Source organism: Thermobia domestica, chromosome 11, assembly GCF_964235325.1.
Source record: "Thermobia domestica chromosome 11, izTheDome1.hap1.1, whole genome shotgun sequence".
Classification (NCBI taxonomy): domain Eukaryota; kingdom Metazoa; phylum Arthropoda; class Insecta; order Zygentoma; family Lepismatidae; genus Thermobia; species Thermobia domestica.
The window spans coordinates 66,554,207-66,626,295 of record NC_137464.1 but is presented as its reverse complement, the minus strand read 5'-3'; the positions used below and the strand labels follow the sequence as shown (position 1 = coordinate 66,626,295).

Genomic DNA, 72,089 nt, shown 5'->3' with positions numbered 1-72,089 from the left:
TTGTGTGCTCGCTGAGGGACGTCATCCCTCAAGATGTGACGGGCTTAAAGCCGTAGCTGCCGGTAGTACCCACAAAAGGTATCAATAAATAAATAACCCGAGTTCGGTTTCCGTGGGAGCTCATGTGGTTCTGATCACACGTTAATCTGTTCCGCATCTCATATAGTCTTGATGCCGAAACGCTGAACACTAAATCAACCATCCAACTACATACATTGTAGCAAAATGTTAAAAGACGCGAAACGCTAGAAAATTCCAGTTAAGGTCATTTTTTAAATGGAGAGATTCAGTCTAAGACTTACTTTTTGTTCAGCGTCCTACAACGTGAGAAGCCTGTACCCCTGGTATGGTTATTAGTCGAGTGTCTTCCTAAATGTTATTCGTCCCTCCTAAACTTTATGGATAGTGTTATTACGGATGAGGTCTAAAGTCAGTGAGTCGGAATTTTAGTGAGTGCAAGGTCACCAATATTAGTCAGTTCAAGCCCAAGTGAGCCCTAGCCCGATTGAGCACGGGCCCTATCAAGATTAGTGGGCCCAAACCCGAGTGAACATAAGCCCCAGCAATATTAGTGCTCTTGAGCCCGAGGGTGCCGATACCGAGAGAGCGCGTGCTTCACCAAGATCAGTGAGCTCAAATCCGAGTGAGCACGAACCCCATTGAAATCAATGACCGTTAGCCCAATTGAGGAAAGTAAGCCAAAACCCGAGTAAGTAGAAGCCCAACTTAGAAAAGTGAGTTAGCCCGAGCGCGAAGATTCAGGAGCGTCATTCACGGATGTGTACCCCTTCAAAATTTTGCTCTAACCAATATGGCCGGTTTCAGTGAATAACCGGGTGAAGCGGGAAAGTATGTTTTACAGGCTGATAGTTTGAAGTTCTGATGGTACGTGTAATATAATGGACATAACTTGTTATACACATATTTATAACTTTCCTAATTTTAGGAATTCAGTTTAGCTGCTTTTGCTTAATGTAAAACTTACCAGGAGAAGCCTAGCTTTACCTGTAAAATATCAATTAGCAATATCGAAAGAAAATTAAGTAGACTTACAGTGTTATTTAAAGCAGCCAGTTAATTACACGAGGAATCAATAACGTATGTCTTAAGAAACAACAGGGTGAAAGAGCAGATTTGTAAAGTTAATGTAAAAGACTTTTAATTAGGGATGCGTTCGAGTCGAATCGAGACAGAATTTTCCTGACAAAATTCGAGTCGAGACAGCTCTTCCAATAGAAAAATATATATTTTTCGAGTCGAGACATCACTTTTAGAGCATATTTTCGAGTCGAGACAGTCTCAAATCTTGTCTCGTGCGCATCCCTACATTTAATTTTATATATTTAAAATAATACATGATTTCTTTCATTGAAAATAATAAAAGATAAAACGGCACGTATGGCAAGTATGAAACTCGAAGTGTCAGAAAAAAACTTACCAAACCTACCTGCAATAAGAACTACCAAACCAACAAATAACACAAAATCATTCACTAAACAAAAAAACAAAACAAAAAAAATACAAAATTATAATTTCATGTAAATGAGAGTAATGTAAAAAAATCTTGAAAAGTTTCATTTCGCCAGGGGTAGAAAGTACAAATTGAGCCCGAGGCAACTTTAAAATTAACGTGTTACATATAAAAAATAATAATACATTTTAAAAAGATAAACGAACTGGTCCACCAGCATACGAGCAATTGCTTATCAGCGTTTTATCTTGAATTGTATGTAGAAACCAACTATTACAATTAGTGTGTGTGAAGATTTGTTTTCTAGACCAACATTAGGACTTTTTTCAGTATTTGTAATTGAGTAATACTCAAAGGCTTTTACATTCAATACTCAGTTAATTATTCCAAATTTCCACACTCCCTGTTATCCAAAAATTTGATGGTTTATTCCTCGGAGATAACTTACTTTCAAATGCTAGAGGTTTAAGATTTTCTGTTAACAACACATTGATAATTTATTATGTTACATTTTAAAATAATAAACTATATTTTTGCCTTAGGGACTTTTATTAGAGTTTGTTTCCCTGAAATGTCCTAAGCCTCCACGGAAATGGAACTTGCATCATTACCTACTATTCAAACCCTTTTACATTGACTAGTGTGAAGAACCCCTCCGCTGGCTCAGCTCCCCCTGGCCACCCCCTAGCTACGGGCCTGCTCAAAGAGAAAAACGTCTTATATGATTATTTTTCAGGGAATATGGCATGTTGACTTCTTTATTCATGTTTTGTTATAGGCCTCGGCAAATGAATAACGTAAGGTTCATATGCGCTATGTGATTTGTTTGAATGCCTAAACCGTAACAAAAACATCGGTTCTCAAGTTGTGTTTTTTGAAGCAACTGTGTAAATGTATCGCAAAGAAATTGAAAACTATAACAGTAAATAAGTTTTACACGCAATGAGGAACTATAGTCAGAAAGACACATTTTACTTGGATAATGCATAGTTTGCATATCGATTCCCATCGTGTTTTCCAGCTTTATAGAGCGGAGTTCGTTTATTTACTTTATTTTTTAAGTTTCCAAATTTTCAAGTTTCTTTCCTGTGAGAAGGTTATATAATAAAACTGTCTTCATTTACTGCCTTATTACTTACGAAGTTGGTTCCAGATAACTTATTTGTTAAATGGGACCCCTCTAAGAACCTGACTTTCAGAGTAAATTTCAATCAGATAAGATCTACAGTGTGATGTATGAAATTAACTACGACGTACTTTTCATACAAAATCCCCAACGAAACCCTATCCCAGAGTTCTCCCAACAGCATCACACTAATAAATCTTATAAATAAGGATAAAAAACTTCACTGTAGAGATAAGCTTTTAGTACGAACTCTTTGTCAATCACTGGCGGTTTAACACGAACTTTTAAAAATGGTCATTCAGTGACAAAAATGGGGTGAAATGACCATTTTAAAGTACGAGGCGGGATCCAATGTAAAGGGATTTTTGTTCCTGAACATCAACAGTTAGTAGGACAGGCCGCGCGCTTCTGCTATGTTTAGGCGGTACAGCTGGAAGTGGAGAGAGCGTGTTGTTAGATATTTCCCGCCATTTCGTCAGTATCGCTCATGATGTCGGAGCAACAGGTGCACCCCTCCACTGCGCAAATCATAATTATAAAATTTCTTGCTCGTGGGGGAGTTACAGCGGCAGAAATTTGCCAGAGATTGACTGCACAGTCCGGGAATCAAACATTGTCAAGGACGCGTGCATATGCCTGGGATAAAACGTTCAAGGAAGGACGAAAACGTTTGGAAAAACAGCAACACGATCGCCGTCCTCGGAACAGCATTACGAATGAAAACATTCGTGCGGTTAAAGGCATTATTGATGACGAACGAAGAATAACAGTATCAGAAGTTGCAGAACAAGTCGGAATCAGCTATGGGAGTTGTCAAGCAATCATCAAAAACGACTTACAGTTTCGTAAAGTGTGTTCCAGATGGGTCCCTCACCTTTTGACCGAAAATCTGAAAATCCTGCACAACAATGCGCGACCCCATACTGCAGCTCGAACTGTCTCGAAGCTACAGGAAATGCACTGGACTACACTTGAACATCTTCCTTACAGCCCGGGCTTATCGCCCTGCGATTTCCATTTGTTCGGACCGCTTAAAGAAGCTCTAGGAGAGCAACGATTTGAAAATGACGAGAGTGTGGAAGAGTTCGTGCGCAACTGACTGGATGACACGACCCTGTTCTTTTTACAATGAAGGCGTCAAAAAGCTGCCCATACGCTGGGACAAATGCATTTCCAAAGGAGGAAACTACGTTGAAAAATAAATTGTAAGTGCCTTGTGGTATTCAATAAATGAATTTAAATAAATAATAAAATCCCGTTTATATTCGATCCACCCTTGTAATTTAAATTGTATACTTACCACCTAGCTGAGAATGACTTGCTTAGTTGAGGCAAACATAAGTTTTTTGTTTCCTTTTTAATATTTGAATAATTTTAGGATCGATTCAGGGACCTCACCAATAGTAATCTAGATTATGGACAAGACTGTAAAGCTACGTACCTCAAGATAACTGTGCTATATAGTTGGATGAGTGGTATTAGAGCTAAGGTCCCTTTCAAGCTATGAGATATGGATGTACAGCTTATTCTATTGTAAAAGAGAGAGAGGAAAAAAAGCATATTTCTATCCACGAAGAAATTTAGTTTATTTATTCAAATTATCCTTTTCTAGGTTGAAATTCTTTTCGTTATAGATTAGTTTGAGAATGGAGTGTTTCTTTCTTTTTAAAATAGTTCTTAAATAGATATATTTTACTTTGAATGGTGTAAGTACTGTTTGAAACAACCTTTTATAGAAACACCTTTAACAGTGGTGTTCATGTGACATATCGTTTACAGTGGCAAACTTAAAACGCAACGGTCTCCCCCTTAAAATATCTAATGGTCATGTTTCTCTCTCTCTCTCTCTGTGTGTGTGTGTGTGTTTCTCTCCCCTGTGTAATTGAACGCATGGCCCCTTAAACCAATATTTATTATAATTTTTTGATAAGCTTTAAATTGCTTGGCCTCGTAAACCGAAAAAAAAAGGGCTCTAAGAACCGTGTGAGCTCCATACTAGGAACTCATGTGTTGTCACTAGCATTTCACCAGAAGGCCTTTTATCAAAACGTTGAAAATGGCATTAATTTGATACAGTTTTTCAGCACTTGACTCGGAATCATTCACTGCACAAATAACGTGATTTATCTTTCGAAATTTTATAGCAGGAAAATAAAAGTACAACAATTGAATTAGTCATTGTTAAAAGGGGATAAGTGACAAAATCAACATTTCGAGACAAACTCATAAAGAAAACTATTTAAATTGTCGTATGGACTTTTTTGCTAATATTTACAGTTGGAGGTCTATAGCAAGTACTTTTGTAAGTACTTATCTCTGAATCAAAAGTATTTGTCCTTATACGATTATACAGTAGTAACACTTGAAAGTTTTGTACTTAACCCCTTTCAACAATCACTGCAATCGACTTGTTTTATATGATCTATTTTTAGATATGACTAAATCTTGACACATCTGAAAATTGACATTAGTGTAAGTAGAGTATTTTCCTCGGGTGAGGGAGGCATCTATCTATTAAAATGCTACAAACACAGTAAAATCATTTTTTTTTTTACCAGCTAGCCTACGCTAGCTACTACCCGAAGAGGGTTACGCCCTCTGTAGGGGAAGAGATGTTTAGTATATTCTGCTATTCAGAAAGCGATGGTTGGGCTATGGGTAGGTTCAGAAAACTTTATTATTCAAACTTTCACAGTCATTATGGCTTTTAACCATAATCATGAGGAAAGGTAAATACATAAACTGCAGTGAGGGAAAACCATAACTGTAAGTGATATGATGTGGAATGATGAAATGAAGTGCGAAACTCACTACAACACATTGGTTGTGTTAGTTGAACAAATGCTGGTTATCTTGTCGCCTAGGGGCGGCGCTAGGCATCAATGAGGAAAGAGGAGCCCTGTTAGTACAGAATGTGTCACTGTGCATATGATGGCCATATGTGAGGTAGATGAGCGGCTGTAGTGTATGGCTCGTAGTAGACGGCGTTAGGGTGGTCTGGAGGTAGAATGTAATGGTACAAAGTGAATAGTAATGAGAGCGGAGGGAACACAGCGGCAACCGGAGAGGTACTTCGGGCATGATCGGCAAAAGTTTGCTGAAGAAGTGGATGATTGTTGTGCAGGCGCTGGGTGATATATTTAGTGCATAATGTTTCTAAATGATATAAGATATGCGGAAATGTAAGTCTATGATAGAGATCTTGAGTGGGACTTGGTAATTGATACGATAAGCAATTCGCAAGGCATGAAGTTCCAAGATGCATAATTTCTCATAGTTTGAGGTCGGAGCAGATATCCAAGCTGTAAATCCGTACGTCAAAATCGGGCGGAGGAAAACTTTGTATGTGTTAAGAAGTGTATGAGTATGGAGTCCCCAGGTAGTTCCAGCAAGACCTTTCAGAAGATTGAGTCGAGAGTACGCCTTCTTGGAGATATCTTTCAGATGTGGTAGTAAAAGCATTTTTTTTGTCGTCATCCCGTTTAAAGGGTAACACCCTTTCTTCGGGTGAAAAAAAACCGTAAATCAAAGGTTTGAAATTAAACATTAGTAGTTGGAGCTGTGCTGCTTTTACACGCCACAGCTCCAACTACTAATGTTTAATTTCAAACCTTTGATTTACGGTTATTTTTTATTTCACGTTTAAAAAAGACAAATATTTTAAAATATGTGTACTTTATATAAATAATTTAAATAGTTCTTTTTCACAAAGTTGACCATTTAAAATTATTGTTGAAAAATTTGTATTTTAATAAGCCTTCTCCAAAATCAACGCAAATGAACTGTGCTCTATATCACTGGCATATTTCCTTATTACATACTACATGAAAGAAGAAAGAAAACACTCATCATGTATGAATTAAAAACTCCAACCGGAAGTAGGCTCAAATCTTGCAAACGGTGCGAGATATTTAAAAAGTAGTCGAAAAAATCTCCCCTTTACGGTCTCTCTTGCCGATTTTTTTTTTTTTTTTTTTTTTTATCAAGACGTCTTTCACTTGTGTCTGTAAAGGGACATATACAGATGTTATGAGGAATGACAAGGAGATTCATGCTTATATGTGACAAATGCGCTGTGTAGAGAGCACAGGTTCAGCTAGTCTATATATTAAAATGCTAGGTTATATGTTAGTCGCCAATCCTTTCGACAATGAGATCTCGAAAGCCACAAGTGCTAGAAAAATGCCGTTTTCACTGGTCGATTCCAAATTTTGTGTAGATTTTCCAGTTCTCATTCAAATTTTCAAAAGCCGTGTCGTTATTGCTCTATTAAACATTTTAGGGGCCATTTTGAGTCCATAAGATTAACATTGTTGCAGGCCGGAACTGCGGTGTTACGCAACCAGTAGAGAAGTTACGTATGGCAGGTTGACGGACATGCAGGCGCTTTAATTAAATATGAATAGCAAAACCTATTGTATGCTGGCAACTTCAAAGTAGGAATGACCAGAAAGTTCCGGTTCCGGCAGAACCGGTTTCGCGGGGAACCAGTTCTTGGAGATCCGGTTTCCAGAGCCGGTTCCGTAACAGGTTCCAGAACCGGATCTTAGGAACCGGTACCAGACCTGGATCTGAAGACACGGATCAAGAACCGGATCTTAAGAACCGATCCCAGACCTAGATCCAAAAGCCCTCAAAGACCCGTAATGGTGGCACAAAGTTCACCTTCAAAACACTGCAAAGAGGAGTACGCGCTTGTGCCCTCCCTGCCCAGACCCGTTTGTGCCCCCCAGAAAAAAATTTGGTCCACCAGTGGGCGTTTAGCCAAATGAGTTTGCGAGTTTGCCTATTGAGCCAATGAGTTTGCCAGTTACCCAGTTTGTTTAGCCAAATGAGACAAGAGGCAGCCGCCTGGGCGCCTGCCTGTCGCTTTCACCATTTCATCTAGCACACTGTTCACAGCCTGCCAACAGCTCGGGTTTAGCGTAGGGATGGCCACAAAGTTCCGGTTCCGGTTTTCAGAACCTGTTCTGGAACCGGTTCTAGGCCTGGATCCGAAAACCTGGTTCCGGAACCGGATCTTGGGAACCGGTTCCAGAACCGGATCTTCTAGAACAGAATCCATTTAGTCGAAAACCGGTTCCGCTAGGAACTGTTCTGGCCATCCCTACTTCAAAGGCCTCAAGAGACGCAATGAGGCGTACTCGGACGGATATGAATTTGTTAGAAAAAATATTTCCACTTGATATCGTGTTACTTGTAGAAGTTTGATACAAACTCACTCCAACATCTATACATATCAATTTACTTCCTTTGTGAGTCTCTTATCCTTTACTTGTGTGAGTAAGAAGAGATGCACAGTGGGAAGGAGATTAATGGTCATAACAGAGCGATGCGCTGAGTAGACAGCGCAGGTTCAGCTAGTGGCCCCTTAATTACAAGAATTGAAAGAACTTTTCAACGACCGGATAGTATTCCAACAGTAAGTACTGTAGGGGTTCAACAATGTTCTGGGTGTGGCGTGCCCCCCCCCCCAAGCTCCATCTAGTTATGACTTGATAACACAAATAACATTAAGTTATGTAGAACACTTCATAAAATAAACCATTCCCCCCCAAAAAAAATCATCAAGAAGTGAAGTACTTTATTTTTTTTAAAAAAAAAATATGCATGTTAATTTTTACATAAATCAAACTGGGTTGTGAAAAAGACTAATACATTTGGGACAACTTTTCATAGCAGAAGTTATTCCAATATAGAGTAACAAATACTCATATTAAAAATGTTTTTCATCCATTTCAAAAATATATATATATATATATATTTCCACTTACGTCTCAAACGCACTCACTGACTTACCGTTCATAATCGTAGTTCAACTCTAGTTATCAGCGCAGTCAGTTCGTTTGAAACGTAAGTGGATATAAATAAAAACACGGATGAAAAGCAAAATATCGCATTTCTTTCCCCTTCCAGCCCAATGATAACATTTGGAATCACTAACTTTTTTATAATCATAAATCTAATATTAATTCATGCAGTTTCCCCATGTAATCATAACACTCTTCTTTCGGGTCAATCTCATAATTTGGTACCTCTACTTACTCGCGGTGAAGCAAAACAGAGGATCTAGTACGTGGCATCATTACAACAGGAAATACTGTGAACATATGTTTTTCCAACACACAAAAAAATTCGGGCTCGAAAGGGTTAATTATTTATATCTCCGTGAAAACTGTGTAGAATATACACTACGACCTGCAAATAATTACAGTACAACCCCTCAAATCCGAACCTCGGAAATCCGAAAACCCGGCAAATCCGAACACGTTCTCAAGAGAAAAAAAATAACTACAGCTGGAAGATGAAAAAAATATATATATTTAATCACACAAATTTAGTTTTTTTTAAGGTTTTAACATTTTAAGACTTAATGCTTATTCAAAATCATTATCTAATTATATTCTTACAGGAAGACAGTTATAGATATGCGACAATCATTTTGGACATGAGTGTACACCCGCCAGTCAAGGTCACTGCCCTTTCAACCACTGGGCCACCCTGTCTAACCTCAGTCGTTTTTTTACCGCCAATTCAGTGACGAAATAAGTATACCCCTACGTAATATTATTTCCCGGGTAATCCGAACACCCCGAAATCCGAACAGGCTTCAGCCCCAATTAGTTCGGATTTGAGGGGTTGTACTGTATGTCTGTTATGAAGACGTTACTAAAATGTTGGGGATGAAAGAAGGACGTCCGCGTCCGTAACTGGGAGAGTTCTGTAATAGTACATATATTTTTGCTGGAACAAAAAGAATTATACGTTATGGAGGTGCCCGTTAAAGGCGTTTCACTGTATAGTTTTGATCTATTATAAGTAATATTTAATATATTAAAATGAATAAACAAAGACAATTTAAAAATATAAATACAATTTATTGCTCAAACCATATGCAAATTTAATTACAAAAAAACATGTTCCAATTTCAATATATAAATCGTATAAATAATTTTAAGTTTTTACTAAAATTTATTTATACTAATGTGTCACGGTATGCAATGCTACCTACAAAAAATTAATATAATTGTTCCATTCTATATGTATTTTACACTTGATATGAACGATCCATATGAATTAATAACATAATTAAATGAACTTAATAAGAAAGATTGTCAAGTTGGTCACATAAAATTTGATTGCTATTTCTGTCGCTGATATGAAATAAGATGATCAATAAGAGGTAATCATTTCAGTTTTCCGTAATGAATATTTCACATATAACACTATCTGTTGAAAACAATAATACAATTGGAGTGCCCTTAGAGAACAAAACTTACTCAGTCTCAGTCTTGTCTTCGCGGGTTTTGATTTGTTGAAGTGTCGGGCTATTGCCCCTGCCTTCCATTTCTTTTGTGTCTTCCTTGGCTTTGTTTTCTGACGTATATGTGGTGGTGGAGTCGCTACTGTCGCGCCCTCCTGTGTTTTTCCCTGTGGCTGGTTTGTTGGTTTACGATTCTCTCACGGGGGTCGTGGCATTCTGTAAAGTCTTCTTCTTGGGTTTGCATTTCCTATTGCTCTTATTGTGGGGTTGGTTGAGAGTTCTTTCTTTCTCCAGAATTTGGTGGATTGATGTCGTCTAACTTCCTCAAGCAACGGGAGGTCCAGGTCTTCGTGCAGTTGTGCTACTCGCGTGTCCCTGGAGTGGCCGGTTATGGTCCTAATCACCTTGTTTTGCAACACCTGCAGTGGACGTAGATGTGTTCTATACGTATGCTGCCAGGCATTGTGCCCGTATAGTAGTATCGGTCTAATGGACATCTTGTAGATGTGCCGCTTGATGTTTTGAGACAGGGACGCTGCGAGTAGCATTGGAAGTAGAGCCATGAAGCGCTGTAGTGCCTTCTTGGTGGTGTTCTGCAGGTGAGTGGCAAATGTTAGGCGTCTATCCAAGTGGATTCCCAGATATTTCGCCGTATCTGTCACTGTGAGTGCCGTCCCTCCCATCATGAGATTTACTTCTCTTCGCTTCCTGTTACGGGTGAAGTCCACCACAGCTGTTTTCCTCGCGTTGGTCCTGATTCGCCAGTTCCGTGTCCAGGTTTCCAGGTGGTCGATGTGTCGCTGGAGATACAGCGTTGCGTACCTGAGATTGGAGTGACTGGCGAATACTGCAGTGTCGTCGGCAAATGTGGCGATCGTTGTGTTTGGTGATGTGGGGATATCGGCTGTGTATACTGCGTACAGGAGAGGAGATATGCAGGATCCTTGAGGTACTCCTGCCCTTGCAGTCCTTGGTTCTGTTGTGTTACCGTTGAATGTTACTCGGAATGTTCTGTCTGCCAGGTAGGATCTGATTGTTCGGATTTGATAGTGCGGGAATTCCTGCTGGATCAGCTTGTGGATGAGCCCTGCGTGCCACACCTTATCGAACGCTTTTTCGATGTCGAGAAATAGTCCCAAGGTGTGGCCGCCCTCGTTGAACCGTGCTGTGATTACTTCCGCTACTCTGACCAGCTGATGTTCGGTACTGTGTCCTGGTCGGAATCCGAACTGGTGGTCCGGGATTAGTTGATGATCCGATATGTGCTGTTGCAGCCTCCTCTGGAGTATTCTTTCGAATACTTTGCTGACGTGCGATAGGAGGCTGATCGGCCGATAGTTCGTAGGGTTGGTCCGTACTGTGCCCGGTTTCGGGATCATCACTATGTTGGCTTCCTTCCAGGTCGTTGGGAAGTGTCCTGTACGCAGTATACTGTTGTAGATGCGACACAGCAGTACTATTGCTTTTCTTGGGGCTTCTCTCAGCGCTGACGGAGGTATTCGGTCAATTCCAGGGGCCTTGCCGGGATGGATCTTCCTGAGAACTGTCCTGATTTCTCGTGGCGTTGTGAGTGCATTCGGCGGTAGTGGGTCTTCTAGTTGTGTATGCTCCATGCTGTGGTGGACGGCGAGGAGTATGCGGGCGTCTGGCTGGGTGTCGTTCTGCTGCAGTACCTCTTCGAGTGTGTTTGCAAAGAGCTCCGCCTGTTCCTCTGGGTCGTGCAGTAATCCTTGCGGTCCTTGCAGGGGGTAGGATCTGGAGCCGCTGGTCGGTCGTGAGATGGTTTTCGCCAGTCGCCAGAACTCTTGGTTGGGTGTCTCCATGGCTTGGAGTTTGTTTTCCCATTTTTGGATCTTCAGCCTTTGCAGCCGTTTCCGCACCCTGGTGGTAAGGCTGTTCCATAGCGATTTGTATCGAAGGTCCCTAGTGCGTTGCCACTGCTTTCTTGCCCATCGTTTGAGTTGAATGAGCGCAGCGGTACGTAGTTCCTCGGGGCGGTTGTTGTTTTCGGGCTCGGTGGTGGTTGATGTAGATGCCACAGTCTGATGTTTAACTATGGACAAATATAACATAGTGTATGTAACTGTTTAAATTTGTTCTAGAAATTTAATTTGAATAAAAGATAATATGAAACATGTTTACAATCTTTTTTTTTTTTTTTTTTTTTTGTAACACGTAAACAATTCTCATTTAAAATTCCCAATTCATTAGAAGTAACGACAAAGAAAACATCGTATTTTATGTTCAACAATTTCAATTTGAATTATTTATTATTATTATTATTATTATTATTATTATTATTATTATTATTATTATTATTATTATTATTATTATTATTATTATTATTACAGTAGTCTCGCAAACTCGACCTAACGTAGACTAAAAGAGTGGCGAGTTACCGACAATGTCGAGGTTTATGGAATAAGGAGTGGGCTATTTACAATTCATATTTTACTCCATATTACTGTAATGAAAGCGATAGAACCATATAGGACACAGAAAAGTAGAACACATCGTAAAATAGTTCTTAAAATTTAAAGTATTTCATACAAAACATAACAAGAAATCATTAGTTCTTTTCAGAAAATAAATCGTGGTGATAGACTGTCTCTGAGTTCTGAGAATTAGTGTTAGAAAGGAAAAGGTACACAAATTCTAAAATTGAATACCGTAACAAATCTTTGAGAAGAACAGGAAAACATTCTGGCATTCATACGCAAAAATATAAACTGTAATTGCAATAACACGATAAATTATAATGTACCTTTACTATTTGCACCGTATAGGTAGTACTATAAATTATTAATTTAGCTATTAATAGTACCGCACATCATTTCAAAAATAATGTTCTACTTGATCAACAGAAATCATTTAGGGACTACAAAAATAACAAAAGTGACTGTCGAGTGATACAAAATGTCGAGTGTACAAACTTTGCTGTATTTACTAAAGCTCTTCAATTATTCCATTTTAAGCGTGTTTGACATGCAATACAATTATGCTTACAAACAATATAATTTCGTACAAAATATTACACATTATACTGTCGTATTTCATGTTTTTATACAACAGTAAGCTTTTCAATAATGAATACATTTTGCATAAAAATACATCATAATTTCGTGTTAAAGAGTTCTCATCTACACATTTTATATTAGTCCGGGGGAGGGGACCACTCTAACCCACTGAATAGTATATTTATAAAAAAAAAGTCTTTTTTAAGTAGCCAATTCAGTTACTACTAAAGCAAAAAAAAAAAAAAAAAAAAAAGAGAGAGAGAATGAGAAGCGACACTTTTCACAAAGCAATTAGAAGGGGCCCACCTTCCCACGTATTGGATAACACCACCCAACAAACAGTGTTGCTAACCAAATATAAAGTTATATTTTTCAAATGATACTAAGTCAAACTATTACAAATTTCAAATGTATTGACAAAACGAAAAACAGTACAAACATTTACAGCACTTTGCTATCATAAACCATTCCGGAGATATGACAATTAGTGTTAAAGTTAGTAGAATTACTGCTTAAAATCACGTTATTGCGAGAAATTTTTAAAATGGTTGTTGCTTTTCTTCGGTTTTTGACACTTCAATGACAGTATTGGTTATTCCAATTACAATAAGTTATCGTTATTATCTTTATGATTTTCGAAAACAATCTGCGTAATTAAATGTCATATTTATCTATGCACTTTTCCGAAATAAAGCCTTTTGGAAAAGTCAAATTTTGAACTCATTATAACTTTTTTCCTTTTTAATCCAAATGTACCAAATTATGATTGTACTATTTGACATTAAGACACTTTTGATGTGCTTTACCTTATCCATTTCACTTGCATTATTAATGTTGTAGAAGCCTTCAAAGTTTGGCTTTTGAATATTTGTGATACTCTAACGCCATTAGTTAGCAACATTGAACAATAAGTTGTATTCTTTGGTTCGTAGATTTCAAATTTGTAATAAACGTAGTGCCATTTGAAAAATAAGATGTGGATTGGCAACACTGTTTATTAAGTGGTGTTGTCCAATACGTGAGAAGATGTCCCTCTTCTTGATGTTTCGTGGGAAGTTTCGCTTCTGTCCCTCTTTCGGTTTAGCAGTAATCGTACTGACCAAGTTTTAAAGAAAAACACCCTGTATAATTTAAGGTAAAAGAGTTATTTTACATTTTCTTAATCAATAAGCTTACATGTTCTTTCGTTCATAAAACACATAACATCTATTTTGTTTATCTACAGGAAGAGAAAGTATTCTTTGTTTAATATATATAAGATAATGTATTTAAAAACAAACACAACTGACGCACTTCGTAGAAAACTGATTTCTGGTTGGCCAGTTTGGCCAAATACATACTTAGTGGAAATAAAATTGCATTTATTAATCTGGCCAACTAATAGTCTTAAGTTAAATTTCTTATGGTCTTCAAATGAAATGATTCAAGGTAGCCTACGAACATACTTTCTAAGCTACAAATGAACTAATTTTTTATGTTGCTATGGCAAATTGTCTAAGTAAGCAAAGTAACAAATAGCTAAAAATGTGCAAGTGACTAATAACATTTTGTTAGATTAAAAAAAAACAACAACAACAACAGAAACTACCTAGTTGGTTCCTTGGTTAAGCATTGCATACACACACGAACAATGGTCTATCCGATGAACTATTGTTGGATATTTATTCTTTTTCTCAAGCGACTATTTTCCAATTCTCTTTTGCCTTTTTCTCTTGTTCGCCAACCCAGTTACACTTTCCCACACTTTTCTTGCAAATGTAGAATCATTAACTGTATGGTATTTTTCCCTTAATTGCAGTAATTCCTCTTTTTCTCTAATAATTGATTTTAATCGACATATCTTTGGAATCTCTCCTTTTTCTATTTCATATTTGAATATTTCGGATAGAGTTTCCCTATCACTATTATCAAAAAAACATCTGCCTCTCTTTTCAGGAATTTGCCCTAGTGTCACTTCCGAAGACTCGAGCTCAGTGTTGGATACTTGACCGTCCGTTTCGGTTCTTAACAGCTCGCCGAGAGCTATAGATGTGCTGGCACATTCGCTTGGTAGTGCTGTTAGTTTGTATGTGTTCTCAGCTGTACTGACAGAATGTGTCATCAGGCCAGCCAACATCCCTCTTAAATTCGGGGCGCGGCTGTGCACTAAACTTACAGCAGTTTTTCTGAATGATCGTGATGTTATCCGCGTAGTACAACCTGCAGCCTTCCAAATTTGCTGAATGGAGTGAGTAAACTGGCTCACTGTCATCTGGTTTCCCGAGTCCGTAACGAACACATAATCATGTTCTGGTTGAAAACTGGGTCTTACAATTTCTATATAAGTTCTTAAAAATGTTTTAGTTTCCTTGTTCATACATATCTGAGCTGGTCCTTTTGACGCTGCTGTTTTATGCTCAAAAACTTGAACAACAAACATTCTTTCATCTCTGGTACTGCTACTTGCTTGGTCATGTGTTGAAACAAAGCAACCGTTTGCAAACTCTGCTACTTTCATATTAACAATAGCACCTGGGCGCTGGGCCGTATTGAGCATGAGGGTTATCAACAAATAATCCCTTACAGTTGAGTGTTCTCCTGAGGACAATATTTGGCCCTCACTTCGAATTTTACGTAATAAGGTTTCTGCACTCATTTTTATCGTGCTTTCATCAAATTTCGTTATGTCTGCAGATGTGACTGCAGTTTCACGTTCTTTTATTATGCGTTCGTGCGTCCTTTTTACATTGAAAGTTTGAAACGATTTTGCCCAGCCTTGCAGAAAGTTAACCTGTTCATCAAATTGATTTGCGTCCAGCTTTTTTGATTGTAATAAATACTTCAACAGTGTTTTCAAAGAGTTCATATATGAAAGCACTGTGTTAGGCTTCTTTGCTTCCTTTTGGGTTGAGAAAAAATCCCTGAATTTTGGGATCCCTTCTTTCACCATTTCGTCTATCGATACAATGCTGCATTGTTTTAAAATGCTTTTAGCTTGATAAACATGCTGATGTCTATTTTTCTTATTACAAACCGTGCCTCCGTCTATGGAACTGAGCCACTTGTCGAACTCTTTCCAAATGTGCTCTAGAGAGAAGTCCGACAAGTTGCATTTCGAGCAAAGTGCTTCTTTCGAATTATCCTGAGAAGGCTTCTCTGCTCTATTTTCTATTTTCATTTTTCTTAATGCTTCGTAGTATTCTTGACTTTTCTTCGTGTATTTATGTTTGTTTATGAGATGGCGGTCCATTCGCAGTACTTTTGAAGAACAACCTTCTAACTTGCACCACTTCCACCTTCTCTTTGCTTTGTCACAAGAAGTTTTCGGTATTTCATACCGAATGTTTTTGCTTTTTGTTGGACTCCATTTGTGAGTATTTCTTAGATGTCGAGGTAATTGAGTTACCTCCTTTGCGCATATTGGACATCTCTTTTTCGTCTTTAAATATCTGCCCTAGAAATTAAAGAAAAAATAAATAAATTAGCAACGTCTGCTATGTAAAACACTAACCAATATTTTAATACATGAAATATTTTTTTACTTCCACACTTTAAAAAAAGCAAAATAACTGAAATAACTACACGTTGCTAATAATACAAACTTTTTTGTTTGTACAGTGTTCTAAAAATTATTAATACTGTACTAAAAAATATTGATTTTGCCCCTTCAATTTGTTTGCCTGAATTTTTTTCGATTATATCAGTAATGAAGTTTGTAAAAATTGATTGCTGAGTACAATTTGCGATCACTGAGACGGCATAACATGAAATGTTCACATTTATAGCATTGGAGGTTCTTTTTTTAATTATTCACTAAATATGCATCATGTTGCTATATCACACTTAATTGCTTGATCAACGTTCGTTTTTCATCAGATGAAAATTTAAAAAACCCACTCTCGCCATGTCAAAACCCTTAGTTAGGGCAGCGGAAGGTGGAGTTGACTTCAATAATTCTATAAGGTTTATGATCACTTTTAAGCTCCGAGGTTATATTAAACGAGGACAACCTAGTGCCTGAAGTTCACACTCTCCAACCTCAAATCGCATCCAGCTCCACCACACCGGAGACAAGATCGCTAACCACTTCGTCATGAGGTATAAATGTTTTAAAGTCTGATGAAGAAGAGAAACGAGGGCTTGGGTCATGCATTTTTCTCCTGATTGAATCGATTCATGAAAATGATGAGATCATACCAGATGAGGGAAAGAAAGGGAGTAAAATGAAAAGCCTAACTGATTTTAAATTCTAATATATGTGGCCCCGCGTGGCGTAGTCTCTAACGCTCTCGACTTTGCTGCGAGCGGTCCCGGGTTCGATTGCCCGTGAGGTCACTCGGTCGAAAAGGTGCAGCAGCTTTTTCAGGCCTGCCTTCTTAAGTGAAGTTTTTCCTGGGTTTTCCTCACTCTCACCAGGCAAATGCAGGGATGGTACCTAATTTACATTTTCCAAGTCGCTTCCTTCCCTCCCCATTCCTTTCTTCCTTCCTTTTCCCTGGATTGTGTGCTCGCCGAGGGATGACGTCCAGTTTGTCCTGTATACAAATCCATACCGACTTCCTCTACACGCTTCTAAGTAATTTTAACAATGACATCATAGTCTGGAACAGTCCATAGGCTATTTTAAATTTTTTAATGCGTGTTATAAGAGAAGAGAAGGGGATTCAAAGAGGGGAAAGTGTGTTAAAAACTGCAAATAAAAAAAAATCTGACGAGTCTTTCATGTTAGGAAGATGCAACTCGCTTCCAGGTAGATGCAACTCGGTATAAAAGCTTCTTCCATGTAACTTTATTAGAGAGATCACAGTCTGGAATACACCGTAGGTTATTCTCAATTTTCAGTGCATGTCCTAACGGGGAAAGGGGAGGTTCAAAGCGTGAAAAAGTCGGTTAAAAATGTAAAAAAAAAATAGAGTATCTCACTAGTCTTTCATGTTAGGAAGATAGAACTTGCTCCTTCCAGGTAATTTTATCAGAGACTATAATCTGGGAAAGACCGTAGGCTATTTTCAATTTTTTGGTGCGTGTCCTAAGGGGCGAGAAGGGACTCAAAGATAGAAAAGTTTAAAAAGTAGGCACAAATGGAATATCTCACGAGGTGGGGTCAAATAAACTTTAGCATCCGTTTCAGCAGCGAGTCTATATGATACGTGGATCTGCAACTTAACGTGGAATTTAAACTACATGAGTCTCACCGGGAACTTAAAATGCACGCTTGTGTAGCTTCCGCCTATCATAAATCACGAAAACCATTAATTAAAATGTGAATGTAAAAAAAAAAAAAATGAGAAATTCCTTTTGGGAGAATCATGCAAAACTGAAAAAGTAAAATGTCCTAAAATGACTCAAAATTTTGAAAGATGACGCAAAATTTTTAAAATGACTTGATGAGAAACTGGTAAAAAAAAATCACATTTCTACAAGGTAGAAACTTATTCAGGATTTATGTACAAGTTAGCAATGTCTACGTTATACTAGTTAAAAGGTAGTATGTCACCAAAATCCGACCATTGTTTAATAAGTTATTTACTGAAAGAACATACAATGAGTATGGAAAGACGCATTTTGGTTTCAAAGATATTCATAAATTCATTACAATTAATAGTGATTATTACATGCCAAATATTGCCCTTTGGTACACTCATGTCCAAAATGATTGTCGCATATCTATAACTGTCTTCTTGTAAGAATATGATTTGAAATGATTTTGCAGGGTACTTTTAATACTGATACTATGTGTATGATCGGGAAATGTATATTTTTGGTAAATTTCATAGAAAAAGGATTATACGAAAATTAGAATGAGTAAAACAAAATGTTCCTAAACGGACAAGAAAGATTTATTTTTGTTTTATTGTTCTTATTTACTGCTCTTTTGACATGAAATTTGCCACATACATGTATTTGCTGATTATGCACATACTAACATTATAAGAAATACCGGGCGAATTCGTTATCAAATTATATTCCTACAACATTTTTATAGACATGCGACAATAATTTTGGACATGAGTGTACATCACAGCCCATGTTCCCTAATTCATCCACCTCCCTATTAATAAGCAAAAGCCAATTTAACAGACAGAATAGATAAATTTAAATTATCTAAATGTAGAAATAGTAGATAGGCATTTAAAATGTACGCCATTTATTACCAATTAAATTTTTGCATCAAGAAAAACAACTCTAAATGTCAAGAACACCAAATTACTTAATTCCTTCTCGCTAATTTGTTTCATCGCTGTATGTATTTTTTATTTGGGGGCCAAACTACTCTCAGGAAAATTATGTCATTGCGAGAAAATGTTTAGGAATTTAGGAGGGTTGTAGATGGCATCTCACTTGATACATATTGTCCCTTTAAGAGCAACTTCCTCTATAATTCAGACTAATTTATCTATGTTTTTGGAACCCGCCTGAGATATGTTTAAATATTCAAGCAAGGGCAGTTCAAAATGGATTCTTTACACTTTTGCCATTTTCTAAATATCTTTATTTAAAGTATTTATACATATTTCTGGGTATTATCGGCATCTATTGCCTTAAGCCCATCCGTAGTCAAGCACACTATCTGGGGAAGGAAAAAAGAAACAAGGAAGGAAGGATGCCCCTAAGATCTTTATATTAGGTACCATTTCGGTGTTTGCCAAGCGTGAATTAGAACCCCCTCCACCCAAAAAAACTCACTCACGAGTGGCTGGCGTTAAAAAGCTGTTACACCTTTTCGACCAAGCGTTCTCACCGGGAGTCGAACCCGTGACTTCTAAATCTGATAAAGTTTTATGACCCATTCTTATGTTGGCGTTTTACTCTATTTGGGGACGAAACTGTAAGACATCACTTTCCGAAATTAACCCTTATAGCTCATTAACTCACTGTATATTCAAAATTGAAAACTATATATATATATATATATATATATATATATATATATATACAGGGTGGGCCATTTTAATTAATCCACGGAAATATCTGAAAAATGATAAAACATAGAAGAAATTTTTGAAGTACAGGTTATATATTGCTAAGGGGGAAAACCAATTCCGCCAAAAGAACCCCTCCCTGTCCCCCCTAAATGGGGGTAACGGGGGGTAACTTTGAAATGTCAAATCGGAACATGGGTCGAGTAATACCTCGTTCGAAAGGTCTTGGAAAACTAAGTAACGCTGTACCAAAAGATGTTCCATATTGTGCACCGGTTTCAAAATGGCCGCCATAATATGGTTCGGAAACTCCAGTACCCGTAGTGTGAAAACCATGGAAGGTAAATGAATGGAACAAAATTGAAATACCTAAATATCATAGGGCATATCGAACGGTGTGGTCCCTGTGATCCCAGTGGCCTCTCTAAAGGGGTTTTGGGGGCTAACTTCAAAATTTCAAATAGTAACATGAGTCGAGTGGTACCTCGTTCGATAAATCTTGCAAAATCTAACATATTGCAGGAGAAAACGATTGATGTGAAATGGCAGTGTTCTCAAAAGGCCGCCGAAACATAGTATCCGTGTCAGAGAAAAGGTTTAGTACCCGTAGTATGAAAGCGATTGGAGATAAATCAATAAAAGAAAAACCGGAGTAGCTAACTGACGTAAGGCACATCGAGAGGTGTTGTCGGGGTGACTCCAAGGGCCAACTGAAAGGTATCCGGGGCCAACTTGAAAATTTCAAATAGCAGCTTGAAAAGAGTAACATCACATTACATAGACAAATTAATATCAAACAGCTTCTGTAAGAAAATTTTCGACATGAGACACCGTTTTCAAAATGATCGCAAAGACATGGTGACTGTGTCTAAGAAAACGTCTAGTGCCCATAGTATGAATACGGTTAGATATAAATGAAAATAACAAAAATTAAATAGGAAAACCACGGAGGCGTTCCAAGACTCGAGAATAATACAACAGAGATAAAAATATTAGAGTAAAATTGCCATAATGTATAGAGAGAAATCCAAGTCCTGCAAAATAATATCTCCCTGCGCTTTGTATGTGAGTGGGGTGGAAAGTAAAGTGAAAGTTCAAACGAGTACTCTACTTTAATTCGTAAATTAAGGCTAACCTTAGAAATAGGTATGGTGTGGTTGAAACATTTGTTTGTAAGGATGACGATGTAGTGACTAAAAAAAGAGAAACTTTTATGCAATGCGTGCTGGTTATTCAGAAAGCATTTCGGGGATACACGTACACACCGTTTCGTCCGTCAAGCTCACAATATGACATGAATGCTAATAGTTAATCAAAATGTAACTGTGGCCATCCGCGTTAACTTAGTGCACCAATTCTCTATGCATGAAGTCTGCCTTCCAAACAGCATTGGGTAGGTCAAGCGTACGCCCGAACCGTTGTCCGGTCGGACATTGAAATTTTGAAGTTAGCTCACAAGACCCCTTCAGGGAGGCCACTGGGATCACAGGGATTACATCATTCGATATGCCCTATGATATTTACGTATTTCAATTTTGTTCCATTCATTTACCTTCCATGGTTTTCATACTACGGGTACTGGAGTTTCCGAACCATATCATGGCGGCCATTTTGAAACTGGTGCACAATATGAAACATCTTTTGGTACAGCGTTACTTAGTTTTCCAAGACCTTTCGAACGAGGTATTACTCGACCCATGTTCCGATTTGACATTTCAAAGTTACCCCCCGTTACCCCCATTTAGGGGGGGCGGGGAGGGGTACTTTTGGCGGAATTGGTTTTCCCCCTTAGCAATATATAACGTGTACTTCAAAAATTTCTTCTATGTTTTATCATTTTTCAGATATTTCCGTGGATTAATTAAAATGGCCCACCCTGTATATACAGTATTCTGATACCTTTCTATTTCTCCCACCCTTCACTACGTTACTTAAGGTAAACATGTATCGTAAAATTACACTTTCTAGTGTTACTGTCATATCTACCACATATATCTAGCACCATCAATAATGGGAATAGTAAAATTGGGATCAGAATGGAGAATTTGGGGGGAATTAATTGCGCCTAAGCGCGTAGGTGGATGGAAACCTCTTTACAGGCTCGTAGCCAGAACGATAAAGCAAGGGAGGCCAGATCATTTTAATAATCTTACAAGGAAGCTAAGTAGAGTACACCTTCATTCATATCTATATTCCAATAATCAACTGAAAATTTGTTAGTCCAGCCCCCTTCCTATTCAGCCTCCTGTTCTTGTGCCGCACAGCTGGTTACAAACCGAAGTATTGTTTTGACTTAACCAACATTAATAATGTCCATCCATCCACCCATGTGCTTGGCGCATTGAATCCCCCAAACTCACCATCCACGCAAAAACTGTATTACCTCCACTCCCAAATATTATTCTTTGTCATGACAATTACTTATTTTAAAATACGGATTAATGCTAATTTTTCATTCATACCGTTCATGAAAACATTATTATTCTGTAGTTATTATTCAGTTGTTTTATTTTCAATGGAAACATTATTGCTCCCCCCCCCCCCCCAACAAAAGTTGCATCTGTCCGTTTCTTCCAGGTAAAATTAAATTACATAACTTTGGGAAGTGCTGTCGATGTTTGGATAATTATAAATGACGGACTTACTCGGTACTAACCCCTTACCAGCTCCAGTACATATTCTTAAGGATGACCGTGATTAAAGAAAACTCTTTTTATCATCATTCACACTTAAAAGTGTGTATATTATAGCTACTCTTTTTATACTAGTAGTATGAGTAATTTCCCCCTTAGTGCTACTTGCTAAGACACCATATTGAATAATCTTCAACTATGATTTAGACACTGCACTTCGAAATTGAGCTTCCTTTTAGCACCAAAGCTCTATGAGACATGAATGTAGAGTTTGAAGTGGGATGGGTCAGAACAACTGCAATGCGTTCAATGAAGGCCTACAAGAAATTGCCTGAGAAGAAATAGAGTGGTATTTCCGACATAATGCTATATTATTAGACTTCCAAACTATACTATGTGTAAGTCTTGGAATTCTTACAGAATGGCTATGTCGTCCGTCTGTCTGACAACAGGTATCAGAGCAAAAACAGTAAGAGCTATCGACAACCGGTTTTCGGGAATCCATTCAGCGTCCCAGGAATAGGTTCCATTTCCTTGTACTACCTTTTAATTAAACCGGAAGTGGTGGAAGTCGACCACATCGGTTTCAAGAATGATGCTTATAGCTCAAGAACGGAAATAGCTAAAGGCAAACGGTTTCCGGGAATCGATTTAGGGTGTTAAGCAAATAAACTAAATCCACCCTTATATTTCTACTAAAACCGGAAGTGGTAGAAATTGACTACTACTTACGCTTTCAGTACTGATTTTCAAAAAGCAAAAACGACAAGAGATATCGAAAAACGGTTTTCTGGAATCGATTCAGCGATGCAATGATAGGTCCTATCCCGTTCGACAACCTTCTATTCAGCCGTAAGTGGTAGAAATCGACCACTTCGATTTAAAATGTAATATGGAAACCGGAAGTGGTAGAAATTCATTATTACTTCTAGTTTCAATATTGATTTTCATATAGCAAAAACGGTAAGAGATATTGAGAAACACGTTGTTTTAAGAATCGATTCAGAGTCTCAAGAATATGTTCCATGTCTTCTATTTAGTATGCAATTGGCATGGTTTGGAAGTTTACTGTAGTTTTACACTGTGAAACGATACTCACTTTTTATTATTATTATTTATTTAATATTTCTTAGGTAAATCCTACTTCCCGAAATTAAGGATTACTTCTAAGTGCTTTATTCGCTTATCCTAGTAATATTGTGTGCACGATGCACGACACACGTAGGATACAGAATATTTACTACCAGAGTGGCACACTTCTATGTTTTTCCATTGGCTGCGACTCTAGTTTGAGAAATGAGACAAAGGTTCGATTCCCGATGGGAGATCGGGACTGTAGGTCTATGTCTCAGCATCGCTGCTGAAAGAGACGCTGAACTCATAATAATAACAATAACAACAATAAACAAGAAAACTAGTTTTAAGAAAACTTGATGCTATATACGCACGAATTTTGGATACTTTTAATTTCAATTGTAACGTGCCAGAAAATTTCCCCTGTGGCTTTGTTCATTGCTCTCTGAGGACATCGGACATAGAGTCCTGGATGCTTCTCATTAGAATAAGTGATATCAGAAGGGAACATTATCATGACGGTATGATACTACTATTACTATTTTTCTTTTTTCTTTTTTTTTATTTGTTGCCAAGCTTACCTTTTCCTTTTCCTTCTGGCTTGTACATTCTCTTTCTTCAGCTAATGGTGTATTAAATTGAATGTTATCGTGTTTTTGCAATACTTCCTTAGGTCTAGATCTATTCTCTCGGACAAGAAGTTTCTTCCTTCTTACACTGGAATGAAAAAATATAAATATATAAATACACAATTTATTTACAAGTGCTACAAGATTTGAATTTTGAGACTAATGGTTATGAATATTCTTGATCTCCAATTGATGTTTTGGGTTCGAATCTGGAGGCTAATATTTTCCCATGGTTGCCTTAGTCACGCTAAGCTAAAGGTCCAATGACTCCTTTATTACATAGGCCTTGTCTAACTTCCTTCCAATTATGCCTTTGCTTTGTTCATGTTGTATGTTACTATTTTTAGCCCAGAATAGACTTTCACTTGCGTTTGGTACATTGCTAATGAACAACGTTATTAAGTATAAATAACAATATTTATTCTAACTATAATGTTTCACTATAATGTTGAATCAATAGTAGTAGTGCGTGGGGTTAAATGTTGTATAGAAAGTGCTCGTTACAGTTATTCAAATCCTAACTAGCGATTTATTCTACGTGCAATGTATTTAACTTAGCAAGAGATGCGCACGAGACAAGATTTATGGCTGTCTCCGACTCAAACATTTGCTGTAAAAGTGATGTCTCGACTCCAAAAATATATATTTTTCTATTGGAAGAGCCGTGTCTCTACTCGAATTTTGTGAGGAAAATCCCGTCTCGACTCGTCTCGTGCGCATCCCTAAAAATACAATTCAAAAGATGCTCCAAGAACACGTGTAGGCGCTTTTTATACATGTCTCCAAGATTAAAAGCACATAACATTAAAATAAGATAAACATTTCCATTCTCATTGTCACTGCTCTAGTAAATGCAGTTTGGAATTCTGTAATATTGGGGCTAATTTTATCACTGTGTAATAGGTCTTAGGTCAATGATTCAAACTCTATTAACCCTTTCGCCCTTGTGCAGTGCCAGATCTACTCGTCAATCAGCTGAAGTTTTATTTCGCCTAACACTTTATCATTTTATTTATCTATTGATACATTTTATGGGCATTGCCGGCATCTACGGCCTTAAGCCCGTCACGTTTGAGAGATGACGTCCTTCGGCGACCACTCAATCCAGGGAAATGGAAGGAAGCGACCTAAGCCCTGTATGTTAGGTACCATCCCGGCATTTGCTTGGTGGGAGTGAGGGAAACCCAGAAAAGAAGCCTCACTTAAACTGGGGTAACACTTTATCAGATGCTATTCAGAGATACTAGTGACATCCGCGATTTTAGGCAAAATGATAATTTGCATTGGCCTAATTCTCATCATTCTAAAGATTTGTAAAGAATACAACTCCTATATCAGAGGTGACTACATACTGTACTGTAAGTGAAATTACACGCCTGTTACACAATTTCACAGCAGGACAACAAACAAAAAGCTAAGATAGGGGGAGGAGGAAGGGAGGCTAACTTAGCTTCACCTTAAATTTATGACTGCTTATTTTTTGAAAACATAACCAAACAACTGAAAGTTTTAGGGTGGGCAAAAGGTTTTCGCAGGAAGGGTTCAGCCTTCATGGCCACCCCTAGCTAGAACTTGCTTCGCATTCATGCAGAGATAGTCATACAGAAAATATATGTTAAAATATTCTACAGCAACGCTACGTGGATGAAAGTGAAGAACACAACATCGATGTGGAAATTATGCAAATAGATCTAGGAAAGTTGTCGACCAGCACGATTTTGCACGTGCGGCCCTTTATGGCTGTGATTTTCCTCCCTACAAAGTAGTAGATCTGACAGTGTTTCAAACCAGCACTGAAACAGCAAACCATAACTCCAAACGCTGTCATAAACAAACGGATTAAGTGTATAAAGACAGTTTAACGTTCATATTAGCTGCACTTATTTCAAGTTGAAAATAGATATCTATGAATTCTAAATAGCATTAGTCGCAGCAATGAACATATAGTATGTTAACTCGTTGGCATAATATTTACAACATATGATGCACTTATAAACAGTGGCGTTACTAACAGGCTAGCATGGCCTGCGTTGCGGGGGGAGGCAAAGCGGGGCCTATTTAAGTTTCGGATATTAACTTAATAATGTTAGGATGTTAAATTCACTTTTCAACTTTCATATTACTGCACTCGTTTCCCTCAATCCCAAAAATCCTCACCGATGTACCCAAGAATTCTCTATATCTTAGATTGAAAAGAAATCGTAGAATGAGTTGTAATAGACTGTAAAAATTCTACTGGAAAGATTTATCATCTCCTCTCTGAAACAACTTGTCAGTTTACGAAGAGTAATGAAGGAAAAGCTTAGTGAAATCTCAACTTGGAATGACTTAGCCAATTTTTTTAATCGTAGATAACTATCATTGTTAGTAGTGTCCCGGATTTGTGTACTCATTTCCAATATCTCACTTTGCTTGTGACGAAAGTCAATCTTGAGTGATCATTGAGTACTAAAAGCTTCACTACAATCTATCAAAATCCCAGATCATTGAGCTTAACATGATTATTCTGTTAAGACAAAAATCTTAAATGTTAATGGAAACACAGCAATCCTTTCCCCTCCCCTAAAAACAAACCTTTCCCAGATTTGATATACAGGGTGTTTCAAAACAACACCGACAACGTTTGGGAGGTGATTCCTGACACCAAGATAAGACGGAAAGTATTGACCAATTTGGGTGCACAAATGCTTCCTTTCGGAGTTATAGGCTGCCGAAAACATGAAAAGATGAACTTTATAGCTCCATAGCTCCACTAACATGTGCCCTATCTACAAATACATGTTTCAAAATCCTGAGGTACTCACGAAGCAATTTTTATAGAGGGAACTTGGCTACGGGCATGTAATTTGAAGTACTCTCGAACCACCTCTATAAAAATTGTTGTGGTAGTATCTCAGGATTCTGAAACGTGGATATTTGGAAGGGGCACATACTAGTTCCTAAGTGAAGTCTTGACCCGACTACGGTAGGTCCCATAGTTTTGAAACTATTGACCTTTAAAGTTTACATTTTCAGGTTTTCGGCAGCCTATAGCTACGAAAGGAAGCAGTTGTGCACTCAAGATGGTCTATACTTTTTGTATTATCTTGGTATCAGGAATCACCTCCCAAGCGTTATCGGTGTTGTTTTGAAACACCCTGTATAGTACTAAAGCATATTTACCTTTCCATCAGGTCATCAAAGGAACTATCGCTTTCAGTAGGCGGAATAAATTCGTCGCTGGAGGACGCAGGTTCTTCGGATGATGAAGTCTGAAACAAATAAAAGGAAAATTTAAATAAAAATAAAAAAATAAGCATATAGGAATTTTAGGGGCTTGTGCGCAAGACATATAGAATTACTTAACAATTCTGTACCGTATTTCAAGGGAAGGTTTGTTTATTTGTAAATAGCGACCATAGTTTTGGTGCATAATATCTCTGGTTCGATTCCTGGTTGAAAAGCATTAAATTTGCACACATGATCGGAGTTTGGGTTTCGCTTAAGTCGTAGGTCCACGTTTCGCTTAATAACCTCACTACTGAAAACGGACATAAATCTTCAACCAACAACAACTATTATTATTACCAAGTCATATTTAACACTCAAAGATTAGCAGCTAAAGCCTCGTAACAATACATAGGCCTATAATATAATCTGGAAATAATGCTATTGTCTCTCAATATATATAGAGATAAAGTTACACTACAACTTCGGTTTATCGAATTAAAGGGAGGAAAGCCGTTTCAAATAACGATTTTTCGGTTAAGCCGTGACCATTTTGAATCTAATTATAATATATAATTCTAAAGTGTCTCGAAGGTCAAACGAATTCAAATTCTTTTTGCAGGCTACACTTATGTTCTTCATTGAAGTTAAAATTACAGGATTACAGTACATCAATATGTACTTTCAACGTTTCCGAGCAGCAATGCCCCGCCTTCTTTTCATTAGAGGAACGTCAGCCGGTGTTGATCCATTGCATTGCTCAAGAAATGTTAGAGCAACATAAAATAGCAACAACACATGCAATATTTTTGTTCATTCCCGTGCAGTAGAGTACAAGTTTTTTTTTTTTTTTTTTTTTTTTGATTTGCCGATTTAGGAGGCATTTCGGATAACCCGCGTTCGGTTAACTGGGGTTGTACTGTATTATTATTATTATTATTATTATTATTATTATTATTATTATTATTATTATTATTATTGTTATTATTATTATTATTATTATTATTATTATTATTATTATTATTATTATTATTATTATTATTATTATTATTATTATTATTATTATTATTATTATTGCGCATTTGGAAGTGCTAGTAAAATTTTCCAGTGATCTGAAGCTATTGAACTTTTTGTGACAAGAAAGAATCTGTGTTAATCATTTATGCACTGTTTCCATTTGAATTAATTAGCACAGCTAAGGCTGAGCCGAAAGGAGTCTGGCCATTCAAAAGTTTTTTTTTTTTTTTTTTTTTGCCTTCTCTAACTTACGAATTTTAATATAACAAATTATATAAATTTAATAAATATACCCATTTGACCCATTAACTTTAATTCTGGTTCACCATTACTTCTGTCTGCTTCCTCTACCCAAAGTTCGTATCAGGATGATGGGATGCTCGCAACTTATAAATTTTCAATTGCATTGGATTTATTGTATTTTATACCAGTTATGGCAAAATAATATTGCTGTGCGGGCTATAACAAGATAAGAAGCGTGTTTCGGCGGCCAAAATAGATGTATAACAATAAACATAACAGAGACTGGTTTATTTTTTCGGAACAACTTTTTGACAGCGGCATCCGTCAAATCGCATGTCACAGAGCAACCAAACTGTACGCACTTGTGTATCAACATCTAAACTGTTCATAACAGAACGAAGGTTTTGTAGTAGGCAAAATATTGCAAATGGATTCTGAGAAGGGTATATTAGGTAGGCTCTTTTTCTTGTTCAAAGCTTATGGTGCGTTTCCATCTGAACATTTAGCCCGAACAGAACAAATGTTTGGGCAAAAGCGCCGCGCTGAACGTAACACCGAACCGAACAACGAACAAATCATGTTCGTTGTTCCGCTCGCCTATGTTCGATGTGAAGTTGGTTTTTTCCCGAGCATCAAAGGAGTGTTCGTGGAATGGCATATTCTAGTGTAAAGGTCCCCACGAAGGTTTTAACCCTAGCAAGAGAGAAGAAACTTCACCTTTCGTTTTGCACATATTCCAACATGAAAAAAATACTGTCAGTTATCATTGATAGCGATATTCCAATACATATTCTAAAAGAAGAGGAAAAAATATCTTAGAAAATTATAATCGACATATTCGGTTGTGGAGCACTTTGATGCCAAGCGTATAATTTTGTTGAATATAGGGAACCCAGGCTTCGCAAATTCATATCTGCTTCAGGTAAATTTCATAAATTTCCCCCGTTACTGCATTTCGCGACATTGACGGTTCAAAGCCATAAAAATGTCTTTGATTCAAATCTAGATACTCTGAAACTAAATAGTGATATAGAAACAGTAAACTCGTTACGTTTTCTAAAATATCTAACTAGAGGCGGCCTTTGACTGAACTCAGGCCAGTAAAATTTATTTGTTTTGCTTCAAACTAATAGAAAATATATATAAGATCAAATCCATTGACTCACTCACTCATTCACTCATCAAAAGATCTCCGAAACTACAAGGCGTAGAATCTGGAAATATTTCCCTTGCACCGTAGGCTGTGGAAGAAACGGGGCTTTGCGAAATACGATTTAAAGGGGTGGTGATGGGGTCTTGAATGATTTTTTGGCATTGACAATATCTCCGAATCTACTAAAAGTAGTATCTTGAAATTTTCTGAAAAAGTTTCCCTTGCACCCTAGATTATATATATAAGACGGAGTTTCGCGAAATACGTTTCCTTGGGGGAGGGGGTAAATTATTTTTTGACGTTCTCTACATTTTCGAAATTACTAGGTGTAGAATATTGAAATTTTCAGGAAATCTTCCCCTTGTATCGTAGGCTGTACATGAGACGGGGTTTTGCGAAAAGTCTCCTAAGACTTCAATGATTTTTGGACTTTGGTATATCTCCGAAACTACTACGCGTAGAACCTTGAAATTTTACATTAATGTTCTTCTTGCACCATAGACAATAGATAAGGCTAGGTGTTGCAAAATAATTATTCTAAGGGGGGAGACGTCCAAAGTCATCCCCATCGACATGGGGCCAGAGGGGGATGGATGGAAAATCAAATGTCCAAAAATGACCAGTATTAGTGTCAAATCAATAGTATTCGGAGTCGCAGGGATGAATTGTGACTTTCCCGATGTCGTTTCTGTCCAAATTCAGCCCCCATTTGCGTGGAGCCAAAGGGCCAAGGGTCTGAAAAATAAAAGGTGCAAAATGATCTATATCAGTGTCAAATCCATAGTTTTCGGGGTCGCCGGCATGAATGGCGACTCTTCCGATATCGTTTATTCCAAGTGGAGCCAAACTGGGGGGAGTGGAGGCTGAAAAATAAAATGTCCAAAATGAACAATATTAATGTGGAATCCATAGTTTCCGGGATCTCCGGCATGTCATTTAGGTCCAAATTCAGCTCCCATTTGCATAGGGCCAAAGGGGGGATAACATGTCCAAAATGACCAATATTAGTGTCGAATCAATAGTTTTCGGGGTCGAAGGGGTAGATAGTGATTTTCTCGATGTTGTTTACGTCAAAATTCAGCCCCAACGCTATGGAACCATAGAGGGGAAAGAGCTGAAAAATAAAATGTCCAAAATAGCCAATATGAGAGACGAATCCATTGTTTCCGGGGTCGCAAGGATGAATGGTGACTCTCCCGATGTGTTTAATGTCTAAATTCAGTCCCCATTTGCATGGGGCAAAAGAAGGATAAAAATAAAACGTCCCACATGGTCAATATTAGTAAAATGAAATGAAATATTTGTTTTACGTTCTACGGTTATGCTGGGTAGGCTAAATAGATTAGAGAAAAATGAAATGGTGGAATGAAGACAGTAGGAGGAAACGTAAGAACCACGAGAAAACTCACGCACACGGTGTTTATCCACCACAAAGTCTACTTAGTGTGAGTTGGAATCGAACCAGGGTCCTCACGCAGCAGAGATGAGCGGTCAACCACTGAGCCACCGTACCCCTAAGATCAATATTAGTGTCGAATTCATAGTTTTCGGAGCCACTGAGATGAATAATGTCACTCACGATGCCATTCCAGTCCAAGTTCAGCTTTGAACTGTATGGTGGCTCAGGAGGGATTAGGCAAGCAACCCTAACTGCATTTCAGGTTACCTCTGTTTCACATTTTTGAATTATTTTGCTTAACTTTTATTCTTCTCCCGTATATCGCTTGCAACACCGAATCCGTGGTTCTTTGTTACTTAAGTTATCTATTTCTTTATTTTCTGAGCGATAACGACAACGGCATTGCTCTTCGTTATTTATTCCAGTCATGTCTTGATTTTCAAATATTTTTGCATAAACTTTATTCTTTCCGTTTGGCTACTGCAACACCAAAAGCGTCGCTCTCTGATAGGAGTGGCAATGCCGAAGTCGTTGCTTTTCTTAAGTGCCAAAGTTTATTCGTTACCTACTGGGTCAAACTCTGTTTTTATCATTTCATTTCGATTGAAGTAAGTATTCACATAAGAAAAACGGGACTCAAATACACCTTTGAAATATTTTCTATTAACCTATTCTTCCCGCGCAATCTTTGATACTTCAGCTAGCTTTTTATATAACAATTATTGCATTAGACAATCCTTTTTTCTTAGTTGTATTCGATTAAACTTTAATTTTTACAGGTGTGATGTCCCTCATGGGCCGCCTCTGTGACTACCTTTTCCATCCTATGGCGCAAGGCCTCGGGCAACTCTTGAACCTCTCTCTTGAACCTCTATTCAAACAGGAACTTGCAGAGATCAACACTTCCGGTTTAAACGTTGATCTCTACAGAATGAAAACGGTAAAATATAGTACATTGTTGTTTTCTGCAGTCAATTCAGCGTCCCAGTAATATATTCTATTTCTAATCTCTACTAAAACTGGAAGAGATAGAAGTCTACAACTACTTCTGAACCTATTGACCTGATTTAAAAAAAAAAAAATAATAATAATAAAAAAAGAGTATAATAATCTCAATATATAAAAGCCCAAGTCCTGAATGACTGAGTGACTGATTGATCTTCGCCTAGCCGATATATGTCGATATATTGGAATCTATGAGGATTAGAAAAAATGAAATGTGGTATTTGGAATCCTCATTGAAAATAATTAGATCTGTATTTCAGCGCTTTTTTTTTAATGTATAACCTAGATGGGAACAAAAGGAGCGGGAAGAAGAAAGGGGTGAGGTGGCAATTATTATAATAAGATGTTCTTATCTTGGAATCCCTGAAAGAAAGAAACATGAAACTTCGCATTTGAACTGTGAGGCAGTAGGCCGAGCAAACTGGGTGGCTTGGGGCGAAGCCCCATGGTACTTGAATTGAAATTCAGTATAGCTCGGGAATGCAGAAAGTTAGACCCAAGAAACTTGGTATTTGAAGTGAAATTCGAAATTCGATATGTTGAAGTGCGAGGCCGAAGGCCGAGCAACAAGATAATTAGGGTTCGGCGGGGGGCAATTGGGGTCAAAGCCCCCTGGTACTTGAACTGAAATTTTTTTACAGAGGTGGATCCTGAAAGGTTACAGACATGATACTTGGCATTTGAACTGAAACTCGGTATGCTTAAAGGTTTGAGATGAGAGGCCGCAGGCCGAGCAGTTACTTAGGTCCTGGGGGGCGAAGGCTAGGATATAATACCCGGATAATGCTAAGAAATATATCCAATTTTGAAATTTTCATGACGGAATTCCCAATATGATAAAAAATATGACTCATTTTTCCTAGCTACACACACCAGGACCTTCATACAATTTTTGTGCACAAAGTTTTTATCACGTCCTTAGAAGAGAATTTGGAGAACGTACAGAAATAAGAGAAAATGCGAAGCATTTCTAAACTTATGAAGGATTTTTAAAAATTATTTCTTTCAACTATGAAACTCCCAAACGTTAATAAACTCTGTACATTTGGCAATGCTATGTATACTACATTTTTTATGCACCACGGTCACGAAAATGAAACGAAAAATATTTAACCCTTACGGTACGAGGATATTTTTTGTAATGTGGAGTACGAACCCATCAAAGAAAAAAACTTTTCAAATGAAAATTTTCAGTTTTATTAATTAATCAATATAAATGGCATATCTATATAGATAATGCCAGTAGGTTAGGTTACGTTTAGCAAATAATGTTAGGACAGGTTAGGTCTATGTCTGCTTTTATACATTCCGTATGCTTTGCCACGGTATTGTTTGCCACAATTCAATTTTGGTGTACTTTATTTTTAATCAGAAAGATTGACACATAATTGACTCATGAGCTAAGGGTTGCCAGATAACTTTCTCTTATATAAATCGTGTTAACGCCCAAGTTAAGTTTATTCAAGTTGAGTTCAAGCACTCGACGAAATCATTTGTGTGCTTACACGTATGTAGTGTACACACAATGGCGTAGTGGTCTGGGGGACTGGACCCCGGAAATTTTGAGAAGTTGGTAAAACAAAGCCTAAAATAGAACAAAGCCTTAATATTATTATATATAATATTAAGCTCCAAATATTATTTAGCAGTGAATCAATATGAGACCTCAGTCATCCTGAATGCGAGAATACTTACTACTTCACGGTAAGTCAAACAAACATATGTATGCCTGGCAACCCTTACTGTTACGTCAGAAATGTTTCAATCTTCACAACAGTAAGATCTGATAAATATGCAATGAAAATACAAACCTATATTCTCAAACAAACAATATCTAAATCGAGTTTTGGCAAACAATACTGTGGTAAACAATCCGCCACCGTTTTTATGTTATGTAAGTTTCAGGACTAATAATTTTGGCTAATAAACAATTTTAATAGTATCAAATGATGATAATCACTTCCTCAACTTTGCGAAGCACACATACATCAATGTGTATAGCTAGCAGAAAAGAAAAATACACATTCGTAATTACATTTGCATAGGATAAAAAAGGGTAACACGCCCTACGAAGGGGCAGGGCCGTAGCTACAGGCTCGGGTGTCCCTGGGCAATAATTGACTGTGGGGCCCCTCTCACTTCAAATACTTCCCTTCTCGGGGCCCCGGGAAACTGCCCCGGCGATAGTTACGGCCCTGCGAAGGGAAGTCTGTTGAACTCACTCAAATTCTGGATACCTACAACGTACACGATAAGCCGTTTCAGAAAAAAAAAAAAAATCGTTCTAAACACTTCATTTGACAATGTTAATTTTTTACTATTTTTTTTCGTTCACGGAGACAAGCACAGTCTACATTTTAATTGGTTGTGATTTCGACGAACTATCCCCTTCCTTCCGTAAGGGTTAAGTTTAACGTCCTACTCTTATGCCGCCTAGGCTAAAGGACACTATGATAATGAAACAATAAATCAAATTGTGGAATGAATAAAGTGGGAGGAAACGGGAAAACCCCGAGATTACCCACGAACACGTTGTTTGTCCACCACGAAGTCCACTTGGCATGAGCTGGGATCGAACCAGGGACGCCGCACAACACGTGTGGGCTCTACCACTGAACCACCGCGGGCCCTGCAACACGTTCATGTCACTTTATTCGATGGGAAACAAGAAAATATACGATGATAGTTTTATTTCGTCCTAGGTGTAGAAAAACCTTAGTTTTGCTATTTTCGTAAAATTATACATCTCCAATCAAATAAGGTGACAAAATTTGTGCATAAAAACAGTATAAAGATACAAGTATAAATTATATGAACACTGTACAGAATTTGGGAACATATTGAGAGTTCTGTGATGGAAAAAAAAAAAATATTTTTTCACCCTTTTCTCTGTAACTTCAAAACAATAACTAATCTTGCTTTCTCATTGTTGTTTATGTACGTATAAAGCATTCTGATTCCCATCCATTCATTGTTATATTCGTGATACCTATAAATTTCCGTTTAAAGATAATAATACTGGTCTTACTTTTATTCGAATCTTTTCTCGACACGCTGTCCATTAAACCTTGCAAGACATAAAAGCGAAAGATTTACTTTACTTAAAAAATAATTTTCAGATTATTATTGTTGTTCTTGTGATATATCTTAGTGCCAGTATTAGAGTAAGCTGTAGTCCGATGACGTGAAACTGAAATTCTGAAATGAAATCTTTGAGTTTTACGTCCCGCGGTTATGGTGGAATGAAGAAAATGAGAGGAAACGGGAGAACTAAAAGAAAACCCACGAACACGGTGTTTGGCCATGACAAAGTTCACTTGGCGGGGGCTAGGATCGAACCCGGGACCCCAAGCACCAGAGGTGAACGCTCTACCACTGAGCCACCACGGCCCCCAAAATGAAATTCTGACACCTCCTTCTAACCCAATGAGCTCCCTCCTGAATGAAACTTAAGTCTCATATATTTCTAGGCATAAAAACAGTACCTTATGAAAATTTACTATATATAGTAATGCACTGCTTCTTGCCGAAATATAAGAATTGTACAACAGTTAGAAAAAGTGACAGAGACTTCAGTTGAGAACTGGTGACTAATAAAAGAGAGATTTTTATTAATATTTTAAGACTGATATTTATGTTTTGGAGGGAAAAGAAGAGGACACTCGGAGTTTCGAACAAGTCCTGGTGTAACAGATATAATATAAATCCGGGACTGTGTCGACTAATCCGGAATCCGAAAAACAAATATTGAGCTAAGGGCAATGTATCAAATTTACGAAGAAACAAAATATAATACCACGCTTACTTAATGTTATCAGAAAGGAAATAAAAATGCATTTTTTATTGATTAACGTGACCAGAAAACAAAAAACAAGTGTTGAAATGTTTGCATGTACTCAGCCTACTTTCACACTATATATAAGAACATGTTCTTAATATATTTACTGTTGAATTTTCATTATGTACTTTAACATCTGTAGCGCCAGTTATCTGCAAGTAGTTTACCATTCCCGATACTCAATTGAGAAAATAACTAGTGGGTTTACACAGGGCCGTAGCCAGGATTTCATTTCGGGGAGGGTCCGGAGTCTTTCTGGGAAGGTCCGGGGATTCTATCCCGGAAAATTTTTGAATCAAAACGCGAATTTAGGCTTTATTTTAATAACTATTCAAAGTTTTGCGAGGGTTCCAGACCACCTGGACTCCCCTCGCTTGGCTACGTCTCTGGGTTTACAGACCAGATTCCTGACAAGAGACCCAAAATTGCAACATGTAGTAGTCGTTTCCGATTTTCTCAAAAGTTCCATGAGCATTGAGCCAAAATCTATACAGAAAATTTAGGGTGTCTCACAAATATACTTTCAAAATCTCAAGTCAAACGATCTAAAATTGTGGCCTGTAGTAATTATATTTTCTTAAAAATCCTCAAAATTTCACACCAAAACACCCAAAATTGCGGCCCTTAGCGTGGTACAAACAAACTAACGCACAAATGCAAATTGAGTCGTCTCAGGAGCTTACTTCGTTCGGCAATAAATTTAACGAAGTTCGGTATTATTAATTTCACTCTGACTTATTTATTACTTTATTTCATTATCTCGATCAGCTTTCTGTTCTGTGTCCGAAATAATTGGCATGTCTTAGTAGCATTATCCTATTCAGATTATCATTTACTGGCAAATGCAGAACGTAAGCCTAGCTAACAGCTTCAATGCGCAGTTGTTGATTCTTTATATTATTTAAACTCGAAAAAAAAAAATACTTGAAAACCACTAGCACGTTGTATACAAGCTAATAATTATCGCGTATAAGCTTAGAGTAATGTTACTGAGCATTCCAATATCCCCCTTCAAACTTGCAACTTAACACAGTTTGAGAACCTCTGCTTTACTGGTTGACATTCGATTGAAATATGTGACTAGAATTTATCATAATGTTCAAGGGCGCAAATCTGTCTTCAACATTAAGGAGGGATGGGGGAGGCCATTCTATTTTTTTAAAGCGATGTTCAACATGTTTATGAAGTTAAAAAACAATGCTGTGGAGGACCAGCCAAGGGACATCAATTTCATCTCACTTTCCTTTGTACAGTCGGACAATATAATCACATTTCTCCCCAAAAAAACACATTTCAAATCGGATTATTTGGGGAGGGGACAGTCCTCTCATTTCCAGTATTGAGGAGGACATGTCCTCCTCATCCTCCTGGGATTTGCGCCAGTGGTAATGTCCGTCCGTTACTTCGCAAGATAACTTTTGAGCGAAAGCGAACTTTTTGAATTTTTTTTTTTCAATTAATATTTAATAGATACGTCAATTATTTCGGATGAGTTCGTTAATGGTAGTGATCCATAAACCGGAAGTGGTAGAAATCAACCATTTTCGATTTCAACGTTGATCGCTGTAGAGCAAAAACGGTAATAGATAGCCATAAGCGGTTTTCTACAATCGATTAAGCGTCTAAAGAATGCCTTCCATATCCATCCTTAATTCTCTACTGACACCAGAAGTGGTAGAAATTCACTAAAACTTTCGGTTTTAATTTAGTCCACATAGAGCAAAAACTATATACGATAGAAAAAAGATTTTTTCCATCAATTTAGCGTTCTAACAATACGTTCTATCTTCACTCTTAACCATTAACTCAAACCCGAAGTGGCAGGAATCAACCACTTTTGGTTTCAACATCGATTGCTATAGAGTAAAAACGGTAAAATATACCGAGAAGCAGTTTTCTAATTTCAATTAAACATCTCGAAAATATATTCCGTCCCCGTCCTTAGTTCTCTACCGAGACCGGAAATGGTAGAAATACAGCTTCCGGTTTCACTGTTAATCTACATAGAAGAAAAACGGTAAGATATAGCATGAAGCTGTTTTTTGGAACCGAGTTAGCTCTTTAAGAATGTATACTATCTTCTATGTTAACCCTCTAATTAAACCGGAAGTAAAATAACTACCGAATTTAACGTTCATTGCTCTACAGTACAAACGATAATAGTTAGCGAGACACGCTTTTCTCTAATCAATTAAGCGTCCCTAGAATGTATTCTCTCTCTCTCTCTCCAATATAATATCTCTACTAAACCGAAAGTAACAGAAATCTAGTACAATTTCCCGTTTCGATAATAATTTGAAAAAAATCGTGATCCCCTTTATTGTCTTTACCAGTTTAATAATAATAATAATAATAATAATAATAATAATAATAATAATAATAATAATAATAATAATAATAATAATAATAATAATAATAAACTAAAATTAAAAGTTCTCTTGATTAGTGATGGGCGCGAGGCGAGACAATGTTTTTATAATAAAATTCGACACGACACGAAACTTTTCAATAGAAAAAGATGTACTTTTCTAGACAAGACAACACTTACATGGCACATTATCGGGACGAAACATCACCAACTCCAGTCTCGTGCCCATCACGAAACTGTATTTACAGTCCATAAATGCCTATAGCCGACCAGATTATGTATGTTCAACTGGGTGATGCGTGGTTCGCATATCGGCTCCCAGGTGCCAGTTTTTTCTAGCTCCATTGACTGCAGATCGCTACCTGTTAAGTCAGGAACTTTCCAAAATATTAACTATGAGCAAAAAAGATCTATATTCATATAGACAGAGAAAAAGAAGTCTCATAAAAATTCCTTTATCATTGCAAAAAGTAAAGTCGACATTTATATATTGGAGAAGCTAACGCAAATAAACTATGGTTAAACGTTTACAATGCTGTATCCCGAATCATTTTCCTCTCCGCAATCAGTCGGAAATTGCCCCATTGAGTTTGAGAAAAACATACTTTAACTGATTGTCTACTAATATACTATGGTTGTTAGTATACTATGGTAAAAGACATGGAATTCTTATGTTGGTAGAGCGTCTTGCCCTAAGCCATATCTGAAATGACGCCACTGCTTAAACGGTACGAACCAGCTATTATCGTTATTAAGATCATTATATTTAGTAATAATATGAATACCACAGTATATGAGTTGTACAGAGCTTACATCTGGTGTGTCTAAAGTCTTTGGTTCGATTCCAGCTCATGCCAAGTAAGCTCTCAAGTACATAAACACCGTGTGCATGTGTTTTCTCTCATTTTCTTCATTCTACCAATTTGTTCATTAGCATTCATTATTCCATTTTCCCTTAGCCTCGGAACATAACCGTGGGACGTTAAACTGTAAAATTTCACTTTATTTTTCAGTAATAATTACGTGATTAATCTAGGGGAAAATCAGCTATACGGAGAAGATATACGGAGATGAGACAAGTATAATGCAATACGATAGGGTAAATATCTTACTTATTCTATGACAATACATTTCTTTATCATAATATCTTACTCTACAATTAAAAGAATTAAAGAAAAACGTAGCAAATGAAAAAGTACTCACCATCTCCATCTCTTCTTCAGTTATACCTCTTCAGTTATCTTCGAAACAAATTACACTTGACAAATCAAACGACTTCTTATCTTACGAATCTTCGGAGCCTCCGTGTTCATTTATATACCCGTGAGGTGTGACAATGGAAGACCATCAACCAATCACAAACAATGTCTGGTCATCTGTTTAAAGAGCTATTGTTTCCCTCACATTGCCCGTACACAGGGGCGAACTTATGGAGGGTAGCGGAAGCGATTTTTTTTTCCCTAGATCCTCTATATCTATGTATTTGTCTTCGACGATCGAAAGTTAATTACTTTCTTCTCTTTCAGGGCCGATGTAATAATTATTACCGACTATGTAATTGAAGTATATCTTTGCAATAAGTTGATAGAAAAACATTAAGAATCCGTTTGTATTCTAAACGCTTTTCGTAAAGATGATTTTCGTTTTGAGTTCGTTCCCTCACAAAGAAGTGTCGAAGTAGTTTCTGAGTCTATTCTTTGAAACATTAGGGAAGATAATTATTCAGGGCATAATTATTACCGACTATGTAATTGAAGTATATCTTTGCAATAAGTTGATAGAAAAACAATAAGAATCCGTTTGTATTCTAAACGCTTTTCGTAAAGATGATTTTCGTTTTGAGTTCGTTCCCTCACAAAGAAGTGTCGAAGTAGTTTCTGAGTCTACTCTTTGAAACATTAGGGAAGATAATTATTCAGGGCATAATTATTACCGACTATGTAATTGAAGTATATTTTTGCAATAAGTTGATAGAAAAACAATAAGAATCCGTTTGTATTCTAAACGCTTTTCGTAACGATGATTTTCGTTTTGAGTTCGTTCCCTCACAAAGAAGTGTCGAAGTTTAAGTAGTTTCTGAGTCTACTCTTTGAAACATTAGGGAAGATAGACTATGAAAACTTGCTTATTTTTCTTGATAAACAATAAAGAAAAAAAAGAACTCGTAAGTTTATTAGTAACACCAGTAAAACAGGAAAAAAAAAAATGCAGCTTACAAGTAGACCTCACCACTTCGCCTCTCGGATAGCACAATAAAAGAATTATTATCATATAGTAGGGTTGAATATAAGATACTCAAATTTTAGCTACTAATGCCACTTATGGAGCAATGTTTATTGCCAGTATAATTATCTGCTACAAGCAGCAAATTTCTGTACTTTCTAAGTACAGTAACAGTGTTGCCACAGTCCTAGCTCTGGAACGGGCTGAAAAATAGTACCAAATTGGAACAAAAAGGGCTAAATTCATTATTTTATACCAGTGTAATACATAGCTCTATAACACAAAACTAAAAGAGGTAAAGTTCTAGAACACTCCCATCCTCTTCCAAGAGTCCAAATCAAGAAACTACTCTTTTTAAAAATTACTTTTCAAAGACATCCAAAAAGAAGGGCCCCGAAAAACCGTGGAAGTAAATAAAATTTTCTCACATGTAGGACATATAACAGAGGCCGCAAATTAAAAGGGAAAACGCAGTGGTGATCTAGAAGGTAAAAACGGGGGCCAAGCAGAACCCAGGCTATAATAAGTAGTTATATCATGAGTTTACTATAAACTTTCAAAAATGTACGTATATGTAATAGCTTAAATTACTTCTGTCACCTAAAAAAGTGTGATGCCTAGGTCCCCCGGCCCCAAGTTAAATCCGCCACTGGGAAAATGGTTATCATCTTCGGTATGTATTGTAAGGAAATCAAACGCGCCTTTATCTCAAAGTGAAATAAACCAAAACGGCATTCTGGCCATATATGAAAAAATATATATATAAAACGAGGAACAAATCAATAATTTCCGAGTTTGTGTGTAAGCAGTATATTAATATAAAATAATAAAATATAATTATTGCACCTTGTTCTCGCTTATTTCATGACCGAAGGAGGAGGATAGACTGTAAGGAGAATATAAGATAAGTAAACTGACATTTGTAGAAAATGTAAAACCGGTCCAGGGTCCTAGAACCTTCCCTGAAAGACATCAGAACTCATTATTAATAATTTTAAGTCACAATGGTATGAGTAACGTGAGATGTAGGAAAAGTCTTACTGACATTTTTGAAAATGTGACAAGAATATGTTAAATGGTGCTGAATTGAGTAGAATTGTACCAACTTTTTCACAAAGAGGGCTGAAAATGCCAGCGTGGTACCAACGGGCCGATAAATGACAAAAAGGGCTGAATTTAATACAATTGTACCAAGTGTGGCAACATTGTACAGTAAGTTGTAAACCGCTCCAGATATGAACAAACTGATTAGTGTATTATGTTGTTCGAAAATACGTTGTTATTTTATACCCTACACACACCATTTTCATTTGAAAAAGTTGACGTCGATCCAATATGGCAGATTTCAAGATGGAGGCCATGATCCGAAAGTGCCACAAAATACAGATATACTAACCCGATTTACATAGTTGACATCAGAACTATTGTCCCGCATCTGTTTAGGATAAAATGGGCCTTTGATGTACTGCATTGTATTGTACTTTGCTTCCCCCCATTCACAACTCGATCTGATTTTCCCATACTTCTAGTGGCCATTAGCAGCTAAAATTTGAGTCAATATTTTATATTCAACACTACTATATATTAGAATTTGTTTTATTGTGCTATCCGAGAGGCGAAGTGGTGAGGTCTACTTGTTAGTAAACTAAACGGCGATTTGATTCACGATCTGCAGAAGTTTTTTTTTTTTTTTTTTTTTTTTTTAATGAAGAAATAAATGAAAAAGATAACCCTCCACAAATCCACTATTTGATATAAATTACATACATAGTAGATCAAAATAAACGTAAATGTTTTCTTATTAAAATTCTGCAAATAATAGCTATTCGATATTGCAGCACATGATTCAGAATCACTAAAAACAGGAATTGCGCAAGTTACCTTTCGAAATTTTATTGCAGAAGAATAACAAGAAATTCAACAATATTTTGGTTACAAACCTCAAAGTCAGAAATTCACATTGTTTTACTTTCTGCTAAATATTTTTTAATAATCAGATCGCTATGTTTTGACTTGCCATGTTTATGACTGCATGTTGTGCGATAATTACTCCAAACGTTATTATTAGCGATCAACTCCTAACAGTAAGATAAATATTAAAGTATCCTTGTCTCAGATATAAAATTAGATTAAATTAAATATTAACTAATAATTTACATATAAAATTGACTATACATCTCCAACAAATTATGAAAACAAATGCAAAAGGTGGCGATTTATTGATAATTGCATGAGAATGTACTATTAAAAATATTTGTGATTATCTGCTTAACGGAAAAAATTATCAAACATACAGAACAAATTTTCATACATAAAAATGTTACAAATTACTATAACTGTTACATCTGGAAAGCTGGGTCTGTTTATTTTTAACGCAAATGAAACAAACATTTACCGTACAGTATAATCAAATTTATTAAACTAGCGTGATAAGTTTCATCTTTAACAAGAAAAAATATAACCGAAAAAATACACGTAGCCAGTCAAAATATATTTTAAATAATTTATATTTTAGAATCTGCAACAAATAAAGCTAAAATTAAACTATAATCTATGTTTAATCAAGCAAAATGCCATTTTGATCATTATTGTTTCTACCATGCACATGTTTCTTTTTCAAACAGAGGGGCATAGGTTAAATTTTGCAACACATTAAATACCACAAGTATCAAATGATGGAAATAATTTCTGTTGTACTGACAGTAATAATAGTAATAATAATAATAATAATAATAATAATAATAATAATAATAATAATAATAATAATAATAATAATAATAATAATAATAATAATAATAATAATAATAATAATAATAATATTTCATGTCAACATTTTAAGACTTTTAGTGGAAAATTCTAATCAAGTTCGATTCTTTTAATGGAGAAATCAAATTCATATCTGTGTTAAGAAACCTGAACATCTTTGACAAAATTAATATATATAAAGCTGATTGAAGTTAAATCTAAGAAGAAACTATTGATTAATCAGTCAATAGTGCCACGTTTACACCACTTGAAGGAGTTTGTATATTGCTATATTTTCTCGATATTGAAACCGAAAATGGCTGTAGATTTCTACCACTTCGAGTTTGAGTTCAGATATAAGAGAGGGAATATATTCTTGGGACAATTAATATATTCTTGGGAAGATTGCTTGTTGCTATCTATTACAGTTTTTAAACTCTACAGCTATTAATGTTAAAACCGCAACCACGTCTGGTTTGAATAGAGGCTTAAGACAGAAGACAACAAATATTTTTTGAATGCTAAATTGAATGCAAAGATACGTTTGTAGCTATATCTTATTGCATTTTCTCTACGCAGATCGATATTGACACCGGAAAGTAGTAAATTTGTGCTACCACCTTTTATAGTACAGATATACATTTATAGATGATATAGTTTCTTCAGACGCTGAATTGATTTAAAAAAACGCTGCTTGCTATCTGTTACCATTCGTGTCCTATGGAAATGAATATTGAAACCGGAAGTGGTTAATTTCTACCACTGCAGGTTTTAATTGAAGATTAACAAATGAGGTGGAAGCTGTTCTTGAGACACTTATGCCCGGTTGCACCAACCGAGGATATGGATTAAACTAAAGTTAATAATCGAAGTGAGGATAATGTGTTGCACCAACACTGATCTGATTTTATATTGCCAAATCGTCGAATTAAGATTAGCCATTGAAAACGGGAGATTAATCCTTGATAACGTCGTGAAAATGTCGCTTAACAGGCGGGTAAAGGAGTTTGATCTGCTAGAACAGCTTTTTTTTTTAATTTAATATTTGGACCCTATATATCTATATTTGATTTGGTTTGGAGTTTAGCATCTCTTTCAGCAGGGAGGCTATATAAGATGCGGTCCTAAAGCTTAATGTAAGATCCGAACTACATGAGCTCTCGCCGGCGGATCTTCCACGCCATCCCGCTTATCACCCCACCCAAAAAGAAGCGCTCCTATATATATTTTGGAATATCAGAAACAGCTTCCTTTTTAGTATTCGATATGATTTTTTATTTTTTTGTTAAAGGATATGTTTGTAAAAAAGCATTAAAACATATTTGCCTTCCCGAGCAGTCAACTTTACTCGCTTCCTTCCCATATCTAGTACAAAAGTTACCACATGCTACGCGAATCAGTTTTCAGTTGTTACTGCAGTGTTTTAGCCAATCAAATGCAGTATATTGCATGACGTTATGTCATAAACGTCATAGTTTTATACAGCTTCCGATTACTCGTGGATAAGTTAATACTTTCTCACAAACTGTTGGTGCAACGATGTAAGATTCTTATCCAAAGATAAACATAATCAATGGATTATCTTATCCTATCTTAATCTTCGGTTGGTGCAACCGGGCATTTATCAGTTGGAGAAAATCGCTTCTTTATCTTATACCGTTTTATGTCTTATAGATGAATATGAAACTTGAAGTTGTACCAAATTTGAACCACTTCTGGTTTTAGTAGAGAGTTCAAACTGGAGATGAAATATGTTCTTAGAAAACTTAATCGATTTCAGAAAACCGCATTTCACTATTTATTACCATTTTTGTTCTATGGTGATCATTGGTCGTACCGGAAATGGTTTATTTTAACGGTTTATTTATTTTATTTATTTTAACGGGCCAATCCCGAGAAGACCTACGGGTTCGATCTTGTCTATCACTAACTCTAGTGTGGAGGATCGACCCAGGAACCCCTCACATAAGAAAATAACGCTCTACCACTTTGTTTAAGAACTCTTTTCTTTCAATTTTTTTTATGGCTACCAGACTAGACTGTGACAGGATTAAAGGAATATCGAGAAGAGTTTAATACTCCCTAACTCTTCAGAAGAAATTTAACTCGCAATAGATTTTACCTCATGATCCTAAGCTGAACACCTGAAATTAATCTACTGTTGCCATCGGCCACTACTAGTCAACGTTCCCTCACACAACAATGATACCATACAAAAGAATATCGAAGGCACAAACAGTATGTAAAATCTTCACTGCTATGTATTTTATAAAGGAATGGGAACACAGTATTCAGGACCGTCCCGTTCGATTTGTGGTTTCTGGGACGAACGTAAATTGTAAGGAATAATGTGAGAATTCCATATCCAGATGAATAAATTATTTTGCACCAACTTTGACTTCCATGATAGGAAAATAAAACGAAATTTCAATTTAATGTCTCATGGTTTGGCCTTTAGGCTTAAAAAAAAAGAATAATTATTAAAAACTGAATGATTATGAAAAATGGCTGATTGAAACTGTGAGATGAAACGGGAGAGCCCCGAGAAAACCACGGACACGGTGCCGCTCAACAAAACTCAGTTGACCTAGGATCGAACCAGGGAACTCTCTCTATAGAGGTGAGTACTCTACCACTGAGCCACCTTACTCCATACCAATGATAGCCTTATCCCTACGAGTGATTTTTATAGTATACAGTCAAACAATTGTTACAAAATGGTGGTCCATGTGTGTCCCTTATTTTATGCATCTATAAATATTTTGAATATCAAGATTAAATTACAGAGAGTAAACATGTTACTTTCCCTGATGTGTCCAACAGTTTCCTGTTTTGGCGCGGAGTAGTATTAAGTTCTACCTCCATATAGCATGCCCACGCTACTCCTATTCCCTCCAGACGGCTATCCTATCTGGATAATAAAAAGTATATAATTGGTTAGAACTAAGAAGATAATAACAAGAGGATCATCATATTTGGTCTAGTACTTCCTGTGCAATATTTTTAACATGATGCAAACACAATTATTGCTCTAAGTTAATAAATGTAAAATTACGTCAGTTACAATGTCGCACATGACCTCTTGCTCTTCCTGCCTCCATTATAGGAGCCGTGTGCATGCACATGCCATTCAAAGTTCGTTTCTGGAGGATTCTCTTCGTATGTCTCCTTCTACCTGCTTCTCCGCAGTGGCCCGGTTTCTATTCAAAACTCCAAGAAATTCCTTAAGGCTGTTGCTACCTCTTTGTCAAGTCGAGTTTTCCCCTATCTAATAACATTGGAACTTTTTTCGAATTTTTCTCAGTAAGCAATGAACAAATCCATACAAAAATTTGCATGGAGTCAGGTCAATAATAAAGGATTCCTTATATGAGCTTATAATTTTACTAAAAGCCTCCAATTAAGTTATTCATTCCCCCCTTGTTTATCATGTGAAGATTCGCAACAACGCATTGACGACACTTGGTTCTCTCTTCTAGCAGGTTGCGGAGGGTTACTTTGAGGTTGAACATTGTCCACAGCTGCGAGGAGACCCTTTTCAAGAATGACATATTTATGGCATTTCAGTGAGGAGGCGTTGGAGTACGTTTTCTTTGCTGATAGCAGAAAAAAAAAGAAATAAAAACAATGAGAAAAATCCATTCTTCTTTTACATTAGCTTTTCCCCCGTTCATGGATAGACAGTTGTAAGCAATTAGAAGCGAACTATCTCTATTGAATAAAGATACTTTTAGAGTATACGAAAGCGAATGTCACTTTATTATTATTATTATTATTATTATTATTATTATTATTATTATTATTATTATTATTATAACTTTTTTGAATAAAGTGGCATACAAAACATATAAAAATAATACAAAGGCTATAATATGCTTGGCTTTGAAAAATGTGCAGATTTGTGAAGCTCCCACATGAAAGTCGGAAAAATACATAAACCTTCCATTATTTCCATTTCCTCCCTTTTCTCTGTAACATCAAAACTGGAAACCCCTTTGCCATTTTCGTCTTCAGCACCCTTATCCAATAATGTCTGCTTATGTCTCCGTTACACAATACCTACTAAAGTTTGGAGAATAGTGTAATTTTTAGATTCACCCTTTTCTCCGCGACAATTCAAAACAAAAACTAATCTCGCTTTTTCAGTGCTATTTTCATGTTTAGCACTCTAAAATTGTCCAAAAATGGTTATTCATAACTCCATTAGAAAATCTATATTGAACAACGGTATTTACTAAAGCGTTTCTAGGAGCAGATTTTTATGTAGCTATAATCACTATATCTGTATCCGGTAACTGTTCTTTGTCTTTTCTTTCCACCTGAAACAAATTTCAAATACATTATCATCATATTTCATGTATAATATAAATTACTGCATATGTATAAATAACTGCCTTTGCAGTTATAGTCACAACTTCGGATACTATTTTAAAAGAAAAAAAAAAAGCTCCGCACTTTTATACTAATTAAACTCCAAGAAACTTAATGGAAACTACCACAGATTTTATATTACAGAAATAAAACTTAATTTGCCCACATCTCTAAGTACGTTGGGTAACGTTACCATACATTAGCATTTTTACAGACATGTCCGCATTTTGAGAGTTAAAATTTCCATCCACATACATTTCCTGATCAAATTGTTTCGTTGTCTTGAACATGGCTAAATCTAGTCACACCGGGACTCTACTTCTTACTATTGTGTTTAGTATAAGCTTTCCGCATATTACCCAAGTAAGGAGGGCAGTACACGTAGAAGTATGCTCATATTTTGACATTTCAGAATATGGTAACCCTAAAATTGGCCATTTGCCCAACTTGACCTTAGTTTTGTAGAAGTTTCATTTTCTCATTGATCAAGACATGCATTACATGCTACCGTGTAAATTGATTATCTATCTATCTTGGAATTCGGCCACATTGAAGCAGTCTCATTTTCGGGTGTTCCTTACCTTTGGGCTCCTATTTACGTTTATATTGGGCACACGATATAATATTTTCTTCATCTCTTAAAAACCTTGTACGAGAAGAACATCTATTACTGTTGTTTTCAAAGGTCAATAAATCAAAGGTAGAAAGAGGGAAAAGCTGCTCATTAAAACTAATTCTCCCAAAAATACGAGAGATGCTAGTAGTGTTCCTTGGTTTCTATGTCAACTGTAAGTGATTTTTGAACATAACGTTACCAATATTATACGACATTGCAAATAATTTTGTATTCCAGTTGAAATGGATTTATTGAGCTTTAGATGACCTATTATTTCCTTATTGGAAGACAATTCCGTCTGGAAAACTCAGGAAATTTATAACAAATAAGGGCCAGTTCATATTGCAAAACGAAATAAAAAAATTAACAGCATAGCTCCTTGTTGAAGTTTAAATGTTTCACAGTAGGGATCGCTGCTTTACGTACTTTCCTACTTAGATGGTGTTTCGAATTTTCCTTGAACCAGAGATCCTATTTGCATGTAGCGTTATACACGGAAGAAATGAAACTTTGAAAAAAGGATGTACCATGGATGTTATTTCTGGGTAATAGCATGTTATATACTTGCCACGTTCAAATCATCCCCAACGGGCTTCCTTGTACTTAAGCAGAAAGTTTACCCTAACTGTATTCATAAATAACACTCGAAACAAGCTATAAACGGCACTAGCTAGGGATGCGCACGAGTCGATACATGTCTCGAATCTCGACTCGAATTCGAGTGGACACACACTTTGTAAAATTCGAGACGAGTCGAGACAAACTTATTTCTCGACTCGAATTTTCGATTCGAGACACTAGTCGAGTCGAGACTGTTCGTAAAAATCTCGACTCGATTCTAATGTCTCGAAAATCTTTCTATAATTTGTAATATTATTTTGAAGAAAGTATTCACTCAGAAACAGTTTTGAAACCAATTTCTGGGAGCATCCATGTGTCTAGTGGAGCTCGAGCAAGGCACCACAACGGCCCAGGCGTCACACTGTTTGCAGACTACGTTCACCCCTTCATGACGACCATGTTTCCCAACGGTAGTGGCATTTTTCGACAAGATAATGCATCATGCCACAAGGCCGGGAGTGGAATAGAGTGGTTCGAAGATCACAGGGGCGAGTTCCAAGTGATGTGCTAACCGCCCAACTCGACGGATCTGAACCCAATCGAACACATCTGGGATGTGATTGAACGTGACGTCAGAGCGCATCGCCCCTTCCCCGGAATTTACGGGAATCAGGTGACCTGTGTGCATATGTGGTACCAACTCTCTCCAGCGATCTACCAAGGATCATTGCGCCTATACCAAGACGTGTCGCCGTTGTTATCCGTGCCAAAGGTGGACATACTAACAATTAGATAGATAGTCATAATGTTCTTGCTGATGTGTGTGTATATTTTAACTTGTATAGCTTTTGTCTCGACTCGAATTTCATTAATGTAGTAGCTTGATGAAACAGTATTCCATCACATATTTGTATACTCATGCGAAAATGTTTTAGTTGAATAAGTATGACATTGACAAACCGGTGTACTTCAATAAAAAGTAAGGCCTGTATTTTAAAATGAAGCATCAAAAGATAATGTATAAAATTAAAATTATTCTGTTAATAATATATGTTGTACTATTTGTAATTGTATTGCCATATATGAAATTTCACTTCCACCGTTTGGAAATAAATATTTCATGTGTAGAATGCGTAAGTTTCAAGGTTATTATTATCAGGTTACACTATATCCTGTAACCAAGAAATAAATCCCTATTCATATTTCGAAAAGTTATAATAATAGAAAATGATATTTGTATCTACATTAAAAGTACCTATTTCATTATGTATAGATGTCTTTCTTGTGTAATAAAAGAATCCCTGATACTACAGTTCACTTTCTCCTACAAATGCGCTCTGTAAGAAGGGTAATGTGTGGTCAGTTCCGCAATTTCCCAATTGATTCGCGATACTGAATCAATACAGAAAAATTTGTCATCACTAGGAATAGAATTCGACAGCATTCACGGTAAGAACAAATTTGTGTAACAAAAGAAGGTTTATTTCTAAATTTTCTTCGCATGTGGCAAAAAAAAAAAAAAAGATACTATTTAGCATAAAAATTCTATAATAGTATTCAAAGTTGTTAAAGCGATACATATTATAATTATAATTATTAGTCCAAAATGCTACCTTGACTGGTTTACCTGTTTCCGTGAGGTTTCAAAAGTGAAAGAGCGCTAGTGTATTCAATGTGAAAACCCAGCTGGTGTCGGCACGGAAACAATGAATTGATTTTAACGTCCCTTTCAGCAGCGAGGCTATATGAAACGAGACTACTGATTAACGTGGATTCCGAACCACATGAGCTCCCGCCGGGAACCGAATAAGGATCTCCCACGCTAAAGGCGGCAGGGAAACGAGCATTACCGGCAAGGGAGAACCGATGTGGTGACCTCACATTTTAACTAGGTTACTAGTGTCAAAGCCGCACCGAGATTCCCTGCTCCTTACAGGCTCTTGTTCCACGGATTCCCTATAATAATAATAATAATAATAATAATAATAATAATAATAATAATAATAATAATAATAATAATAATAATAATAATAATAATAATAATAATATTATTATTATTATTATTATTATTATTATTATTATTATTATTATTATTATTATTATTATTATTATTTCACACAGGAGATTGATCTGGTATCACAGCCGTCTGTTAATTTATATTTGTATAACCAATCACTAAATCTAAGACTTTGAAATACACGAGATGCAAGAGACACCTTGCTAGGTTTGAAAGTAACCACAAAAACTTCCAATAAGACTGGACGAATATACTAAAAGCAATAGGTTCAGCAAAGAAAATAAAGAGCGCTCACTCTTCCTGAGTGCCATAAATCTGTCCTCGAAAAAGGCGACAGGGATAGAAACATTCATTCCGCAGATGCGTTATGGACAGTTTTAAAACCTGTTTTAAATGGCTATCCCGAATTTCTCGCACGCTGCTAACACAAACAGGAAGAAAGAGAGATCGCACTGTTGCAAATCTTCACATGAAAAAAGGGGGGAATGAATAACTTAATTGGAGGCTTTTAGTAAAATTATAAGCTCATATAAGGAATCCTTTATTATTGACCTGACTCCATGCAAATTTTTGTATGGATTTGTTCATTGCTTACTGAGAAAAATTCGAAAAAAGTTCCAATGTTATTAGATAGGGAAAAACTCGACTTGACAAAGAGGTAGCAACAGCCTTAAACTGGTTCCGTAGCCAGATTTTTTCCTCGTGTTTGAACGTGTATGTGTGAAAGATTTCTGTGTAGTACCATAGAGGAATTGGTAGTACAAAAAACTCTACAATTCATGTTGTTTCGTATACTTCCGATGGGATACGTCTGTTTCGGTGTAGGATGTTTCGGTGTAGGACGTTTCGGTGTACGGATGTCTCGGTGTAAGGACGTTTAAGTGTGAGGCTGGTTCGGTGTAAAAGTTCCAATGCTTACACCGAAACGTCCACTCTTCGAAATGAAAATAATTCGTTAGGGAGAAATGAATTCATGAAGTAGAAAATATAAATTAATAAATAAAATAAAAGTTAAATACTGTTGTAATTGACAGGGGTTACTTATTTATAGTGAGTCCCCTCGCTTCACTCTATGTCAGAACTTCTTATATCCTCCAATGTTATAATTATGAATTGATTGGGAAAACGTTTTATGGTAATGATATATAGTAAAAAACTGTGTGATGCATAAACATTGTTACACCACACACACCTTATTGCGATAATAACTGTGCACAAATCGCAAAATACAACACAATCTTTGAAAGGAAATTTTCAAACACATGTGGTTTTTCTTCCAAATAACCGCTTTTATATCATGCATACCCAATAAGATTAGCAAATCTAGGAGAAGAAAACTGATTATGAATCAGTGTTGGGATCTTAATTATATTATTACGGAGATATAAATTCATGTTATAGTTGTAGAGGACAGTGTCAGAAAAAGGCCTCAAGAAATTTTTTAACGGCCTAAAGAACACAAGAAGAGACTGAATCGTACCAGTTGTTCCTGCAGAAATGGTTTCTATTATGAGTTACTCTTTTGTTCTTAAAATAGGTTCAAAATGGATGAATTGTGATCACTCCACGAAGCTAATAACAAAATGGACTTTGCATTAGACGCTTGAAGAAAATCTCTTGGAACCATGATCTCACAACACTTGATGTTAATTGTCCCGGATTTGACGCTTTCACAAGGACATTTTCAAATTTAAAGAGGTTGTGTTGGACTATAAGACCAAATGTTCCATTGTTTTCCTACAAAACAATTAACAGTGGTGATAACAAAACACTATTTGCAGAAATTAAAGGCTGTATGATGTAGCTACGAATCATAAAATTTACTGACTGTGTCACACTTTCTACTGTTTGTATCCCTGTAAACACTAGAGTACGTCCCGTCTGCATTTCCAAATTAAACCGTATTGATCAGAGTTATAAATATTTTATTTTCCAATAACACGTGTTGCTTCACATTCGCGACAAATGCATTGGGTCTGGCTTCTAACTTTTTGGGCTATAGATTTAATCAAACGTCCTGTTAAAATAAGTACAGAAAGGGGTTTCAAATCAGTCTGCACCTTCTCTCAGTAGTCCTTGCCAATTATAAGTGTTCTTGGCTAACTGCAGAACATTTCAAACCAGAAGACTATTTGTAATTGTAATCATCATATTGGATCCGCCAATTTGAATTTTGTAATTTTAACGTCAGGTTCTGAATCACCTTTCCTAAAACCCCTTGGCAGTAAGCTGGCCGTATCATTTAATCTTCTATTTTAATAATTATTTTCTGTTTATGCTTGGAGGCCACCTCTAACGTTCAAAGGGTGGTTTCTACCCTTAAACCCGCACCATTACAAAAAAAAAAAAAAAAGTGACGATTATTTTTTGATATTCTACAAGTATGCAAAGTTTCATTCAAATCAGTAAATTACACTTCCGTAAGTCTTCTTGTTAGTGCTGTTCAAATGGAACAAATAAGTTAATTGGCGAACATGAAGTCAGAAAAACGAAAAAAATACGCCAACGTTACGAAGAGATTGAGCAATAACAATGAGACTCAATAACAATATTAATCAGTTTACACTATTGCAGAGTGGCTACACTATGACACTTCATGACTGTTCATTACAAGCATATGATTAATGCAATCAAATATTAGGCTATACACCGAAACGTCCCTTACAGCCAAGCGTCCTTACACCGAAACGTCCTTACACCGAAACGTCCGTACACCGAAACATCCGTACACCGAAACGTCCTACACCGAAACGTTCTACACCGAAACATCCTACACCAAAACGCCCTACACCGAAACATCCTAGACCCCTTCCGATAGATCGAAAAAAACGGTACGAGCGTTGCACACACTTCTCAATGGAGTTATGTGCGGCATGGGCCTAACTCTGGCACGGCCTTCTTGGTTAAGGTTAGCCCTTAGGCCTCCGGCAGCCACCTCACTTTCTCCACTCACATCCCGAAATTATGTATTATTAGTAACCCCAACCTGCACAGGTATTGTGCAGTAGCGCTATTTCTTGGTAAAGTACAAAATTTGTTCCAAACCTTTGCAAGTTTGTAGGCCAGTGGTCGACACTAGCATCTATTAAACCTAACTTATGAATATCTCGTTTACTTTTCTCTAGCAATTGAAAGACATTATTTACACCAACGCTGTAATAGACAAATCTTCCCTACTGTGCATCATTGAGTTATCAGTCTCATTTCCACTTGCTAGCTCTTAGACGTTTACACAGACACAAAAAGAATGTCCCAACTTACGCCGAAATTCAAGGTTTTTGACACTATCCCTAACTCCTTCCTTCTCTAAATCCATATGTATCTCTAAATCCATTCCGCTTACTGCGATTACCGTCATCCAATTCCATTCACTGCAGTTTTATCTGCCATTGAAGACTTAGCAAGAAATTAGTGTAAAAGTTTCGCTACAGATATCCACGAGGCAGGGTCGGTTCTCCATGCAACTCAACATGCCACAATAAAACTATTTCACACATTTCTTAAAAAAAGAAAAAAAAGAAAAAAAGAAAACATTAGGCTCCGACTTTTGCAGGACTACATATACCTTTATTTTGGCACAGAGAAAGAAACAGCGGGTTGAAAATCGAATGAAAGAAAAAAAAAAAACACTAGACCAGTGGTCGCCAAACTTTCGATCGCGAACTACCATTAGTAACTACAGTACAATTCAATCTTTTTCCTATGTACCGGTACAATTATGTACAATGTAAATTTATGGCAATAAACAAAAGTTAGATTTTTTAAATTTTGTTTTAAAATTGGTAGTTCCTTTTTTTGGTAGTTCACAGTAGGATTAGAAAAAAAAGGTATGATAGCTCAGAAACTTCACGAGTTTGGCGACAACTGTATTTCACCGATTTCTACCATTTTCGGCCAAAAGTTAGTCTTTTAAACAGGAAACGTTGTACATTTACTTTGGCGTTGGACATACAGCAAACATGTGGTCAAGGAAGTCCTAAATTCAGCATCATCGTTTGATTTCTTAGAAGAAAGAAAAAATAACACACACTGTGCTTTTCTTTTTCTTTCTCTTGATTTTTTTCTTTGGAATAATTCATTTTTCTAGACTCAACCAACTGATGTTATCATCTTGCGGTTCCGAAAAATATCCACGTGCAGCTACAGTAATATAATGTGTGCATATTACTAACATAATTTTAGTCATATGCATTTTTATTTCAGCATTCAAGAAACAAAGAAAACAAGAACATAAAAAAGAAAACGGAAACCTAGATAAACTTGCTACTACCTGTAATGTTTTTTTTTAAAATTTTAATCAACAAATTATAAACATATTTTAAATCTACAAATAAGGCAAGCATTGCTCCTTCTGAGTCTGTATTGGTGGCAACAAAAGTAGGACAAAAGCCCATTCTACATTTTCAAAGGTAGGACAAAAGCCCACCTAAAGTATTCTCGACTATGACGAAAGCCTAGTATGTAATAACTATGTACTGTATATTTAATGATTATGTATTGGTTTGTGCATACGTATTGTTTTCTACATCACAGTAGTAATCTATCGTTATTTGTTGAATTTTTTGCTATACATATGAATTCTATTACATTATACTGTATAAGTAGTAATTACAGAGAATAAATTAGGTACTCTTTGAATTCTAAGTATAATTTGCTTTTAACGTGTCTATACACTTTTTTCCTTGTACAGCACCACGGCCGATTTAATGGTGGCTACAACCCGCGGATCCCGAATCTGAGGGGGTCTCCCTGTAATTGGAAACTTTACGCAACATTCTCCATTTATTGTGTTCGGCCTAGTTCTTTGGCCATGCATTGTTTCTCTTGAATAAAATGAAAACATGTGCATTCCAAGGCGAGATGCAAAAATAATACCGCACGTTTTTACCTTGCGATGATTGATTCAGAAGTAATCATTTTAGAAAAGAAAGTTGGGGGCAGGTGCCCCTCTAGCCCGACGCTACGCCCTTGCCCGCGTACGCTGCACCGCGGCTTGTTGCAACTCTGATATCGATTATTAAATAGACGCTGAGTGCAATAGTAGTCTAACCAACCTCACCACCATTTTTGAGATTCTTACAGATTTTGAATGACAGTGTATCCATTTAAGTATTAATGGTTGTCTTACTTTTCTAAAAATTCATGAATGTATATCTCTTGTGAGTTAATAATGATACCATAATATGAAAATAAACAGAGTTTTGGGTTGCGTTTTCATGCAGAGAGCATATTTAGTGCTTATTCGTTAAATATCTAGTGAGCATTTTGTACTAGACAAGAAAACTTTGGGTTGGCTTTTGTCCACCTTTGAAAATCTAGAGTGGGCATTTGTCCGGGTGGCACTTGTTCTATTTTCTCCTCTCCTACTTTTATATTTGACACCGACTGCTTCGTTCCAATTACCATGCCTTTTGTCTTTCTAACGTTTATTTTCATTTCATATTCTTTTCAAATTCTGCAATAAGCGCCATATCATCTGCAAATCGTATACACCTAACCATTCTACCTTCTCACAGAATTATTTCTAAATGCCAGTAACTCATTCCCTATTTGATCTAGAGACATGTAACGAAAAGCATAATACTCACAATATATCAAAAGGGAGCAAAAAGTAATGGAGTACTGTAAGAAAGGGCATAGTTTTATTAGGATTACACAGTGCGATTTATAATAATGTAATGTTAGAACGTCTATCCGTCCGTTACTCTGTACGATAACTATTGAACGAATCATTCCGGTTTTAACGTTGATCGCTGTAGAGCAAACACGGTAATAAACAGCGAGGCGATCGATTAAGCGTCTCAAGGATACATTCCATCTTCATCCTTACGTCTCCACTGAAACCAGAAGTGATAGAAATTCACCTGGTTTCAATATTGATCAATATAAGCAGGAATAGGGAGACCCTTTCGTTCGAAATTGATTTAACGTTTTAAAAGAAGGCATTATCTTCCCTCTTAACCCACTATTCAAACTGGAAGTGGCAGAAATGAACCACTTTATTTTAGCGTTTATTGCTATTGTGTAAAAATGGTAACAAATAGAGAGAAGTTATTTTTTACAATCAATCAGCATCCCAATAATACAGGGTGTCTCAAAAGTCTCTTACCACCCCTATTAAAATCCAAATGGACGTACTTTCAGTGAATTTGATGTGGTAGGTGAACTTGAGGGTTAGGGGGACACTTTCTGGCGTAGGGTACGCGGACGGCCGTCATCATGGTGCCGCCATCTTGAATTTAACTTTTTTATAACAAACGTTACGTAGGTCATGTGATACATGACCATAGGCTAGAATTTCACTCCAATCACTCTACTAAAACCAAACGAGGTACACTCATGTCCAAAATTATTGTCGCATGTCTATAAATATGTTGTTATAGGAATATAATTTGATAACGAATTCGCTCGGTATTTCTTATAATGTTAGCATGTGTATAATTCCCAAATACATGTATGTAGCAAATTTCATGTCAAAAGAGCAATAAATAAGAACAATAAAACGAAAATAAAACTTACTTGTTCATTTAACAACATTTTGTTTTACTCATTCTCATTTTTGTTTTTATAATTCTTTTCCTATGAAATTTACCACAAATACACATTTCCTGTTTATACACATAGTATCAGTATTAAAAGTAACCTGGAAAATCATTATCAAATTAGATTCTTACAAGAAGATAATAATAGATATGCGACAATCATTTTGGACATGAGTGTACATGTTTTAATTGAAGAAAATATCACGTAATTATCTTTACTGTCTTTACCATTTTTTTATATTGACCTTATAAAATATGTGTGCTTCCTATTCTTTGTAGACATATTTTGCCTGTACTAATTATAATAATAAATAAGGTCTTGTAAAGAGAGCATAGAGATTTACGAAATATGTTAATATGGAAACAGGACTTCTAATGCTTCCTCTTATAAGTAGAGATATTAGAGTTTAGATGGAATACATTCTTTGGGCACTTAACTGATTACAGAAATACACTTCTTGCTATCTATTACGATTTATACTCTATACCGATAAATGTAAAAGCCTTAAGTGATTGATTTCTAATACTTCCAGTTTTAGCGTAGAGATTAGAGTCGAGATGGAATATATCTTATTCGTGGAACATTTCATTGATTAGAGAGAACCAGTTCTCGAAATCCATTACTTCTTTAATCTATAGCGATCAACGTTAAAATCGAATGTGGTTGATTTTTGTCACTTCCGGTTTGATTTGAGAGTTAAAAAGGAAGGTGGCACCTATTGTTAGAACGCTAAATCGATTCGAAGAACGCTTATCACTATATCTCCTCATTTTTGATCTGTTTAAATTAATATTAAAACCCGAAGTTCTAGTGGATTTCTGTCACTTCCGGTTTAAATAGAGGGTTAAGAGGGAAGATGGCACCTTTAATTAGAACGCTAAATCGATTCGAAGAAAAAAACTCTTATCACTATATCTTATCGTTTTTGTTCTATTTAAATCAATATTAAAGCTGGAAATTGTAGTGGATTTCTACCACTTTAGATTCTAGTACAATGTCAAGAATGGATCTGAAAAGAATTCGTGAGACGCTTAATTGATGCTGAAACCACTTCTTGGTATTTGTTACCGTTTTTGTTTTATAGCGTTCAACGTTAAAACATAAATTGCTCAATTTCTACAACTTCCGGAGAATGGATCACTTCCATTAACGAAGTCCTCCGAGGTAATTGATTTACCTATCACTTGCAAATAACAGAATTCAAACATTCACTTCCGTTCAAGAAATATCGTGAGGACGGACGGATGGACGGAGTAACCACGGACAGACGGACATAATAACATTACAATAATATAAGTCCAACTTACATAATCCAAATAAACACTGTTATTGAATAAGACATACGGAAGTTTAATAGGAAACTGCTACCGAGACTTATAAGATTGGAATTTTAGTACTTCCGTCCGTCCGTTATTCCACACGATAACTCTTGGCGGAAGCGAATTTTTTTCTACAATTGGTAGAAAGAGTAAATATCTAGAAGGAGTTAGTTGATAGAGGAACTCTGATAAAGCAGAAGTGATAAAAATCAGCAATTTCTGGTTTTAACGTAGATTACTATAGAGCAAAAATGATAACAGATAGCGAGAAGTGCCTTTCGGCAATCGACTAAGTGTCCCAAAATATATTTTATATCCATCCTCAACACTCTACTAAAACCAGATTTTTTTAAAAAAAAATTACTACAATCTTCGGTTTTAGTATAAACAACATACAAGAAAAACTATTACAGATAGCGAGAAGCGTTTTTTTGTAATCGATTAAGCGTCCCTAGAATATAGTCTATCTGCACTATAATATCTCTACTACAGCAATAAGTGGTAGAAATCAACAACTTCCTGTTTCACTATTAATTGATAAAATATTTCGTGATCCTCTTTACCGTCTTTACTAGAGTTTGTTTTTTCTCAGTATTTGTATGGTTTATTTATTAATATTTTGCATACATCTACTTTCGTTTTGCATACCTGTCTTTAAACTAAAATTATGCAAGCTTGTTTTTTTCCGCTAAAGACAAGTTTTACTGTATTTCAATAATAAGCCTATGATGTTGCGTAAATCAATTACCATGAAAAAATCCACAAAGGGTTGTTTACTATTGGGGGTGAGTTTTCTTCGGGCGGTTTTTCGATAAAGCTGCCTCCTTAAGTCCTTGGTGCCTATATGGTAAGCGTACGTGTCTTCGGCATCAGAGATCCAGGTTCGACTCCCGGTGGGCGCTCGCATGATTTGGATCCAGGTTAAAGTCTAGGTCCATGTCTCAAGGCCTCGGTCCTGAACGGGACGAAAATACAAAATCTACCAACCAACTATATAGTTGCCCCCACTCATAATAGCTATTGCATAATGATAGCATTAACGTTAGTTTTAGAGCACTAACGTGCACTGTAATAATTATTATTAGCAAATAATAATAATAATAATAATAATAATAATAATAATAATAATAATAATAATAATAATAATAATAATAATAATAATCTACTGTCTTCCCTGTTAGCTTGAAATTTTTCCTTTAATCTAAGCATTGTCCTGTTTTGACCCTCCAAGAATGTGAAAACCTTATTTCCCGTTTTCTTTCTGGTCGTAATCCCTCAGGTGACAGCTGTGATGCTTATCTGCATCGGTTATCTTCTGCGCACTCGTTTGGAAGTATTGAACTGTCATAAGATGGCCATCTTCTGTTTAATTCGCGCGGAATGTGAAGTGTAAATAGCTTTTACGCGTTTATGTTGAAATGCTATATTTTCTTTGTTTCAAAATTCAGTGACAGACGACCCCTTTTACGATTCGAGAAGAAAAACCAGTCATCTTTATGGTAAACGAGCATCATTGTATTTACTACAAAGAGGTTATCTGTTCAGTAACCTGCATTCTGGAAACTAATTGAAGCACTACAAAAACCTTGCGACCTTTCGGAATTGTCCATGCTCTTCCGACACACCTTATAGCGCACAAAGTACCTTTGCCTCCAAGCGGAAAGATTCCTTGAAACATTGACATTGTAGAGACCAAGGTCGTTGTTTCAAATACTTAAATCTTGTCGCGCGCATTGATGAATAGATGAAAAGGCAGGTGCATCTGCAGACTGTAGAGCACAATACATGTGAAATGATTCTATGATAAAATGGAAAGATGCTTAGCTCAAATGCAGGAGTGGAAAGATCGAGGCAATCAACCAGTACATGCGGTAGATCAGTATCTTTGTCAGATGAATGTTTCGAACTTCCAGTACCATTATAAGACAAAAGCTCACCGGACAAAAGCCCGCTCCAAATTTCCAATGCTGGGATAAAGACCTACCAAAAGTAAAGACCTACATAATATTAACATGTTGTAAGTGAGTCGATATGTATAAGGAAAGAAAAAGGTATAATAATAATAATAATAATAATAATAATAATAATAATAATAATAATAATAATAATAATAATAATAATAATAATAATAATAATAATAATAATAATAATAATAACGCTAGACTACAAATATGATACACAACACAGTACGTACGTAGAAACCAATACACAATCATTCAGGGTGTAGTCAGCAAGTTGTTCTAGGGGGTGGGGGAGAAGACATGACTTTTTTAGGGGAGAAGATTTTTTTAGATACTAGAAAAACCAAACCTAACTTTTTTTGAGCGTATGGAACCATTACACTAATAACACAATATATACATACATATTATAGAATGCATACGTAAAAATAACATTTACTACTGATGCAGTACATTATTGATACTTTCCTCTGGGATTGGGAAAATATCAATCCCAAACTGTGTCTCTAATATCGAACAAAATACATATTTTGTTTCATAAAAAATACACTCTTTCTGATATTTTCTGAGGATATTTTATTTATAATCGGAGAGAAAGTTAGTGATGTAAATTGCCTCATTATTGAACCATGTCAACTCTAAGCGTGAGAGACTATTGCAAATCCTTAAAACAAAAAAAAAAAAATTCAATAAAATCAATTTGTTTTATTTACAAAAGCCCTTATGCACAATTTTGTTTCAAAATCATGCAGTGGGACTAGGAGTGTGTTAAATCACTCCTAATTTTTGCCAACTTAAAATCCAAGTAATAAAGACATTGTCTAATTTATGGGGGAGCAGAGTAGGCAAATGCTCTTACATTTATGCTACCCGCCTTTTGAGAGTTGCCTACTTTTAAGTTAAAACGTGCATACTCCATATATGATACGAACATGAATGTATAAATGAAACACGAAATAGGTTTATCACATCCCAGAAAGAACTTTCACAGATATATATTTTAAGTTACACAGCATATATATATAAAATCAGGAATGAAACGAAAATGTGTTCTGAGCACATTTCAGTATAATGTTCACTACTATTAACGTAACTGATTGTTGAAGCAATGGATCCTCTCTCTTCATCTTCACTTAGGGGTTCATATAGGAGAAAGGCGGTAATTTTGGCACCGGAAATTTTGGCACCATTTATAATTGAAGTACAGAAAGTGTGAGAAAATACTCTGAATGTAATAGATATTTAAATTTACATGTTATTAACTAGAACTGCTCCAGCGCGACGAATCAAACCAGTGACGAATGTGCAGTCAGCGACAAAATTTCTTTCTCTCCTGTAAAATTTATTTTGCTTATAACTTTGGAATTGATGGACTGATTGAAGCGTATCTATGAGCATTTGCAGAAAATATTTCAAAATTTGTGCTTGGCCTACAATGCTGGAACAAAGAGCATGCAAGAATTTTTGCATGCTGTTTCATTTAATGTTGTGCACAACAATTAAAGATGTAAAGAAAAGATGCAATGTTTTACAATTGGGATTATTGGGAACCATATATTATTGCAAATCATGTGTTATAGAAATTCATTTATTGATTTGTTAATTTTTCTTGCGTAAGCGTGTATTTAAGTTTTCTTAGTTAGGAGTTCAATAATTTCCATTTTGACTTGCTTTCAATACCTAATGAAGCTACCAATATTACCTTTTACTGGTGTTTGTACATTCGTCGCTGGTTTCATTATTCGTGCTGATACAGTTCTAGTCATTAACATGTGAACGTAAATATCTATTATATCCAGAGTATTTTTTATTTTTTTTTCTCTGTACTTCAATTTCAATGGTTCGAATCAGCTGTTACTGTTTGCACTTGAAAGTAAAATACAAACCCAGTGCAACTTGCAGAATATATTGCAGTGAACATAGTGCAATCTTCAGCAACTGAAAGAAGATACAGTTTTCCATAAATTACAGAAAACTTCTCAAATCAGTCCATCAATTCCAAAGTTATAGACAAATAAATTTTACAGAAGAGAAAGAAATTTTGTCGCTGACTGTACATTCGTCACTGGTTTGATTCGTCGCGCTGGAGCAGTCCTAGTTAATAACATGTAAATTTAAATATCTATTACATTCAGAGTATTTTCTCACACTTTCTATACTTCAATTATAAATGGTGCCAAAATTACCGCGCCCCCATATAGGAACCCGTCGTGACCTCGCACATTTGACGATTGGTACGCTTGTATAAGTGGCGGCGGTAATTTTGTCACCGGAAAATTCGTCGCGGTAATTTCGTCACCGGTAATTTTGTCACCAAAATATTACCACATAGGTGATTTCGTAACCGAAAATTTTGTCACGATAATTTCATCACCAGTGTCTTTTAGAACATAATACAAGTATAATGAATGAACTCAAAAAAGTTTTTGAAATTGTTTCCTTTAATATTCAACTGCAGCAAAACTATGCAGCATAATCGAAATATATTGTTATTAGTAGTAGCAGTGGCGTAGGGAAAAGGGGCAGAGGGGCCCGACCCCCCAAAGCGGTCCGATAATGTACTTTGGTACTTTGATGTTTGTAATTTTTTTTTATATATTTTTATGTTTATATATGTTTTTGTTTGTAATTTTTCTACATGTACCTGTAACAGCACTTGCCCCCCCCCCCAAACACACATCCTGGCTACGCTACTGAGTAGTAGTATTTTAAATAAATAGTTACATATTTTAGACATCGTATTCGGGATAAGAGATAAAAGTTTCCAGTAATTCTATCACAGAAATATTATGATATAAGAAATTTTGTCACGGTTATTTTTCACCTTTCTTTTTTTCTTTTTTTTTTACGTCCCACGGTTATGCCGGTTAGGCTAAAGGAGACGGTGATGATGAGAGATGAGTGAAATGGTGGAATGAAGAAAGTGGGAGGAAACGGGAGAACCCCGAGAAAACCCACGAGCACGGTGTTTGTCCACCACAAAGTTCACTTGGCGGGGGCTGGGATCGAACCCGGGACCCCAAGCACCAGAGGTGAACGCTTTCACCTTTCTTGAACTAAATAGAGGCAAACAAATGACCAAAACAGCTTACGTTATTTTAATCAAACGTGGAAAACAATTCAGTTGGTGTTGAACTCTATAAAATTTAAGTTTCGGGTACTCGACGCAGGAGCAAGCACCAGTACAAGAAAATAGTGCCAGCTTCAGCAAATGTTGAGAGCAACGGCGACGTGGGGAACTAATGGGTTTATATGTCACTATTTACAAATATTAAGTTTCGTAAATATCAAAATTTTAGAACAGAAAATAGGAAACAAATATGGGAAGATATGCCAATCCGTTCATTTTCCCGCAAACTGGACGAAAAATTGCATCGCTCTTGTACCGTTCTCTGAGCCCAAACTCTTGGACCTTCCTCCACGTTAACTGAGTCATGTGAAAAGAGTGATCGTTTTTAGGAGCTATTAAAAGAAGAATATTATATTTCAACTCTGAGTAAACATAGGCAAATTGTTATTGCATATATGTGGAGAAAACAAATTTATTTAACGGAAGAAAAACGTATAAGTATTTCTGGAAGTTTCCTTTAAATAGCCTTATGGAGTATTGAGAAGTGAAACATGTATGGTGGACGGAAACTTTCCAATGGCTCCTAAGAAAAAAAAAAAAATAACGTAGCCCTATATGTTATTTGAGGTGAAACTTCCTTTACTATGTGTATGCCCTAATGTAGAGCAAGACACAAAATTCATATGAAGAACTGTTCCGTGCGGTGATGCATCAGTGCAGTGAATTTAGTGAATATCCGGACCCTGTAACTGTGGTTATGGATTTCGAGATAGCGGAAATGCAGGCTGTAAAAGCAAACTCAACTCGTGTACAGCGTTGCTTTTTTGCACCTGACTCACTCAACGTGGAGGAAGGTCCAAGAGCTTGGATTCACAGAACGGTACAAGAACAATGAAAATTTTCGTCTATTTGCGAGAAAATGAACGGATTAACATTTCTTGCTGTAACAGATGTGCATCAGTAATACAAGAGGCTTCGGAGGAAAAGCTGGACCTTCTGGACTATTTTGATAGTACTTAATTCAACAAGTTGAATCAACTGTTTCAACCATGCTACAATATAGAACCTAAAAGAAAACTAGAAGAGTGTTTTAGATTTTGTAGAAACGGTTCCAGTCTTTGTGCATAACGTATAACACTGGAATTAAATGTTTTAAAAAATGTTTGCTTGTTGTTTCCTATAATATTATGAATAGTGGGAAAGGAACATGTAAAACACTTATTGCGTTATAACAAGTTATATTTTGTTTTCTATTTTCTGATATGAAATTTTGATATTATCAAAACTTAATATTTGTAAATAGTGATATATAAATCCATTAGCGGTCCATTTTGCCTGTGCTTTTAACATTTGCTGAAGCTGACATTATGTTCTTTTACTGCTGTTTGTTCTTACGTTGAGTATCCGAAACTTCGATTTTTCAGAGTCGAGCACCAACTGATTTTTTTTTTTTTTTTTCAAGTTTAAGATAAGGTTAGCTGTTTTGGTCGTTTACTTTGTCTCTACTTAGTTCAACAAAGGTCAAAAAATGACCATGACAAAATTTCCTATATTCTAATATTTTGGTGACAAATTACAGGTGACGAAATTACTATGTCAAAATTTCCGGTGACGAAATAACCTACATGCTAATATTTTGGTGACGAAATTACCGTGATGAAATTACCTAAATTCTTGTATAACATATCATTGCTAGTAACTGTTTAATTTGGTGTTGCTGACATTATTAGTTACACAGCACTGGCGTTTCGAAAGGGAGTAGTTTTTTTTTTTTTTTTTTTTTTTTTTGTAATTTGCGTTTCTTGATCCGTTCCTAGGGGTGGTACTTCAAATGTCGGAATATTCGGGAGATACATGTTACCCCTAATAATTGAGCCAAATATGGTACTTCTAGTTAGTCGGAAACATGCCAAATACTTATGTCAGTCTGTTAGTTGAATAATACACAAAAATACAGATTTGGGGGGTTCATATATCAACTCCCCATAACCTCTTACATTTAAGAATAGGTACGCTTGTACAACATACTATTGTTAGTAACTGTGTATATTGGTGTTGCTGACGTTATTAGTTACGCAATAGTGACGTCTTGAGAAAAGGGTATTTTGGGGGTAATTTGCGTTCCCTCCCCTAGGGGTGATACCTCAAAGGTAGGAATTTTCTGATGATCTCCATGCTACCCCCAATAACTGTGTCAAATTTGGTACTTCTAGCTACTCGGAAACATGCCAAAAATTTATGTCAGTGAGTGAGTGAGTGAGTGAGTGAGTGAGTAAGTCAGTGAGTAAATGAGTGAGTTATTGGAAAAACGTAGTTTTGAGGGTCCAGGTCTCAGCAACTAATGGTTCCCTATACTTAATATTTGGAACATTTGTAGACCATGCCGCTCCTGGAAACTGTGTTATTTGGCGCTGCTCACATCACTAGTTCGTCAGCAGTGATGACATGACAATCGCGATTTTGCCATTTAATGTCTTTCGTGTAAAGCTGGCTTGCAGCGCTGGAACTTGGCTGCGTGCCGCCCACGCATATCCTATATTTAAAATACAAATTCACCGCTAGTACATAACTAATTTAAATTGCAATCATTGGTAAATACGGGAGATTATTGGGAAATGTTGTATCAAAAGCGAATGATGGAAATACAAAGAAATAAGAGGAGTCCACTATTTTACTATTCACTGATTCTAATACTATGTAGAGAGAATGAGTAGGCAACGTTAAATAAAATGTACAATACACGAAAGTCCAATAACTTTTAACGAAAATTATTGTGGAGCATTTTTTTAAAGTGGGGATGGTAGCTGGATTCACCGTTTCAGACTTTAAACCCGAGCTTTTGTTACGTTATAAACTCAAGCTATGTGTACAATCAAAATGTTATAAAAAAAATCATAATCAACTAATTTTTACTTGATTTGTATTGGGAAATTGTCTTTCATTTTTATATTTACAGTTACAACAAACACGTGGATGTTACCCTATTTTACGTCCTTATTCTTAGTTTTAATAATATGACTATTTCTGCAAATTATAACAAGCTACATACCAAGTATGGAAAAAATCGAATAAGTTTTACATAATTTATATTGGGAAAATGTCTTGGATGTATATGTTGAGACTTACAACATAGGGTAGATTCTACTGTATTTTACGCTGTTATACTTGATTAATTGTAACCTTAAACAATATTGCTATTTCTGAAAGTCGTAAGAGGGAACATAGCAAGTTTCGTTAAAATTCAAATGAGTTTTACGTGGTTTATATAGGAAAAAATGTCCTTCATGTATATGTTCTCATAACATACGGGTGGGTGTTACCAATTTTACACCCTTGTTCTTGATGGATTGTAATCTCAAGCAGCAGGGTTACTACAGCACGTCTAAACACCAAATTTCATTTAAATTGGATAAGTTTTACGAGAGATAAATATAATACGAAGTTTGTTAGACACCTGGGGTCGTTTACCGGAGGAAGTTCATGTGGTTCGGATTCTACGTTGAGCTGTAGGTCCACGTCTCATATATCCTTGCAGCTGAACAGGACACTAAACTTAAATTAAAAAACAAAACAAGTAGAAGTGCAACATGTACACTACGTGAAGGAGTTTGGCTTGTATGTTGCAATATGTTCTTAACATTCAAAGCGGAAATGGTAGTAGATTTCTACCATTTCCGGTTTTATAGAAGAATTAGAACAGAATGAGAATATATTCATGGGACGCTTAACTGATTGAAGAAAACAACTTCTTTATATGTATCAGTGTTTTTTGCTACAGCCATTAACGTTAAAATCGGAAGTGGTTGAAATCCGCAACTTCTGGTTTGAATAAAGGTACAAGACAGAAAGTGTTATGTTTTCTTGGGACGCCGAATCGATTCCAAGAAGCCGCTTCTCGTTATATGTTACTAGTCCTGTTCTATAAATATCAATATTGAAACTGGAAGTGCCTAATTTCTACCATTTCCTATAATAGTAGAGATATATAGATAAGGATGGTATATTTTCTTGAGACGCTGAAACGATTCCAAAGAACTGCTTTTCGCTATCTCTTACCATTCCTGTTCTATGGTAATCAATATTGAAACCGAAAGTGTTTTTCTACTACTTCCGGTTTATATGCAGACTAATGGAACATATGGAACTTATTCTTGAGACGTTGAATCGATTCTAAAAAAACTGCTATTTGCTATGTGTTACCATTCCTGTTCTATGGCAATCAATATTGAAACCGGAAGTGGTTAATTTCTACCACTTCTGGTTTACATACATGACTAACTAAACCCAGACAGCAATTTAAACTTGCTGCAAGTTGCTACAAACTTGCTGTTGCAAGGTAAATTAGCTTGCCGCAAGCTATACTATGCAAGCCAATTAGCTTGCTTTAAGCTTGTGGCAAGCTAGTTAGTTACATCTGGGCAAGGCTTGGGGCAAGCTTGTCTTCACAAGTTAAACACAAGTCAAATTATCTCAAACGCAATCCAAGTATAAGCGTATTCTCATCAATGGCAAGCTTTATTAAGCTTATTGCAAGCGAAACACACGCCAAAGAAGTTATATGGAATCTTGCACTAAGCGAATTTACATAAAACAGTATGAAATCAGTATAATTTAACCGTCTGACTAAATCTATGCTACAATATATTGTCCCCCCACCTCCCCAATTATTGAAGCATATGCACAACCATGAAGACACCCAAGTCTCCCATCCGCTTCTGCAAAACATCAAAATAAGCATAATTGTTACGGTTTAGTTATGACACGCAACGCGCCGTTGCTTCTTGCAAATATCTAACATGTTGCTTTATTAGCCGCGAGTACTTGAAATTTCTACATATATATAAAAACGCAGAAAAATGTTTATACTTTAAACACAGCGTTCAGATAAAGTTTATAGTAAACTGTAAGTTAAACTTGAAGTTTATATTAAAATATCTGCAACAGTTCTGTATTCTTTCGCGAAATAAGTAGGCTCAAATCTGCTGCCATCTATGTTCACATTTATGCTTTATACATAAATACTACAATTCGTTATGCCTCATAGTTACCGAAATATGAGGAAATAAAGAGCGATATTATAGGTACGTAGGACTAGAGTACTAGAGTACTAGACGGAACAATTAAAAAATAATTAAGTTTGTCCTTTATTCAAGCTGAATGCTAACAAGACACTAACAACGCGAACACTACCTTATCGCCGAAAGTAAGGAGGTCAGCGTCACGTGGATTTTGAGAACAACTGAAAATCGAACGCGCGCTGGCTTTTTACTTCAATCTAAAGAAAAGCGTCTCGCAAGCGAAGCGTGGGTTGCCCGCACTACGGCTTGCGCTAAGCAGAAATAAGCTTTTGTGTATAAGCCAAAGCGAAATAAAATCAAATAAAAGCGACAGGCAAGCTTGCGGCAAGCAAACATGCTGTCTGGGAAAAATATGAGATTACACTTGACACGCTGAACCGATTTTTAAAGAAAACTTTTTCCCTCTATCAATTCCCACTCCTGTTCTAATGGCGAATAATATTGAAACTGGAAGTGGTTAATTTCTACCACTTCCGACCTTAATTGAAGAATAATGGAGAATGAAGAAGCTATTGTTGATAAACTTAATCGATTGGGGAAACCCGTTTATTTCTATCTTTTGTCGTTTTTGCCGTTTTGCCGTTTTTTGAAATCATTATTGAAACCAGAAGTTATAGTGAATTTGAACCTCTTCCGGTCTTAATAAAAAAATTGGAGATGGCGATGATATATGTAATTAGGACGCTTAATCGATTATATAAAAATCTTCTCGCTATCTAGTACCTTTTTGCCCTGTGGTGATCAGTGTTAAAACCGGAAATTGTTTATTTGAACCACTCTCGGTTTAAGTAGCGGGTTCTAACAACAAACTAGTTTCTTAACTTTTGACCCTCTATATTTTGGTCAAATTTGGTGATGATCCATCAAATAGTTCCAGAGTTTTTGTTTTCCGGACGGACACATGGATGAAGTAGATATACCTTAATAATACGGAGTTTGATTACAATAGGGCAAGTTTTACGCGGTTTATATATATTGAAACTTTCAACATAAGGGTATATTTTACCCTGTTTGATTCCCTTCGTAGATGGTAACTCCAAACAATAAGGTTACATCTGCAAGTCCAAGGAAGGTGCATACCAAATTTCATTTAAATCCCATAAGTTTTACACAAGATACCATGGCACAGATGGATGGACAGATGGAGAGACGGAAAGACGGATAGACAGGCAGATGGACAAATGGACAAACGGACACTCACATAAATGCCAATTGAGTCGAATGGTAGGGAGGGGGAGGGTAAAAAGTTCATTATTTTGTTGTGGATTCATTTCAAATCCAAGTATTTGCGATTATTGTGACGTCAAAAATGCGCCATATTATATCAACATTTAATATTTTACATTTTGATTTCTTTTAATTAGGGGAAAGGGGTATTTGACCAAGAGTAAGGATTTTAGTTCATTGTTCATTCTAGACATATATTACAAGCAATGAGGACTGTGAAAAAGCCCTGATGGGCTCCCATACAGAGATTCCCATTCATTGCTGTAGCATGGAGCCCCGAGCAGAGAAGACTCTGAAGAATCAAATCGGGCAACCATATATGTAAATCAGTTCGGGATTCCCTTTGTTATGGCTTCTGGCCAGGGAATGGTACGAAGTGGATTTTGTGGATGGGTATTCAATTAAATAATGTAGAGGTGATAAGGAATTAAAGTATTTGTGACGTCATTTAACAAGAGCAGCTAATCACAGATCGGAAAGTAAAAGATGTGGTGGACTCGGAAACTCTCGCCTCCGAGATCTCTCTCGATTGAAAAAAAAAAAAAAAAAAAAAAAAAAGCTTTCGTTTAGGTTTTGTCCTGCGGAGAAACGGACGTAATTGCTTAAAACGGGACTGTGATATATTTCCTTAAGAGGCATAATCTAGTTCTGAAAACCGCTTGTCACTATTACGGTTTCCGTTTTATGGATATTCATGTTGAAATAGGAAATGATCAATTTCTGCCTCTTCCGGTTTAAGAAGGAAGCTATCAGAGGAAATGGAACCTATTCTTGGGACACTGAGTCGATTTTCAAAAAGCACTTCTCGATATCTCTTATCACTTTTGCTTTCCTACCGTTTTGAATCTCCACTGAAACCGGAATTGGTAGAAATCTACTACCATTTCCTGTTTCAATATTAATTGTGAGAATATCGCACAAATATGCCAGAGTCCTTCATGTAGTGTTCTCGTGGCACTACTACTTGTTATCTACTTATATTGTACATATTGATTATATTATAACATATTGTATAATGTAAGCATGCTGAATAAATTAAGTGTTTGAGTTCTCTACGTATACACTATTTTCCTACGTACAGTGCGTATTAATGTTTACTCGTAAAATATCAAATGAGTTTTTGTAGGGGGTGGCGGAGGATTTAGAACCCCTCTTAATAAAAGAAAAAAAGTGAGAATTCAACAACGAGGCTAAGCAACTTAAGATGTTTATGGAATAAAATATATAGAAAATGTTGTATATTCTGGGACTACAGGGGTGGTGTATACAAGTAAATTTTCGAAGGAAAAAAAAAGAAGTCAAGTGATGCTTTGGAAAATAAAATATTTGAGTTTTTACTTCCTACGGTCATGCCGGGTAGGCTAAATGAGACGGTGATGATGAGAATGAGTGAAATGTTGGAATAAAGAAAGAGGTAGAAAACGGGAAAACCCCGAGGACCCACGGACACAGTGTTTTTCCACCACAAAGCTCACTTGGCGCGAGCGGGGTTCGAGCCAGGGACCTCAAGCACTTGAGGTGAACGCTCTACCACTGAGCCACAGTGGCTCGATGTCAAGTAATGATGATGGTTGTCGCTTTCTGTCGCGTCCCCTGCGAATTTTATACTTTGCAAGAATTATCAGAAGCTCGATTAATATGACAAAATAGTCGTTATACCTTTCATTAAATGGAGCCCCGATACGCTTAGGGCCCCCACACGCGGGGGCTACGGGTTCTTCGCTACGCCTATGGGTTCTTGCCATAGTCAGGAAAACTTTTGGTAATCTTTGTCTTACCTTCGGAAATTTAGAATGCGCTTCTCTGCGGCTGGCTTTTGTCCGCGCCCCTATGATTCATCCCTATGCATGCTCGATTATTATAAATTATGCCAAAATTGTAATAAGAAATACACTGATTCTCTTTCACGTACAATCGCCCGTTAACAAATTGCTGCTGAAAATAGTAGTAATAAATTTCAAACAGCGTGTATTCCTGCCCTGGTGTTCTTTTAGAAAAATAACATTTAATAT

The 72,089-nt window shown here is 36.3% G+C and overlaps 2 protein-coding genes across 2 annotated transcripts; one reads left to right on the top strand and one right to left on the bottom strand.

Annotated features, from left to right (window-relative positions):
* The first annotated feature begins 3,087 nt into the window (after positions 1–3,087).
* Positions 3,088–3,696, top strand: LOC145665157 (protein GVQW3-like). Its single transcript, XM_081732438.1, has one exon. The coding sequence runs from the start codon at positions 3,088–3,090 to the stop codon at positions 3,694–3,696; it is 609 nt and encodes a 202-aa protein (XP_081588564.1).
* A 10,851-nt stretch (positions 3,697–14,547) lies between these two features.
* On the bottom strand, positions 14,548–39,645 carry LOC145664135 (uncharacterized). Its single transcript, XM_081730528.1, has 4 exons — positions 39,550–39,645; positions 27,279–27,367; positions 24,069–24,204; positions 14,548–16,311 (listed from the first exon to the last, which is right to left on the bottom strand). The coding sequence occupies exons 1-4, from the start codon at positions 39,556–39,558 to the stop codon at positions 14,560–14,562; spliced, it is 1,986 nt and encodes a 661-aa protein (XP_081586654.1). The 5' UTR covers positions 39,559–39,645; the 3' UTR covers positions 14,548–14,559.
* Positions 39,646–72,089: the final 32,444 nt, after the last annotated feature.

What these genes read in the sequence shown, in the direction of transcription:
- LOC145665157 (XM_081732438.1), top strand. Translation starts at nt 3,088, where the DNA reads ATGTCGGAGCAACAGGTGCACCCCTCCACTGCGCAAATCATAATTATA.
- LOC145664135 (XM_081730528.1), bottom strand. An exon ending in TTTGATGACCTGATGGAAAG is followed by an intron (nt 24,205 to 27,278) that starts GTAAATATGCTT and finishes TTTTCATTCCAG; the next exon opens with TGTAAGAAGGAAGAAACTTC. An exon ending in GCCAGAAGGAAAAGGAAAAG is followed by an intron (nt 16,312 to 24,068) that starts GTAAGCTTGGCA and finishes TTTAATTTCTAG; the next exon opens with GGCAGATATTTAAAGACGAA.